The sequence below is a fragment of the Arvicanthis niloticus genome, chromosome 24 (genome assembly GCF_011762505.2).
Source record: "Arvicanthis niloticus isolate mArvNil1 chromosome 24, mArvNil1.pat.X, whole genome shotgun sequence".
NCBI classification, from domain to species: domain Eukaryota; kingdom Metazoa; phylum Chordata; class Mammalia; order Rodentia; family Muridae; genus Arvicanthis; species Arvicanthis niloticus.
This window is the reverse complement of record NC_133432.1, coordinates 34,097,107-34,161,193: the sequence shown is the minus strand read 5'-3', so window position 1 is coordinate 34,161,193 and position 64,087 is coordinate 34,097,107. Positions and strand designations below refer to the sequence as shown.

Sequence of the window (64,087 nt, the reverse complement as noted above, 5' to 3'; positions counted from 1 at the left end):
GTTAGTAAAGGCACTGTGATGGACTTGTGTTCCCCTCAAATTCAGATGTTGAGACCCCAACCTCCACCACTACTCACTGGGTTGTGAATGTACTTAGGAACGAGACCCTTAAAGATGCCATTAAAGCACCAGGCAGTGGTGGCGCACACCTTAATCCTAGCACTTGGGAGGCAGAGGCTGGTGGATTTCTGAGTTCGAGGCCAGCCTGGTCTACAGAGTGAGTTCCAGGACAGCCAGGGCTACACAGAGAAACCCTGTCTCCAAAACAAAAAAACAAAAAACCCAAAAACAAACAAACAAACAAACAAAAATGCCATTAAAGGCAGAAGCAGAAGCATTTCTCAAGTTAGTGACTTGCATAAGAAAGGTAGCTGTGCAAGCCAGAGGGAGCAAGCAGGTAAGGAGCCTTTCACCATGCTTTCTGCTTCAGTTCCTGCCCTCCCTGTGTTCCTGGCCTGACCTCCCTCAATGATAGAGTGTTGAAGATGTGTAAGCATGATAAACCCTTTTCTTCACAAGTTCCTTGACCATAATCTATCATAGTGAGAGAAAGTAAGCTGGGACAGCCTCCCCAATAAATAAGTAATAGATTAATATAATAAGCATTATATCATTAATATTAATACATGGTATTAATAATAGGGTAAATAAATATGATATAAAATAATGTTTTGAAGATAAAGAAATTGCCATTCAAGAGGGTGAGCTTTGGATTTGCGCAGACAAGTGTTTTGGATCCAGAAAGTTCCATCCATTTCTGTGAGTTTCAGACTTTTATTTGTAAAAAGGAGATCACAAAATCCACCTCAGAGGGTTGTGAAAAGAAACTGAAATGAAATCTGTAAACACATGAAGCACGCTACTTAGTAAACGTCACCTGGTGTCACTACTGGGAAAAGCCACACAGGGCTAAGCGATGTCATTGTTACTGTTGAGGAGTAAGTTGATTCCTGGAGCTTACGAGCCTGAAGCCACACTTCAACATTTGGGGGAACCCGGGGAGGGGGCTGGCTCACACACAGCATTACACACTGGTTCTGGGGCAGAACTGTCATAAGATATAGGACATTAAAACTCAGAGATACTGACCCATGAGGTGTCTCTACCCAGCATTGTACGTGGCACCTGTCAAAAGTATTGGCAGATACATTTATGAAGAGAGCATGTTAGAAACACTGAAGGTCTGTCCAGAGCCAGCCTAGGTCAAGAAACTGACATTTTATAGTAGAAGGGGAATGTGGAGGCTTTGAAACTGTTATTTCCAGATGTGTTCTTCAGTCCTGGTTGGATCCAGGGGCAAAGCGATACACATAGCAAGCTTCTCTTATCTTTTGGCCGGATACTGAGGCACTCCCCGAAGGTTCCCACCCTTTGTACATACACCACATCCAGAGAAAAGGAAACTTCCCCTTTCAAACTGTCTGGACTTGAGCATGAACTGTCTCTGAGCCACCCAGCCCGATGTGAGACTTCTGTACCCGCTCAGCTCTATGGCATGGGAGTAGGGGACAGATTATATTCTAAATACAGGAAACTTTTCCAGAGAAGGGTGAGCAGATGCTAGGCAGGCACTGCTCGTTCATTGCTGCCCACTGGAGTGTCTGCAAGAGAGACAACTCACAGGTGACCAGATAAGAGAGACATGCCACCCAGAAGTCACCTGGTGACATTCTGGAGCCATGCTGGGTCCAGGCTGGATTGGGACCACATAGAATTCTGTCATTGTTGCTGTAAACATCTTTCAATAATTAGTGTATTTGTTTGTGTGCATGCACATAGGTGTGTGTGTGTATGTGTGTGTGTGTGCGTGTGTGCACGCGTGTGCCATGGTGTGCACATGAAGTTCAGAGGGCAAGTTTCAGGAGTCAGTTCTCTTTCTTCTACCAGGAGGCTCCCAGGGATCAAACTTAGATCCTCAAGCTTAGCAGCAAGCTCCTTTACCCACTGAGTCACATCGGTGGCCCTGTTGTATTGAGATAGGGTCTCATATGTGGCCTAGGCTAGCCTCAAACTCATTATGTAGCCAAGAATGGCTTTAATACTCCTGCCTCCAACACATTCCTAAGTTCCTGTCCCAGGCAGTGTGGCCATTGCAGCATCTGCCTGGCTGGCTGGGTTACCCTGTCTCACAATATAAAATAAAATAAGTGCTTTGTTTTTCTTCCTCTCCAAACTGACCGCTCTTGTCACTGGCATTGACAATGACTATGATCAAAATACTGGAGTGTCAGTTCTTCGATAACCTCCAGAAACTCGTGTGTATTGATTTATTTATTGAGACAAGGCGCCGTGTAGCTCAGTCTGACCCCAATAACCTTGACCTGATGCTCCTGCCTCCACCTCCTCAGTGCTGGGATTACAGGCATGCACCACCACACTCCGTCAATGCAGTGCAAGGAATTGAACCCAGGGCTTCAAGCACGCTAGGCAAGCACTCTACCAACTGAGCCATGTCCCCAGCCGACTTTCTATGCTCTTGCTTCTTTGTCCCCTTGGGCTCTTACCTTATATGTGAAAATGATCCCAGCTTTTGGCCACAGGATGAGCCACCACCTGAGGCTGTCACTGCTTTCCCTGTCAAAGTTCCAGGTGTGGGGAAGAACCCTGTAAAATGGACCAAGCCACTTACCTGGCTCACAGAGCTATGACGGTGTCCACTGAGCCTGGCTCAGCTCAGCAAGGACCAGGTCACCCAAACCTCGAGCACTAAGTGGCTGTCATTTTAAGCCATTTTGAGTTAAGGTCTTTCATCCCAAGACTTGGGGTCTGGGGCAGAAGGATCCCAGGTTCTAGACCTGCGTGGGCTATATATGAATGAATTCAAGGCCAGCCTGGGTAACTTAGCAAATTCTGTCTTCAAATTTAAATTTTCAAAGAGACTGGGGATACAGGTTAGTGTATAGCACTTGCCTAGAATCTACCAATAAGGGGCTGGGGCTTGGCCCAGCAGTAGAGTGCTTGCCCAGAATCTACAGTGACAGTTCCGCCTCCAGAATCCACATGGTGAAATGAGTGAACTGACTTCCTCAAGTTTCCCTTGGACCTCCACAAGCCTCCATAACAGATGCTATCAAATAAGTAAGTAAGAAAGTAAATAAATAAATAAATAAATAAATAAATGTAAGCATTTTTCCCCAAATAGAATCCCTTAGTGAGGGGCTTGGTGGGAGGGGGGGAGCATGGCATAGCTCTGCAGCAGAGCACCTGCCTAACGTGTCCAACTCAATCCTCAGTAATGTAGGGCAAAACAAGGTTAAAGTTCCGTTTGTTACACTGTAGCAAATTGCTAACAGATACAGGGCATGTTTAAGAATCCTAGCAAGTGCTTGGTTTATCAAACTGCCATCTAGTGGCTGGATCTTGGGGCAAGGGGCACGTGCTTCTAACTTCAGATGAATGCTATGGAGTTCTACCTGGGCTGGAGGACCTTGCCTGGTGGAGACTGTAATCTGTGGATTTCACAGAGATTTTATTTAAAAAAAAAAAAAAAAAAATTTTTTTTTTGTTGCAGTTCTGGCGAGTAAACAGTAGGGTCCCATGCATTCTAGTTAAGCACTCGGCTGCTAACTACATCTCTAGCTTCTTTCTCCTCCTGGTTAGCTTTTATTTCAAGTCTCAATAAATTACTCAGTTGGGCCTTGAAATTTCTGTTTAACCTGCTTCCGACTTCTGAATAAGCTGTGACTTCCTCCTCTTCTTCCTCTTCCTCTTCCTCAAGACACAGTTTTTCTGTGTAGCCCTGGCTGTCCTGGAACTCACTCTGTAGACCAGGCTGGCCTCACACTCAGAGCTCTGCCTGCCTCTGCCTCCTGAGCGCTGGGATTAAAGGCCTGAGCCACCATTCCAGCATAACCTGTAATTTCTAATCCCAGCTCTAGAGATTTTGAAAAATGTATTATACTTTATTTATTTGTGCATATATGTCTGTGCGTACATGTGAAGAGGTCAGAGGACAATCTGTTCTTTCTTTCTGCCCCATGTACATACTGGAGATGGAACTTAAATGGACAAGGTTAGTGGCAAACACCTTTACCCACTGAATCATCTCTCCTGGTCTACAACATAGATAGACCCTTTTTAAATTCGGGTTTATTTATTTAATTTTATGTGTATGAATATTTTACCTGCATGAATGTGTGTGCATGCTTGGTGCCTGCGGAGGTCAGAAAATGGCATCAGAAGACTCCCCTGAATCCCCCAAAACAAACAAAACAAAAAAACCAGCCTGCAGTTAGCGAGCCACCCAGTGGTGGTGTGATTCAAAAGCCAGTTCTCCACAAAAACAAGTGCTCTAAGACGAATCATTTCCCCAGCCCCCAACAAGGACTGTTTCTTTAAAAAAAAAAAATTGTTTTACATGTGTATGGGTGTTTTGCTTATATGTCTATGCACCACATGTGTACAGTGCCTGTGAAGGCCAGAAGAGGGCTTCAGATTCCCTGAAACTAGAGATAGCAAACAGTTGTGAGCCTCCTCCATATGAGTACTGGGAATTGAATTGTTGTCCTCTGGAAGAGAAGCCAGTGCTCTGAATCTCCAAGCCCCTCTTTAGCGCCCCAAAAAGGAGTTGTGTGACACTCATTTCCTGGGACACATGTACCAGGTACTGTGTACAAGGTGGGCTACTGTGAAGTAGCAGGAACTGACTGAGGCAGGTTCCTTCTTGACACATACATCTTGGTTCAAATATTTGAACAGGATGGATGGGCATACGGAAGGTACAAGGGAAGACCAGGACTGTGGAAGACTCTGAAATACCACCTGTGGGCCGGGGATGTGCTCAGTGGGTAGAGTGCTTGCCTAGCGTGTATGAAGCCCCGGGTCCCACGCCCATCACTGTGGAAATCAGTGTAGTGGTGCATGCCTGTAATCCCTGCACAGAGGAGGTGGAGGCAGGAGGATCAGGTCAAGGTCATCTACAGAGTCTGAGCACAGCGATGCCCATTTGATTTTTGTGGGAGAAAAAAAAAATCTGAGGTACTGAGAGATTGCTCAGTGGTTAGGCACACTTAGTCTACACCCACCCATCACACCCGTTCCAGGGCATTTGATTCTGTCTTCTGGCCTCCAAAGACACCAAACTCATGTGGACAAACCCACCCGTGAACATACACATATAACTAAAAAAAAATTTTTTTAAATCCAAGATACAAAAAGAAAATCTAAGATACAAAATGAAAGCCCATTCATACTATCCCTGGGAAAAAGTCAAATGAAGAGCCCAAATTGGTAGTTTGTGCTTTATAATCCCAGCCGGCAGGAGGCTGAGGTAGGAGGATTGCCACAAGTTTAAGGCTAGCTTGAGCTACAGAGACCCTGTCACTATAAAATAATGATATAAATTAAAATAAAAGTCAAATGGGCTTTGTGGTACATGGCTATAATCACGGTGACTTGGGGATAGATGCAAGAGGATTCAGAGTTCAAGGCCAAAAAAAAACAAAAACAAAAAAAAAAAAAAAAAAAAAAAAAAAAAAAAAAAGAAAGAAAGAAAGAAAGAAAGAAAAAAGAGTTCAAGGCCAGCCTAAGCTATAGGAGACACTGTCTCAAAATAATAACCAGGACTGGAGGTGTAGCACAGTGTCAGAGCACTTACCTAGCGTCCACAGGGCTGGGGCTTTGAATGCCAGCAATATAAAATAGACTTAATTTAAGCATTTAAAACGAAAAAGGGAAAGGCACTTGTATCCAAATTCAAACGTTGTCCTCTCACTCCCACACTGCAGCTCACATTTGTGCATGCACACTTAGGAGAGAGAAGGACCCAAAGAGAAATGAAAGGGGTGTGTGTGTGTGTGTGTGTGTGTGTGTGTGTGTGTGTGCATGTGTGTGCACGTGTGCCTGTGTGTGTGTGTGTGTCTGTGTGTGTGTGTCTCTGTATCTTTTGTTTTGTTTTGTTTTTCGAGACAGGGTTTCTCTGTGTAGCCCTGGCTGTCCTGGAACTCACTCTGTAGACCAGGCTGGTCTCGAACTCAGAAATCTGCCTGCCTCTGCCTCCCAAGTGCTGGGATTAAAGGCGTGTGCCACCATTGCCCGGCATCTCTGTGTATCTCTGTGTGTCTCTGTGTGTCTGTGTCCATGTGTCTGTGTGTGTGCATGTGTGAGATCCTATTGCATCTTATTGCCAGAGTCTAGGGCTCCGAGCAGTGAACAAGTACTGGAATTCTGCTCACCATCCCAGCCATGCAGACTCCAGAAAACTCACATTTCTCTCCCAGATTCACACAGTACAGCCTTGTGTGTTCCAGATCGTTTCACCTGCCTCGAGCCTGCCCTGCTCACACAAGCTGTTCCAGGGAATAGCATCCGTAGCCAGGAGAGGGGCTCTGCAGCAGGCCACAGAACTGGTGCCACGGCCCCAGACAGCCCTTTCACGTCCTTTCTCCCCAACCTTCAGGATTCCCATTCCACTCCCAACATCCCGAGCTGGTATGGTCAAAACCTCAACTGTTGAGGCTACCCTGATGTCTCGGTGGGTAAGGGTGCTTGCTGCCAAGCCCGATGACCTGAGTTCAATACTCAGGATCCATGTGGTGGAAGGAGAGAGCCAACTTGTCCTCTGACCTCCACATGCTCTCTGCACACCCCTCTCATGCCACTTCCACAGAAGTCGAAAACCCAAATTTCTCAATTTTGGCTGAGCCTAGAGGTGCAGGCCTGGCATTCCAGCTATCGTGGAGGCTAAGGTGGAAGAAGACATAAAAGTTCAAGGCCTACCGGGGCTATGGAGTGAGTTCAAGGTCACCCGAACAACTAAGATGTGTCTCAAAAAGCATACAGGAGGCTGGCGGTGTGGCTCAGTGGCAGACTGTTTACCTAGTATGCTTAAGGCCCTTGGTTCGTTCCCTTAGTGCTATAATGCCAGCACTGGGGAGGCCTGGACAGAAGTATAGCAGTGAGCTGGAGGCCAGCCTAGGCTACATAGTGAACTGAAAAGCCAGTGTTATATAGTTAAACCTTACAAGAGAGGAAGGGTTGGGGGAGGGAAGGACGAGGAGGAGGAGCAAAAGTAGGAGGAAGAGAAAGAGAAGGAGGAGGAAGAAGAGGAGGAAGAGGAGGAGGAGCAAAAGTAGGAGAAAGAGAAAGAGTAGGAGAAAGAGGAGGAGGAAGAGGAGGAGGAAGAGAAAGAGGAAGAAGAGAAGGAAGAGAAAGAAGAAGAGGAGGAAGAGGAGGAGGAGGAAGAGGAGGAAGAGAAAGAGGAAGAAGAGAAGGAAGAGAAAGAAGAGGAGGAAGAGAAGGAGGAAGAAGAGGAGGAGGAGGAAGAGAAAGAGGAAGAAGAAGAAGAGAAGGAAGAGGAGGAAGAAGAGGAAGAAGAGGAGGAGGAGGAAGAGAAAGAGGAAGAGAAGGAAGAGAAGGAAGAAGAGGAAGAAGAGGAGGAAGAGAAGGAGGAAGAAGAGGAGGAGGAGGAAGAGAAAGAGGAAGAAGAAGAAGAAGAGAAGGAAGAGAAGGAAGAAGAGGAAGAAGAGAAGGAGGAGGAGGAAGAGGAGGAGGAAGAAGAGGAGGAAGAGAAAGAGGAAGAGGAGGAAGAGAAGGAGGAGGAGGAGAAGAGGAAGAAGAGGAAGAGGAGGAGGAGGAAGAGGAGGAGAAAGAAGAGGAGGAAGAGAAAGAGGAAGAGGAGGAAGAGGAGGAGGAGGAGGAGAAGAGGAAGAAGAGGAGGAGGAGGAGGAAGAGGAGGAGAAGGAGTACGTGGAGCATGATGGCCCATACCAATAATCCTAACACTTGGGAGGTAGAGGCAGGAAGATCAGAAGTTCAAGGCTCAACTTAACGTAGTGAGCTTGAGGCCAGCCTGAGTGACATGAGACGCTGTCACTCAAAAATAAAATCATAAAAGAAAACTAAACCTAGATTCAGCAGTGTGAAAACATCTCTTCCTCCTCCAGTCCCTCTCAGTATGGAAATCTGTCCTCTCTCCTGTCCCATGCTCCCGCCGAGCTACAGACAACCGCAGCAAGCCAGCGTCCACCTTGCAGTCCACCCTCAGGTGGGGACAGTCCCTGACACTCGGCAGCACTTTATTCACCATTGTGGGCATCGAGGCAGAGGGGTGGGGGCCACCCGAAGCCAGAGAGGCCTTCTGGGAGATCAAGGAGGATGGGCAAAAGAGGGCCAGGTGGAACTCGGCAGCTGAGGTAGCTGGAGACACATGGCTGCAGCCCCCACCACACCCAAGCCCTTCTTGCAGCCAAGATGCATGATCAAGTACCCTGGACCATGTGACGTTCCTCTGGGGTGCAGCCTCCAGCACTGGTCTCCGTGGTCAGACTGCAGAAGATGCTTGGTGGCAGCTATCACCAGGCCAGGGGTGAAACCATCCCCGAGCTGCGTGGGCCATCCCCTGCCTGCAGGTCGCTGAGGGCTCTCTGGAGATGGGAAGGGGTGGTCAGTGGGCCCAGCATCGCCGACACCCTTCCTGCCCCGTCCTTGCACCCAGATGGCTGGTGCTGAGGTTGCTGGCTGCATCCCACCAGAGACAGGAGATGTGCCACCCACTGGCATCCTTTCCAAGCCCCACCTCACTTCAGGGGCCTCTCTAGCCTCCACCCTCGCTTACCTCAAATTTGCTCATGAATTCTGAAAAGATGCCAAAGAAGGCCTCTGAGGTAGTGGCCTTGGAGTCCTCTCCGAAGAAGGCCAGCGCCTTCCCTAGCTCTTCCACGGCTTCTCGCTGCAGACCATCCAACGCTCGCAGAGCTGGCTGTGCTGTTTCCAAAAAGGACTATAGGACCTTGGTCAAGGAAACAGCCCCTGGGTGCTTTACCGTCCTCGTTAGACTGTAACCCAGATGGCCCTAGGTACTCCACTTCGCTCTGCTCTGAAGGAGTATTCTTTTCTGCAGGCAGAGACCTATGCTAAAAACCCCACATCAACCTCTCTCCCTCCTCCTCCCCCACCCCATCCTTCCCACCCCCCACCTACCTACCCCCCCAATCCCAAATCTCCCCAGCCTCATCCCCACCCCTGTCACAGGTTCCAGGCCACCAGTCCTTAACTTCATGCATAATTAATGTGCGTTCTGAATAGCCTCAGACTTCCCTTGATCTCTCCACAAGGGGATGCTATCTTTAGATTCTGCTTAGTAGTTTCTTGATCCTTATTATGTAGCCCAGGCTGGCCTTTAACTTCGGATCCTTTTGCCTCAGCAACCTAGGTGCTGGGATTCTATGCCTGAGCCCCAGTGTGTGGGGCTCACTGCCCACATCTCAGACCATTCACTTGGACTGACCCTGTCTGCCTGACACTTTGGTTTATGTGTCTGTTTAACACAGGATTTCTTGTGACCCAGGCTGGCTTGGAACTAGCTAAAAAGCTGAGGATGACTTTGAACTCCTGATCCTCCTGCCTCGACCTCTGAGTAGATGTCTGCAACATCACATCAGGACGTTTCTCTTTCCCTTTCTCTCCCTCTCTCCCTCTTTTTTGTTTTTCTTTCCTTTGTTTTTTTGTTTTTGTTTTCATTTTTGTTTTGTGTGTTGTTTTTTTTTTTTTTCAGACAGAGTTTCACTGTGTAGCCCTGACTATCTCGGAACTCGGAACTTACTCTGTAGACCATGCTGGCAGAGATCCACTCTTTCTTTTTTTCATAATTACCTTCTTTTTGTTATTAACTAAAACAGCTCAGATGTTCACTGTTTCCATCCTCCAAGGGTCAGCTCATTCCCTCTGTCGACCTCCAAGATTTAAGACAGTTCCTGGCACACTATAAGTAACTTCTGGGAAAAAACTCAGTGGCCCTGATTCAAGGTGTTCATTCAGTGGAGAGCAATTCTTTAGCCTGCAGAGGGCTCTAGATTCAGTCTCCCCAAGGCCTCTCTCACCTTGCTTTCGGCATATAGGCCTGACTGGCCAAGCTTCTCCTGTGTCTTATGATTTAAGTCTGGGCTTCACCATTCTTAAGGACAGATACTTGACAACATGTCAGTGACTTTGGGAGTTATGGGTGGGCCTGTTGGCAGAGACCTGTCATCCCAGACACTTGGGAGGATGAGGCCAAAGAACTGTCGTTTCAAGGCCTGCCTGGGCTATAGAGTAAATTTGAGGCTAGCCTGGGCAACCTAGAGAGGGGATGAACTTACTATATACCTCAGTGGCAGAATTCTTGCCTAGCATGTTCATTGTCCTGAATTCAATTTACACACACAAACACACACACACACACATACATGCGCGCGCGCTGCAAACGTAGTTCAGTGGTACAGCCTCAGCCTTGAATCTCCAGTGAGGGCCTGGGGGTGTAGTTCAGTGTCTGCCTAGAATCAACTAGTGAGAAGCTAGCGTATAGCTCAGTGGTGGGGCTCTTGCTTACGACGCCCCAGGGGCTGAGGACAAGGCTTGGCTACTATCCTGGAATCCTCCAGTGATAGGCTGGCAGCATGGCTCAGCAGTAGAACATATGCCTGTGCCCATGTGCCTGTACAGTTCAACCCTCAGTATCATACACACACAGAAAAGAAGTCCATCCTCAGTTCTCAGCTTTGCATCAGCGCCTGGATTCTAAAGAACGTAGGATGGAGCCTGTCCCAGGATCCCTGGGCACACAACAGCTTCTGCCTGGAGTGTCTGCAAGGATTCACACTGACCACTAGAGCCATAGTCAGCTTTCCTCAACTGTCCCAGAGACCAGGCTGGAACAAGCTGGTTAGAGGATACAGTCATGACCACAGCAAACCTGTCCTCACTGGAGGGGGCCATGCTCTGGCAGGCCACCTGAATCTCACTGACAGTGTCATGGAGGTCAGCCAGGTCACCAGTCAGGGCTCGCTGGTTCACTGCATGTAAGGAAAGAGGCAACGCCTTATGGGGGCTGCATCCCCAGCTCAGGGCAGCATGCATCCGCCTCCCTCACCCATGTACCCAGCCTACCTTTGGCAGCCAGGGGCACAGTGGGCAGGTCCTGGGCAAAGCCCAGGAGCTCAGGGAAGTGCTGGCTTAGCGATTTGGCAAGGATGTGCAGAAAGGTGGACTTCCCATCCACTGTCTTGGTGGAATTTAGCTGCAAGGGATGCCCAGCACATAAGCTTCTCAAAGTCCCCCACCAGACTTCTGGTCACATGGCACCAGCTTTTTCTGTGTTCCCAGAATTCTTAGCCTGTGATACTCTTCCCAAATTCTCTCCCCACTCTCCTTTTCTAGATCCTGGAGCTGGGCCAGAGAAGCAACCTTCCACCCTTTGGTAAGTCACATCTGGGCCTATCTGCAACCAGTTCCTCCCCTACCCAGGGGGAGAACTTGGTGACCTGATGTTTTCTTCTCCTGTTAGAGCACATTTTGTTGTGTGAGCCAGGATCTTATTTAGCCCATGCTAGACCAGAACTCTTGATCCTCTTGCCTTGACCTTCTAAATGATGGGATTGCAGGTCTGTGCCACCACAAGTGGCTCAGCCTCCAAGTCTGGCAGGTAGAGCAGGTGGCTGCCTGGCCCTCACCTCTGTCAGGAAGTTGATCTTGAAACCAGTGGTCTTGTTGGTCTTGGGCTGTCCATCGTTGAGATAGTTACCCATGGCCAACACAAACTGTGGGAAGAAAAGTAGGGTGATGCGGTCCAGATGCTCATCCCGCCCCCTCCCCACACGTAGGTTTTTGATCTCATGGCTGGGAGCCCCAGGAGACAAAAAGATCAGATTAAACAAATAGGCATGGGAAGTGGCTTGACCTCCAGGATCTTGGCGAGTTTCCGGCTGTTTTTGAGCTCCAGAGATGCCTGTCGCAGGCACTCCAGGCTGCCTCGTATCTCCTCTGTCTTCTCCTGCAAGGTAGCCTGGAAGTGTAGACTGCGCAGGCGGGTCTTGTATTCAGGAACCGAGAGCATCTGTAGGAAAGTCAGGGGCCAGGATTCGTCCATCCCTAGCCGGGACCTTCTGCCCAGCCTAGGGAGTGAGTCCTCTGACAGATGAGTAGGGTACCCTTTAGGAAAGATTAGCACGACCTGGGGGACAGTCTCATCGTGTCTGCCTTGACCTCAAGTGGGAACAGGCCATCAAAGGAGTTAAACTGGCCAGGGACAGTCTTTAAGGGACCTGGGACAGAAGCCACCTTCTGACTGCAGAGGGAGCCCATGCGAAGGCGCCCTAGCCATGGTCTGGGGGCTGGAGGCCAGCGTTAGCACCTGCAGGACGAACTGGTCTGGCTCACTGAGGCGACCCGGAGCCTCGCGGAAAGCCTGATATCGCTGTTCCTCGTCGGCGTCCGGAGCGAAGAGCAGCAGCTGCGCCAGATGAGCAGGCTCCAGGCGCCGGGGCTCCATGCTCATGAGCACTTGTCGCAGCTCGCCAGGGGTCAGCTTCAGGTGCGCTAGGAGGATGGCTGCGGGTGGGGCACTAAGGTGAGACAGGGCGGGGCCCTGGAGAGGGCGGAGCCCAAAGTAAGGGCGGGGCCTCAGGGAAGAGTACTTGAAGCGGGGAGGCTACTGGGACACTGGAGGAGGAGCCTGAGAGAAGAACCTAGCGGAGAAGGGCGTGGCATAGGAGTAGCCAGAGACTAGGGGTCTTGAAGACTGACCCGAGAGGGGCGGGATCCCCCGAAATAGATACCTAGTAGATGGGTGAGACCTGTGGGCGAGGCGTGGAACTAGGGAGGGACGAAGTCTATAATGTGATTGGAGGCAGGGCCAGGACCAAGAAACCCCTTATGGTGGCGTGGCCAATAAAGGGTGCCTAGGGGTACACCTGAGTACACATTGGGGATCCTGCTACCCTGAGGGCCGGCCTTTTAGCAGTATGACGGGTCCCAGTCCCCACATCTTAATTTTGATCTCCCCACCCCTTTGCCGTTCTCAACTTTTGTGGCCCTGAGGGCAGGGCCCCTAAGGCTTCTCACAGGTATTATAGGCCTTCTTGTGGGACAAGATCTCCACCACTTCCTTCTTCCTGAAGGGCTCGGGACCGGGCACTGGCTCTGGAAAGGAAAACTATACAGTTTAGTGGGGAATGGAAAGGTAACTAGGGCTTCTGTGGCAGGGCCACGGGAGAGCTGTGGCCACAACCAGTGGTCAAGGACCTTTCCTGGGATGCATCACCTTAACCACATCAGCTCTAGGCATCCACAATCCCCCTCATTCCTCAGCCTTTCAGTCGTGGACCTGCAGGTCCAGCCTAAGGCACTTAGCACGTGGCTTGTCTGACTGATTCCACTCTGCTGTCTCCTCACAGACCCTCTTCCCTGCACCCCTCAGGTGAACAATGAAAACCAACCACTTCCTGAGTTTGTGCTGTGTACAACAAACTACTGACTACTTGAAGTCACACTCAACCACTACAAGGAAATACCTAGAAAGGACAAGGGGGAGAGGGAGTCTGAAAAAGATGCTCACCCTACCATGGCTTTGTGACTTGGTGCAAACAAATTACCTAGTCTTTCTGGGCTTCCTCATTAAGAAGGAAAAGTGATTCCGGGATCTAGCTTACAGGACCGTCAGGGGATTCATGCATGCATGCAGAAGGGCTTGAAGGTTTGGAAGCACAGTATCTCAAAGTGTATGCTCTGAGAACCGGAAGCTATGAGAACCAGAAGCTAGAAGGCAGCGGGCAGTGGCTCTGCCACTTACTCGGAGGCTTCTGGGTGCCGAAGTGGAGCTCCAGGTCCAGGTATTTCACCATGTCACTCAGCTTGTCATAGTCAGAGTCTTCCCCAAGCTGCAAGTGATCAGTCATGAGACGGTCAGAGCAAGGAGTGCCTGGGCAACTAGCCTGCCTTTGTCCTCTGAGATCCATCCTGAAGACCCACAAAGAGATAGGGCCCAGGAGGTCCAAGAGGAAGGCAAGAGCAAGAGGAGGGTGCAGGTGGGAAGCACTAGATGGAAGCTGGATGTGTAGTGCACCTGTTTAATCCCAGAACTCAGAAGCCCAGCCTGGTCCACACAGTGAGATCTTGTCTCAAAAAATAAAAATAGAAAGAGAGAAAGGAAGGAATTCTATAAGCTGGGGCTGGAGAGATGGCTCAGCAGTTAAGAATACTTGCTGCTCTTGCAGAAGACCTGAGTGTGGTTCCCAACACTCATATCCGACAGTTCACAACTGCTGGTAACTCCAGCTTCAGGGTATCTGACGCCCTCTTCTGGCCTGTGAGGGCACCTGCACTCATGTGTGCGCGTGCGCACACGCACATGCACACGCACACGCACACACACACATTTAAAAAGAAATGCTACATAATCCAGGTTATAAGCTAAGAAATTGACTCTTCTTCTGGTCAGTAAGGCAGCCATTCTCGGAACTCTATCCATGAAGAAGGAAGATGATGGTGACATCCAAGAGGGCTAAAGAGAGAGAGACCTGAGGAGGCTGTCCTGTTTTAAAGTCTCCTTTTGTGTGTGTCTGGTCTATGCACACACATATGCCAATGTGTACACATGCGTGAGGACAGTGGTAGAGATCAAATGTCTTTGTCCTGTAATGCATTTTTTAAAACATGAGTGCTGGGGATTTGAACTCAGGTTCTCATGCTTGACCGGTAAATGCTTTTACCTACTGAGCTATCTCTTTAGGTCCATCTACCCTATTTTTTGGGGGTGGGGGGGATCATCTTTTCATTAAACCTAGAGTTCTACCAATTGGTTAAGTTAGCTGGCCAATGAGCTTCAGGGGTCTATCACCTAGGATACAAATGTACACCAGTATGTCCAGATTTTCACAGGGTTGCTGGGGTCCAAACTCAGGTCCTGACCCTTGCATGTCAGGCACTGCCTACTGAGCAGTCCCCCAGCACCCTTCAACCCCCATTTTCAGATAAGGACTTGCTATGTAACCCAGGCAGGCCTTGAACTCGTGATTCTCTTTCCTCAGCCTACGGAATGCTGGATGACTGGTGGGGATCACCACAGCCTACTTGAGGTTCTCCTTTGCAGGAAATGGGTTCATCCTAGAACTGCCTTAGGCAGGATGAGCTGGCATTGGGCCAGCTGAAGCTGTGATAGGCCAGGGGCTGGAATCTGGATCAAAGGGCTGGGGTGGTTTATGTAGGCCGTGACCACCTGTGATGGCCATGAGGTGCTTGGACCAGGGAAGAGGTTGGGGGGGGGGTGATTGCTGATGGAAGAGAGACAGGTAGAGAAATAGTCTCAGAATGAGGTTGCTGGGCAAGGATGCCTGGCAGGAAGGGTGGCCAGGTGTGTTCAGCCCTGGTGACCAGGGAGGTGACACTGGAGAGCAAGTTTGTGGACACCTCTCAGGATAGTAGGAATATGGTCTCCAGGAACCCAAGATAAGAAGTTTCCCTTCTCTTTGAGACATGTAGGCCAGGCTGGCCTCAAAATCACTGTATAGACAGGAATGGCCTTGAACTTCTGATCCTCTTGCCTCCACCTCCCAAGTGTTGGAGTTACAGACATGCAGCAGAATGCTTGATTTATGTGCTGGGAATAGAATCCAGGGCTTTGAGTGTCATAAGCCAGCTCTGTTCTGCTGAGTTACATGCCCTAGTCCCAACCCCTGAGGAGAGGCACAGGCTTTTCTTTTTAATGTAGAATCTTGCTATGTAGCCTAGGCTAGCCTCAAAGTTGAACTCACAGCAAGGCTTTTGCCCCAGCCTCCTAAGTGCTGGAATTATGGGCTTGAGCCATTAAACCCAGTTTACCATCCCCACCCCCACCCCGATCATATTTAAGGAGCAGTTGAGCTTGGAATAGTGGCTCATTCCTATAATCCCAACACTTTGGGGAGTGTTGAGGCAGGAGGATTGCCACGAGTAAAAAAAAAAAAAAAAAAAAAACAGAGTCTACGAGAACTAGTCCAGCCTCAAGAGCAATAGGTTTGCAGTGGGCAGGGTGGTGTTTCCAGAGCTCCCACTGTGCTTATGGCCTGGGGACACCTTTATCACGAGCAAGGTTGTCACTTCTTTGCTCATCGTGAGAAGGACCAAGGAGTATTCTAGAGGCCAGGAACTGGTGAGATGGCTCAGCAGCCAAAATTGCTCTCACCAGTTTGATGATGTGGGTTAAATCCCTAGGATTTATGTGGTGGAAAGAGAGAACTGACCTACATGTTGCCCTTTGACCTCTACACCCATACCCCCCCCCAATTTAATAAATAATAAAAAAAAACTAAAGACGAGGGGGAGGAAGAGGAGGTGAAAGAGGAGGAGAAGGAGGAAGAGGAGCCTGAAGTCAGGAAGATGGAGCTTGCTTTCTATGTTACTGTCTGGACCACTCACCCAGTTGAGAGAGCCACTGGTCCCCAAGTCACCTACCTGACCCCAGATGGTGCCTTCTGAGTTCTCCACCTGTTCCCAGCGCAAGCGCTTGACGCTCATGTGGCTGGTCTCACTGCGGCGGTGGCCCACGCCTCGGGATAGCATGGGAGGTGCACAGGGCACAGGTGGGGGTAGAGGGGGTGGGGGTGGGGGTGGGACTGGATGGCTGGTCTGGGTGAGGGGTTTGGTCAATGACTGAGGGGGACCTCGGGGACCATCGGAGGTGCGGGAGCTGGGTTTGGGGTCGTGGAAAGGCAGGGGCGGTGGCGGCGGGGGGCTGAGCGGGGGTGGCGGGATGTGGTCGGAGATGGAGGAGTAGGTCAGAGAACTGCCCTCCTCGCTGCTGCTGACACACTCGCTAGCGCTGCTCCTCTCATTGGTCACAAAGCTGCCCTGGTCATCATGGAAGCTCATCTGCCCAGGGGAGAGCAAGAGGGAAGTGAGTCTGGAGGCCAGCTGCCTGGAGCTAGGGGTGGGGCCGGGGGAGGGCGGGTATAATGATTGAAACAAGGGGAAGCAAGAGAAGCCAGGGGCCAGGATGGCAGTCCCATACCTCGGCCTGACCTTGTGAGTGAGATAACCTGAGGTGCAACGAGAACAGATTGGGACAAAGAATGGGCTGGCTTGAGACACAGTACATATATGGGGGTAGCCTTAGGAAAAAGATGGGATAGCCCAGGAAAAGGTACAGAAGTGATTGTTTGGCCTGAGACTCTGAGCTGGGTATCTGAGGATGAAGAATGGGGTAACCTGAGATAAAATATGTCCGATAGCTTCAGACTAGGGTGGAATAAATATGGACAGGGAATAACTTGGGAGAGCTCCAGACATGGAATGGGGTAGCCTGACACAGTTTCCAGTACAGACTGGTTGTGAAGCAGTTTGGGGCAATCTGCAGTGAAACAGGCCTCATGCAGACTTTCTTGGGGACCCTGTACCTCTGTAGACCTCCACCCCTACTGTCTGTGCCCACTCGCATGCCCACCTCCTCATAGTCATTCTCGGGTGTCAGGAAGTCATCCACAATAGTGACGCGGGGGCCCAGCTGCTCGCTCAGCACATCCAGGAAGCGATCTGTGTCTCGGCTCCGCACGGGGCGTGAGAAGGCAAAGAGCTTCCTGCGACTGGGCGGCCGGATAGGGTCTGGGCTTGGCGGGCTGTCGGGGTGGATGGGTCCAAGGCCTGGCTGTGGGGAGGGCGCTCTGCTGCTGTCCAAGCTGGCGTAGGGGTGGGACTCCGAGCTGCTGGGGGAGGCCAGACTCCCAGAGCATAGCGGATCATAGCACGGGGAAGGCAGAAGCCGGTCACTGGGCCAAGAGACTCCAGACAGGGTCCTGGGTCCTTGATTGGTGGTGGAAGGAGAGGAAGCCCATCAGCCAGCGCCCAGCAGGGGGTGGAAGAGTGGGTCTGCTGTCTGTCCTAAGAAGTGCTTTCTGTCTCTATGCTATTGCCTTTTTTGTTACATCGGGTGAAACGGAAAATATCTCTTGGCTTCAATTCATGCCATACGGTAGCTCGGCTGGGAACATACCTCAAAGGTCAAGACCCATGAGGGATTCTCCCGTTGGCTTCAGGCAAGGGTCATGAGGCTCCACCCCTACCAGCAAGGCTCAGGTGCTCAGGAGGATCAGTGTGTTCCATCAGTTGGCCCTGCCCTCCACTTCCCAACCCCGACCTCCACCTCCGTGCTCCCCCACCCCCCACCCCAGTAGTGGAGACCGAGGCTAGGGCCTTGCACATTCCAGGCAAGTGACATTTGGTTATTATCTATCGCCAGACCCCCCTTCTTTCCCACTTTAAAATTTTTTTTTCTTTTGAAACAGAGTTTCATGTAGCCCAGGCTGGCCTTGAACTCCCTAGTAGGTTGAAGGTAACTTTGAATTTCTAAGCCTCCTGCTTCCACTTTCTGGATGCTAGATCACAGGTGTGCTCCACCACACCCATTTTATCTGGTGCTGGGGGTGGAACCCAGGGCCTCATGCATGCCAGTCAAACACTCTGCCAGCTGCACCCCGAGCCCTACTTTCTTAAAGTCTTGAGGCAGGGTCTTGATAAGTTGCCCAGACTGGCCCTGTATTCCTTGAACTATGATCCTCCTGCCTCAGCTCCCTGAGCAGCTGAGATGACAGGACTGTATTAGAGGCATGGCTGGTCTCCCTCAGACTGCAGAGAAACAATCTTCCCAGTTATACCATTCATGAAGCAGTGCATGCACTTTATAGTGTATCCGGGAGCCACATGCTAACTTGAGGACTTGTTGGGGGGGGGGGGGACACTCTGCTTTCCCAGATCACCACTGGAGTGAAGACCACAAAGGACAAATGAGGGGCTGGGACGAGCCAACCTTGATGGCCTATTGCATATGCATGGAGGTCTCCCGGCTTCCCTGTAATTCAGCTGCACACCCTTTAGGGGTATACCTGGGAGTAGGGAGGACACACAGACAGGCAGCTAGAAGAATAGAAGCCAGTACCCCCTCAGGACCAGAGGTTGGCTGAGGCCATACCTGAAGTGCCTACCAGGCTGGGGACTGGTGGAGAGGAGCGGGATTTGGACACGGTCCCTATCTTCCCTTTGAAGCTGCTGTTCAGTCGAGACTCAAGCTCTGCATAGACAGCTGACATCTAGGGGGCAACAGAGAAGAATTAGGACCTTAGAGACCACACATGGACAGTTTGCCCCAGCCTGAAATCGCATCTGGGAAACTTTGGTCAGGGGTCTCCATGCACTGGCCACCCACACCCATGCTCACTGACATCTAGAAGGCAGAAAGACCTCACCATTTTGGGGTTGGGGGTTTCCGGAAGGGATGTGCCATCACCAGCCTGACGCTCGCCTGGGATCAGAGGTAGGGGCATCTCAGGGCAGTCACCAGGACCTGCCAGGGAGGCGCCATGGAAATCTTGTTATTATGTCTGAGCTCTACAGCTCAGTGCAGACCTGTACAGCCCCCACTCAGCCTCGCTATCTCCTGATTTCCTCAATGTGATGATTAGTCTTGGTTGTCAGCTCAGTTGGATCTGGAATCAGCTGAGTCACATTTCTGACCGGGCCTATAAGCACACTGCCCGGAAGAATCAACTGAGAAGACTCATCTACTCCAGGATGGGCAGGACCTTCCTGCTACAGCTCAGATATAAAGAAATGATGAAAAAACAGTGCTTTGCCTGCCTGCCTTCCCTCCTTGCTGATGAGTGGATCTGTTCTATTGCTGCTGCTGCTGCTGCTGCTGCTGCTGCTGCTGCTGCTGCTGCTGCTGCTGCTGCTGCTGCTCTACCCATTAGAACACAGATTCTCCAGGCTTCCAATGTAGACTGGATCAGCAGCTCTTTGGAATCCTCCAGGGCTTCATCACTAAGTTGGGACTACAGATGTCTCCCGCTCAAGGACTGAGCAGCTACTGGGTGTCCAGCCTCTCTAGCATGCGGTTGGCCATTGTTGGGTCTGCTCAACCCTTATGAAAATCAATCTAATACATCCTCTTTGGGGATTGACATTCAATCTGTGGGTTCTATCCCTCTAGAGAGCCTTGGCTAACATACTCATTGTTTCACTAAGACCATTTTACAAGAGAGGACAGCAGCTCCAGCCTTTCCATGTGGGGCCTTACCACAGCTGAGGCTGGCCTCCAGGCCCTGGGAGCGTAGGCTGCGACGGCACATGGAAGAGGCCCTCAGTGAACTTCGTGGTTGTGGTTCTGGCGTGGGCTCTGGTGTGGACTCCGGCTCCAGATCCAAGGAAGATTCAGGTTCTGTGGTGGGACAGGCAAGAATTGTCACAAGGACCTTGTCCTGTCAGCTACTACAAGCAAGGGAGTAGACGGAAGAAGTCATCACCACCAAAATGTTGCCTCTGAGCCATGGGGTCTTCCTAGATACCACTACAGTTTTCCCTAGGTAGCACTGAGATAAAACCCAGGACTTTGCTTGTGCTTGTCAAATACTCTACCACTGAGCCACACCCCAGCCCTTCACTGGGGGATTCTAAGCAAGGGCTCTACCACTGAGCCACACCCCAGCCCCTCACTGGGGGGAATTCTAGGCAGGGGCTCTACCACTGAGTGACACTCCCAGCCCCTCACTGGGGGATTCTAGGCAGGGGCTCCACCACTGAGCCACACCCCAGCCACACACTATTCCAACCCCTGGAATGAGTTTGCACATGACTCAGCAGACCCTCACATGTTTGCTTGTGCACTGGAGTCCACCAGCCAGGATGATCTGACCATTGGTCCATAATCCAGGTTATATGTAATGATGAATTTGTAAACAGGGAATAGGGCAGATAAATTAAAATTTGTTTGTACGTGTAGGTGTGTGTCCATATTTGCATGTGTGTGTGTCCCACACCTGTGTGTGTGCGTACGTGTGTGGAAGTCAGAATTGATCTTCAGTCACTCTCCACCTTATATATCTCTCACTTGAACCCAGAGTCTGTCGTCCAGTTTGCTAATCTATCTAGTGAGTTTGCTTCAAGGGTCCCTGTAGAGGGTGGCTCTGATGCTGAGGTCATGTTCCCCAGTTGGTTCTTGATTGATCAATAAAGATGCCAGGGGCCAATTGCTGGGGGGAAGGAAAGACGTAGGATTCCCGGGTCCCCACATGCAGGCTAAGAGACACGGGAAGAGAAAGTGAGATTTCACCATCTTTCAGAGGGAGAAAAGGTGACCAGCCATGTGAGATCTCAGGCAGAGCAACCACAGGCTGCTTCCCCAGGCAGGAGATTAGAACAGCATCTAAGCGGAGGGCAGTTTTGGGTAGTTGAACAAAGAGAAGTTAACTAGCAACTAAAGTTGAGGGCAGATTTAGGGTGCTGAGCTGTTTAGAAGAGCCCAGAATTGAGAGAATCAGTTAAAGGATAAGCTGTGTGTGTGTGTGTGTGTGTGTGTGTGTGTGTGTGTGTGTGTGTGTCTTTCATGTGTGGATATGAGGTAACCTGGCAGGACTGGTAGCACGGTCCACCCGGAGCTTAAAGCTGGGTAGCAAAAACTACGCACTATAGGCTCCCTGTCTCCACTCACCACGAGCCTGTATTACAGGTGAGCTGCCTCACCCACCTGGCGTTTACATGGGAACTGGGAATCTAAACACTAGACCTCTTGTTTGTTCAACAGATGCTTTATCTATGGAGCCATCCACAGCCTCTTGTTTTCATTCTGAGACAAAGTCTCACTATGAGCTACATAGTGAGTCTAAGGCTGGTCCCAAACTTAACAGTCTTCCTGCCTCAGCCTCCCCAAGTGCTGAGGCCAAGTTAAGGGTCCCAGCCACTATACCTGACTGTGAATTCTCCAAACAAGGAGGGAGCCATAGCTCAGTGGGTAAGCATTTACTTAGCATGAACAAGGGCCTAGGCTCCATCCCCACTGATGGAAAAAGGAAACCAGGCTGTGGTGGCACACACCCATAATCCCAGGACTTGGGAGATGGAGGCAGGAGGATCAGGAGTTCAAGGTCAGACTGAGCTACACAAGAGTTTGAGGTCAGCTTGGCAGTGTGAGACCGTGTTGGAGAGAGGAGAGAGAGGAAGGAGAAAGGACCACGGATGAGCAGTTCCTACGTGCTGTGTTAAGAATGAAGTGGGCAGGGTTCTCCTCCCAGCCCAGCTCCTGAGTGTTGTCAGGCACCTGACAGGAGGCATACATATGTGGGGGAGAGGCCTAGAGTGGCTGCCAGACCTCTGGGAGACAGGAACAGGTGTCTGCTTGTTCACCTGGCAGGCAGGGCACCTGGCAGCCACTCCCAGGGACTGCTTACCTGTCATGGCGGTGTAGCCAAGGAAGCACGCAATCTTCTCCTGACACAGCTCCTGCTCCTCATAGGTCAACAGCTGATAGAGGAACTGCCAGAGGACCTGCTTGGCAGGTGTGTCCAGGACAGGGTAGACATCTACGATGAGGGTGTCGATGTTCCTGCAGGTGGGGGTGCAGGAGAGGGGAGCTCATCACTCAGGGGCGTGGATGAGGTGATGGTTCCAGCCCCGCCCCTCCAGAATTCAGCCCACACCTTGACCTCTACCCTTGAAAGACCAGAGAGGAAAGGAAGGCATTCTCCAGAGATAGTCTGCTCTGATTTAAATCACAGTCTGGGCTGGGGATATCAGTTCATTGGCAGAGCATGTACCTAATATTCCTGAGGCTCTGAGTTCGAGTCCCAGCACCACCACCAAGAAAATGTAATCGTCAAATCCTGGCCTTGCCACTTACCAACTAATTGAGCTCTCTCAAGCCACTTAACTTTTTTTTTTTTTTTTCTTTTTCTGGACTGTAAAACCGGAGATAAAAATAACATATACAGGTCTGGGGAGATATCACCATGGGTCAAATGCTTGTCATGGAAGTGTGAAGAATTGAATTCAGATTCCCCAGGATCCGTGTAAAAGCCTGACACAGCAGCTCAAGCTCTAATCCCAGCACACCCCTGAAAGATGGCCCATGAGCATACCCCCCACACAAATAAATACAGAATGTAGAGAATAAGGCTGTATGTGACCTGTTTAAGATCGGGGGATGGTGGGGGCTGTCGAGATGGCTCAGCAGATAAAGATGGTTGCTGTCAAACTCAGTGATTCCTGTGGGCCCTGTGGCATGCATGCACCCCCCCCCCATATGCCATAAATAAAAAAGTGTTTTTAAAGAAAGATCAGGGGATAGAGATGAAGGAGCATGTCTCAGAATGTTGTTGGTAACCCTTTTACATGGGATAAAGTTCCAAAATTCACTACAGTGGTGTTACATATACTCGCAAGTATACTCAAACCCTAAAAGTCAATGTTTGAACTATGGCCAGAGAGACAGAAGGCTCAGTGGTTAAGAGCATTGGTGCTACTCCTGCAGAGGACCCAGGTTTGGTTCCTAGCACCTACCTGACAGCTCACAAACTCCTGTAACTCTAGTTCCAGGAGATGTGCCGCCCTCTACTGGCCTACATAGGCAGTGCATACATGTGGTACACTTACATGCAGGCAAAATATACATACACATAATTTTTTAAATTAAAAATAAATAAGTGAGTTGTACAGCATATGAATTATGTTGTAACAAGATTATTTAAACCAAACTTGCATAAATGGAAAGGAGGAAGGCTTGCCACAAGCCATGATATCTATAACTATGTTATTTATTTATTTATTTATTTATTTATTTATTTATTTTTAAGATTCCAAGAGCCCAATGAGGGTTCTTGATGTCCCATAAACATTCCCTGCCTGCCTCAATTCGTTCAATGCTGTTTAAATACGTCTGTATTTGCCCAAGGTATTAGAGTCCAGGTTTAGCTGGCCATAGTGGCCCTGGCCTTTAATCTCAGCACTGAGGAGGCAGAGGCAGGCGGATCTCTCTAGTTCCAGCACAGCCGGTACTACCACAGCAAGACTGGGTCTCAAAAACAAACAAAGGAATAAATGTAAGAGTTGAGGTTTGTTCTGGGACAAGTTTTCCTCCCTTGGTACTAGCTGTTGTCTTTCTTCTCTCCACCTAAGGAGGCTGAGGAGCTACCAGCAGGGAGAACAGGATTGCCAACGTTTCGCTGAAACTTGGGTGGGGTGCAAACAGGTTAGATCCCTACCACCGCTCTTCCCGGAGCACCTGTGCTGGAAGAAGCTCTCAAGAGCCCGACAGACTCCATAGCGCTCCGGAGGAGTGAGGAGGTGGTCCAGCTGCTGGCTGAAGGTCCTCCCCTGGACTCGGATACTGGAAGGCAGGATGTCCGCCACCCACTGCAGCGAGGTGAGAGCTGACGCCCGGGTCGGGGAATCCAAAGAATCCGAATCTGCGGGAGACCACAGGCATGGGGAGGCACGGGTGACCCTGAGTCACCAGAGTAGGTGCAGTTTCCCAGACAGCTGGGGTCAGGAGCCTGCTGAGCTGCGGCTTGCAAGGCATTGAACAGCATTGAACGCTGCGTGTTGGGCTCTATCGCACCCCCTGGCGGCGTCCCTGGGAAGCGACCAAAACAGTCCTGGGAACTTTATGGCTTTGACAGTCTCACCACTGGCGAAAGGAACCGGTCCTTCCTCAACCACCAGAGTGGGCATAGCGCCGCTGCCCTGCAACATGGACACCACCTTGTCGTGGGAGCAGTTCCTGCAAAGAAGATGGCCCAGGGGGGCCTACCAAGTGAGCTCTGTTCATCATGCAGAGACCACCCAGCAAATCCACTGTTCATTCAGGACTAGTTAGAACCCCAACTTTCACGTAAGTTAAAATCTTATACAGCAGAAGCCCGTATTTGGGCAGCTTTGCCTGCATATGCCTTGGATTGGCATTCCTGGGCATAGAAGGAGTTATTCCTATGTCAGGCACACAACCGTAATCCCAGCACTTGGGATGCTGAGGCAGAAGGATTTGCAGAATTTAAAGCCAGTCTGGACCATATAGCAAGTCCAAGTTGCCTGGATAACGAATCAAGGCCCTGTCTCAAAACAAAAAAGTTTAAACAAGGCTGGGAGCCAGGCATGGTAACTAACACTGCAACCCAGTGCTTAGCAGAGGCAGGTGGATTATCATGAATTCAAGGCAAGTCTGGGCTACATAGTGATTTCCAAGTCAGCCTGGAATACAGAGTGAGGTACTGTCTCAAAGTAAAATAAAATAGAATAAAATAAAATAAAATAAAATGCTGAGGATGTAGCCCCGAGACTGTGTTTGCCTAACACAAGTACCCTGTGTTTGATTACCAGTATGACAGGGAAAAATGACTTTCAGTGGACAAAGGATAGACACAGGAGGCATAGGTCATAGAACATAGGTCAGAAGAGGATAGGGGCCACTTTTAGTATCCCAAGAGGCAAAAGTCTTGGGGAATGGCTCATCACCAAGATCACAAGACACCCTGGGGGCTCCTGACCTCATGTCCAATCCATTGAGAAAGAGGATCCGGTCACCTGACTTGAGGGAGGCATTTTCAGCTGGGCTGCCTGGAGGAGAGAAAGAGAGGTATGCAGTCAGCTGACTACCATGTAGTGGACTTGGGTGGGAGTCTCCCCTACTCACCCCCCCCCAACCCCGGGCAAGCCAGAAAACCATTCTTCAGTTTTGCAGGTGAGAACTGACACTCAGGGCCATATGAATGGTTTAGTGAGTGAGAAAGCTTGCTGCCAAATCTGAGTTTGATCCCTGAGACCTACGTGGTGGAGAGAACAGAGTCCTGCCTGCAAGTTGTCCTCTAACCTTCACACACACACACACACACACACACACACACCAGATGCCACATGTGTACTCCCATCCTCACATAAATAGTGTAATTTTAAAAGAAGCACGGGAAAGGACTCATGTTGTTAGCTTGCATTTCACATGAAAACCAGCCAATCCACAACCCACACCCTGAACATCTCTAGAGAGCCACAGAGTCTGGGGCACGGTCCTCCTGCCACCATGAGCTTCAGGCCAGGAACCAGGCAGTCAGAAGGGACAACAGCCCCTCGACCCAAGAGCCCTCTGACATCGTCCAAAATCACTGTGAAGGTTACTGTTGTCAGCCAGATAGGATCCAGAATCACTTAGGAGACAGGCCTCCAGGCACAACCATGTGGGATTATCTAAATTAAGCTAACCTCTGAGGATGTGAAGGAATGTCTTCACCACGTTAACTGATGTGGGAAGACCCATTTTAACCGTGGGCAGAGACGCTCCCTGAGCAGGGAGGCGGGATTGAGGCTGGACTGCATAAAAGAGTGAAGGCAAGCTAAAAGTGTTGGCACTTAAGCACTCTGCTTTTTTTTAAAAAAAAAATTTCGTGTGTGGACATGTGACATGCATGTGTGTGCATGGATGCTTTCATTTGTGTAGGTGTGTGTGTGTGTGCGCGCGCACGCACGCGTGTGCGCGTGCATAGTGGGTGCATCTGTAGAGGCCAGAGACTGACACCATACTCCATTGCTCTTCCACCTTGTTCACTGAGGCAGGGTCTCTCAGTCAAACCTGGAGTTCACCCATGCGGCCAGCTTGCTAGCCAGCTTGCTCTGGGAGTCCCAGCTCCTCCTTCCAAGGCTAGAATTACCAGAGGTTATCATACCCACCCAGCATTTTATATGTGTTCTAGGGGTCCAGCACTTATGTCTGTGCAACAGGCTCTAACCACTGGACAATCTCCTCAGCCCTTACTCTCTGCTTCTTAACAATGGATGCTCTGTGACTAGCAAGCATGGAGAGCATTACCAGAGCAGGCTTCATCGGGGTTTGTCACCTCATTCCCAATCTTAGGGACTCAGGGTAACCTCTCCATCTCTCACCAGGCAAGACAGATTCGATCCAGACCGGTCCATGGCCACGCAGAGTGAAGCCGAAACTCTTGTTGCCTTTATAGACTCGAACAGTCCTGTGGGAGGAAAGATGGAACAGGATTGGGGGTGGGTGAGCTTCCCTGTCCTGTGTCACCCTGAGAACAGAGGACCAGGGCTCAGGGGATGGACATGTCTCATGTCCTTGTCCTCTCAAATACCCAACTGCCCAGGACTCCGACCCAAGCTTGGGCAAGATCAGATGTCCCCTGCTGTCACCCACACGCCGTACGTGTGTACCTGCGAGGGCCCCCAGGGCCAGTACGGCCGCCCAGCAGCGAGGCCGCCTTCCGCGGGGGCGGCTCATCCGGACGGCGGGGCGCGGCGCTAGCACGCGTGGACACTAAGAGGCGCTCCGGACGCTCCTCGCTGCGGCTCCGGCGCAAACGCTGCGCGCCCTGCGCCCTCCGAGCACGGCACAGCTTGCCCAGCAGACCCTGTGACACCACCTCGTCAAAGCGCGCTCTGTGCTTCTTGGGGATGAAAATCCTGCAAAGCGAGGAGGACCGACCACCGAGTCTTTTGACTGCATTCCAAAGGCACCTCCTAGTGGCTCGCCTGCCCATTCCCAGGGGTGACCAGGGACATTTTCATTCTCCCATTCGGTGAATACACTTGCATTCCCAGCTGTCCTAGACCTGGTCCGGTCAACAGGTAGAAATACTTGCTATCAAGCCTGAAGACCTGAGTTCGCGTCCCCATGACCCACATAACAGAAGGAGAGAATTGAGTATCCTAGACTACACCAGGGGTGCAGCATCCAGCTTACCCTATCTTGTGAAGTCTGCATGGACTGTTTCTTTTACCCTAACCTTTGCAGAGCCTTCCTGCTCCCAAATCAGTCTACAGAGGCAGTCCAGCTCCCGCCCTTCTTCCATCTCTGTCTGTTCTTTGTCTCCATGCTCTCATGTTCTTGCATCTATCAAGCCAAGCCCCAGCTAATGCTCTCCTTCTCTCTCCCTTCTTAATTCTAGGTGATTTCTAGAGAAAACTCCGACCGCTATCTGCGAGGTGCTTTCCTTTCCTCCAAGGGTCCTCAGACTTCCGGTTCTCCCGCTCGCTTTCTCTGCCAGCCCTGTCCACAGCCGCTTCCTTGCGAAAGTGAAGGCAATTACCACCTCCAAGTTTATGGCTCTGCTCGATACACTCTTATTTTTTCCCCTTTAATATTTTTAAAGGAATAATAATAATTATTATTTTTTAAGTGTGTGCATGTGTTTCCCACTCCCTGCATGTTTAGTAAACCTCTGTCCACTTGTCCCTTCTTGGGCTCAGCTATGGAGGGTCTGTGGTTCTCTCCAAGTTGTCAGCCTGGAGGTGGTGGGAGGAGACTTAGCCTCTACAGGATGTCCATGCCCTGGGATGAGTGCTTGGTGCCTGTCGGTCTAGGAGCTCTGCAAAGCCAGAATTTGTAGTGTGCTGTAAGCCACAGTCAGTGATGGAAAAGAGCTTGGCACTTGAGAAGCAAGTGTGTGTGTGTGTGTGTGTGTGTGTGTGTGTGTGTGTGTTACAACCCCATCGCCACATAACAGCTTCAGCTAACACCCTGTGAGCTTACTGACCCACCGCAGAAGATTCTAAGGCACAGAGAAACCTGTAACTTTCCAGGGTGACACAACTGGCCTCTGACAGCTGGAATCAAGGCTCACGACACTAGTAAGAGCTTCTTGGCTGTACCCCAAGGCTCCCTTCTCTGTTCTTTACATCACTAGCCAAGGGCATGGGGGGGAGTCAGGAGAGGAAAGAGGAGTGGAGGGAAGGCTTGGTATGCAGCTGAAATACATCCTCCCCTGAACTGGATCTGTAGCTCCCCCAGCCTCCATGCATGAGGTTAATGGAGCCAGCCAGGCAGCATGAACTCCCTGGTGAGATAGAAGGAACGTAAATCCTTAGGGAGGACTCATAACTAGCCCCACCCCCAGGGAGTTCTGCTTCAGATTGGATACTCCAGGTGACCAGGAGGTCTCCTGAGCCCGACTCTTCCATCTGCCTGCATGGTCTTGGCCCTCTCCTTATCCTCCTGCCTCATGTCCAGGCAAAGGATACTGAGACTGTCCACCTTATACCCCAACCATCAGTCCCAAGCCCTGCAAGTCATTAGACCTACATTCTAACCTGGGCAGGGGTCAGATGCCCAGTACAGTTAGACATCCAACACAAAAAAGTCACAGTCCTGCTTGCCAGACTGAGTCACAAGCTGGGGAGGTGGAAGGTCTGGTGGCTAGTTCTCTGCTTGGCATCCTGGAGCTTGGGCCAGAGGCCAAGGCTGCCTGCTGAGGCAGACACCCTTCCTGGCTGGCATGAGCCTTCCCTGCGGCTCCATCACTGTCTGGTCCAGCCACCCCAGTGCTGGCACTGCTGTCTGTTAATTAAAGTTGGCACAGTCAGATGCAATAGGGGTGAATTCATTATAGGGACGTGTCTTTGCCTTTTTCATTGTGACAGACCAGCAATAGGTCTCCAAGGCCCTTCTGCCCTTACTAAAGCCCAGCAGACCTTCCTGAGTTCCAAGGATTCTTCCTGGGAGTCACAAGTCTAAGCTTTCCACTGGGTCACTTCAGCTGCCGGAACCTGTCCTAGGACCCTCCCTTGCCTGTGTGTATTCTACCCCAGCCCAGCTTTCTTCATCTCGCCCTTGATCTCCAGCCAGCGAAACGGTGGAGACAGGAATGGGAGCCTCAGAGGCTCCTGCAGTTCCTCACAGTGGAAAGGTCCTGCTCTCCAAATTCAAAACTCGATGCGATGCGCTAGATTCTCACTCAGGGCACAAGACACCCCGTTCTTGGTCCCTTGTCCTCTCCTGTGAGCCAATGCAGGAAGGTTGACTCTTAATCCTAGCCTTTCACTTCATCCCAGGACTACGGCTGCCTGCGGGTCCTGGGTACCCAACATCGAAACCTCACCTCCCACATACACACCAGTTTATTCCCACTGTTCCCAGTTTCTGGGCTCCGCCCAGTCTCAATAAGTTGCCCACCCAGAACAAGGAACCCCTCTTGATATCCCAGCCCCCTCCCCCCACCTCAAGCTGGCCGGATGCGGGGCGCGAAGTTCCCAGGGGCGCAGAATGCGATAGGGAAGCTACCTAAAGTGCCGAGAGAAGCCTTGGTCCTTCCCCATCTGGATCCACGAGGGCGGCGCGGCAGGTGCGCACCGGGCAGCGGGTGGCGGAGCCCGCGATGACAGAGAGGGCGCCCGCTATTCCACGCGCCTTTGCTGGGCGAGCGCGCGCGGCCCCTCCCTGCCAGTCCCGCACCGTGGCCCCATGCCTGCCCATTCTTGATAGCTCCGCCCCGCCCCGCCTCTCCTCTCCCTGCTCCGGGGACCCTTCAATTAGCTGGGGCAACCAGAGGAGTGAAGATCCGCGTGATTCGAGGCTATCAGGCTCCTTCCTTTGGCTCTCCACTGTATTCCCTCCCCAGGAGTCTTGTCTGGGATGACCCAGCGCTGACCCAGCGCCCTGATCCCCTTACAGTGGCTGCAATACTCGGCTACAGCCAACACCTTTTTGGAGAACTCCCTTTTGCAATGCTTGGGAAGAAGGCATTAACACAGGACTTCCCAGGAGCTGGCCAGTGCTGAAAATGTCCTCCCTACACATCCAGGGGAAGCCAAGGAGAAGGAGACCTTTGAAAGCCGCGGCCAGTGCCAGAGACCGCACTCCAGAGCAGTGGTTGGCCTTGCTAGGGTTTATGGATTCTAGGGGAGATGGAAGAACTCCAGAGGTTTTGGGGTCTTGGTAGTCAAGGGAGAGGTGATGCTAGGAGCCAGTTCAGAAAAAGTGCAGGATGAGAGGAGGCTAGGGCATTTGTTTGTTTGTTTGTTTGTTCTTCCGTGCTGGGGCTTGAATAGCTTGAATAAAAGTTTCTCATATGCTTCTCCGGCTCTCTACTGCAGAGATACATCACCACGCCTTTTTACTTCTTACTTTGAGAAAGGGTCTCATTAAGTTCTCCAGGCCGGTCTTGAACTCAATCTAATCCAGGCTGGCCTTGAATTCTCTTTCCCTCTCCCTTTGCTTTTTTTCCCTCCTTCCCCCTCCCCTTCCTTCTCCTCTTCCTGCCACCTTCCTTCCTTTTTTTCAATTAGGTCTTATGTAGCCCAGGATAGCCTCAAAGTTGCTATGCAACCAAGGATAACCCTGTGAGTCTCCTGCTTCCCTCTCCTGGGTACTAGGGTTACAAGCATGTACCTCCAGACCTGGCTTTATTCCATTCAGAGAATCAAAGTCAAGGCTTTGTCTGCGCTGATACACACATTGCCAACATTCCAACCCCAGACCTTGAAGATTTGATCCTCCTGCCTCAGCTTCTCGAGCAGATGGGATTATAGGTCTGTTCCACCATGTTCAACTGAGTGATTACATTTTGAAATCCAGAAGTGGGCTGAGAATTTAGCTCAGTGGTAGGGCACATGTGCACACTTCCTCAGTGAGGGGCTGGCGGGGTGACTCCGGCCAGAAAGCTCTTGGACTCGAATCCCCCAGGGAGGGGCTGGTGCATATCCCCATGGTAAGAACAAAGTCCTATGTTCCATCCCAGCCCTGAAGACAAAACAAAAATACTAAGAGGCCATGATGCTCGCACATGCCCAGCCCTCTCCCTTCGTCCTTGCCCCCGCTGCCGCAGCCATGACTACTCATGCCTTGCCCCCCCCTCTCTACCCCCTGCCTCGAAGCACAATTCTCATCCTGAGAACAGCTGACAGAAGGACCACGACTGTCCCATGGTGACAGAAGCGTTCTCGGTCTTGCTTGCCAGCATCAGTGCCCAAGAACCAGCCACGCCCAAAAGCTATGAGAACCGTCCACTGTGCTGACAACAGAGAAGAGGAAAGCATCAGATGAGTGCTGCAGTCTGGACACGCTGCTTCAGGGCCAGGCCACCTCAGGCACAGAGAAGTCCTCACACAGGGATGGGGGCAGTGGCAGGGCTGTTTGGCCAGGTGACTCAAGACAGCACGGAGTAGACGCCAGGGAACAGGCGATTTGTAGACTTGTCTACTGTGCCTGCCTCGGTGAAAAAACATTATCAAAGTCCATTCAAGAACAATCATTCTAAAGCAGAAGCAGTTTTGTGCCCACCTCTACCCCCTGGGGGACATTTGGCACAACCTCAAGATACCTTTTTGGCTGCCACAAAATGACAGCTGGGAGAGGGATGTGGTGCTGGCATCTAGTAGAGGCCAGAGATTCTGTGTCTAAGCAGCCCATGTGGACAGGGGAGCTCCCAAACAGAGAAAAGGTAGGACCCCAAAGTTGGACTGGAGAAAAGATACCCTCCATACAGGAGAGCAACACTCCCTGATCACATACAATGCTGGGCACTTCCACATCAGCTCATTACCCCCCCCCCCATAACTGTATTATACACAGGTTTTTGTATACACTGTGCATGTGTGCCTTACGCATGCTTGCATGAATGTGGGGACACGTGCATGTGAGTGCTGCTAGCCAGCTTGCTCTGGGGATCCCTGTCTTTGCTAAGCTGAAACAACAGCAGGATGATTAACAATGGACAGACCTGGGGATCTGAACTCTGGTCCTCATGCCCTGGCCCTCATATGTAAATATTTTTATTTTTGGAGACAAGGTGTACAGCTAGTCTCAAACTCACAGAGAGCCACCTGCATCTGCCTCCCATACTGGGATTAAAGGAATGTGCCATCATCACTGGGTATTTTTATTTGTGTTTTACTTATCTGAGAAAGGCTCTCACTATGTAGCTCTGGCTGGGCTGGAATTCATTATGTAGACCAGGCTAGCCTTAAACTCACAGAGATCTTCCTGCTTCTGCTTGCCAAATGCTGGGATTAAAGGCATGTTCCATCATACCTGGCTCTGTCTTATTTATATGTATATGTCTATGTGTATGTGTACGTGTATATGTATGTATATGTATGTAATATTTTATATACATTATATTACTATAATTACTATATAGAATATGTTATATATATACCATATTACCATAATCTATTATAATATGATAATATACTATAATATTATAATATGATATATACATTGTGTGTATGTGTGTGTGTGTGTGTGTGTGTGTGTGATACCCTTGCCCCTGAGTATGCATGTGGAGGTCAGAGGTCAACATTAGATGTCTTCCTTGATTTCTGACCACCTTATATTCTTTCAGACAGGCTCTCTCACTGATCCTGGCGTGAACTAATCAGACTAGACAGAATGACCTGTGAGCCCCAGGGATTGCGTCCATTGCCTGGCTTACACGGGTGCTGTCTCGGAGCAGGATTCAGGTCTTGCCGCTTTCGCAGCCAGCGCTAAGCCCATCACGCTGTCTCTCCCTCCCTATTATACCATATAAATAACTTTTATGGGTGGTATGGGGGTCACACACACCCAGGAAAGACCTCTGCCGCAGGACTACCTCTTGTTTTTGTCTGTTTGTTTCGATGTGTTAAGGTCTCCTTATGTAGCTCAGGCTGGCCCTGAGCCTGATATGTAGACTCAAACTTTCTACCTTAACTCCAGTGCCTGAGTGCTGGGTTTACTAAAAGTGTGCTCCCCCACCTTTGGCTCTAAGAACTACATCGTGGTATCGCCAAAAGGACGCTGGAAGGCGTACAGGTGGCCCCTCCTCTGGTGTAGCTCACTTACACGGCTTTCTATCCAGACCCCTGTAGGGAGCACATAAGATAAAATATCCCTCTTTCTCAGGCAGTCTACAAAGATCAATTTACTTGCACAAGGTTGTACCATCACCGAAGAGACCCCAGGGTTCCAGCTGGAAGTTCCAAATCCTACCTCCTCAGCCATGCCAGGGGCAGTGTTCTCTCCCTACCTCATCCTCCCCGAAAGACATGCCACTCCCGCCCCCCCCCCTTCTCTTCCCTCCTGGAGGCATCACACTTTCCAAACCGCCTGTCCTGTCCTAATTAGAAAGTCTTTTTACCACTTAATCAGACTGAGAGTCCTTGGGGGACAGACCCAAATTAGGTTCCAAATGGCAGCAGGAAATGTCCTCGTAAAGGAGCCCAGTGCCTTTGTGCACTGTGGCCACAAATCCGGACACAGTCAAGGTCTGCGTTGTCCCAGACAATAGCCACTCCCTGTATGTGAATATTAAGTACTTAAAGTGTGACTAAGGAAAGCTAGATAAACTGTATGTGTATATATATGTATATATATACACACATATGTATATATACGTATATATATGTATATACACACACATATATATACATACACATACACATACACATACATATACATATATATATATATCGGACAAGGACAGTGTCACATGTAGCTGAGGCTGGCCTTAAATTTGCTGTGTTGCCTAGGATTACCTTGAACTTCTGGGCCGTCTACTTCTACTTCCCTAACGATGAGACTACAGGAAAACATCAGTGTTGAGACTTGAACCCAAGGTCTCGCTATGTGACCCAGGTTGGTCACAAACTTACAGTCTTTTTTGCCTCGACCTCCCAAGTGCTGGAGCTACTGGTGCATGATCACCTTCGCTTATGAAAAATTCAACCGTTTTAAATGACCACACGTGCTCAGTGGCTTCTGTGGGAGAGGCCTGAGCCTCACAGTCTCACCCTGCAGCAACTCTTCTGATTGGGCCACTGCAGTCACTCCCAACCCTGCCCCCATCTCAGGCCACACTTCCGTGTTCTGAGTGGATTCTAGCCTCCGTGGGAAGATTAGTTATCTATTATATTATTAGTTATCTATTATTTATATATAGTCATCCTCATCATCATCCTCTACCACCTTTTATATATTCAACCTCATATTTAAGCCTTGTCTGACTGCCCTGTGGGGTTCCTAGGTCAGGGCAGGGACTCTCCATTGTTTTTATTCAATGGCAGGCCAGGATACCCCTGCTCTTGCCTTCTGCGCCCACCCCAGATGCTTGACCCTGAACTCTTCTAGGGTGACTGCCCTTCCGGTTCCCAGGACACACTTCCGGACCCCTCTGAGGCCCAACTTTCTGAGGTAGAGTGCTGACACCTGCTGAGCCCCTGTCCTGATTGCAGGAGTCTGGGTTAGCAATGGATTGCCCCTGAACTTGGGCTCGGATCTCAGAATTAGCTTGCTCTCTCTGTGATGCTTTCTTGTCCCTTCGGAGACTTCTCCATGAAGCTCTGAACCCAAATCCTCGGCATCCCAAAAGCCCAGCACACAGTGGGGACGTTGACAGCTGGTCAGCCCCGGGGAGGGAGGGAGGTGTTCAGAAATTCAGTGATGTTGGAGGGATGGGTAGTGGTGGGGAGGCGTTGCCTGAAGTCCCCGCTGCCATGTTACCCTCCCTTCGGAGCCCAGCTGGGCGCCGCCCCCTCCTCCAACAACCTCCCCAATTTTCCTGTCGCAGTTGACACCCGCTGGCGACACAGGCTTCCCATTCATCCTCCCAGCAGCGCCCCAGGGAAGCAGCGGGCCACGGGGGCATCCGGGAGTGTCCAGGGGTTCCCGCTTTTCCCGGGATCTAAATGTAGACCACCTCCTCCCTCTCTGATCCTCAGCTGACAGGAGGGCGCTTGGGAACCATAAAGCAGGGAGGCAGACGCCGCCGCTGTCCCGAGAGAGGTGGCGGGCGGAGACAGAAGCCCCGCAATACCGAGATGAAACCGGGAAATCTGAGCGATCCTCCCGCTGAGTCTGGCCTGGAGACAAACGCACCAACTTCCCTGGGGACAGCCGCGTCTCCCTACAAGCCCAGCCCTCTTGGAACTGGGCAGAACCGAGCTCTGCCTATCTGTCACCTCCCCAGGAAGTCCTCAGCCCCCTGCATCAGCTCCGCCACAAATTCCGCTCTAGAAATAACTTTTTTTTTTTCTATCCAAAGCTTTTTTTCTTCTCCTCAGCAAGAGTCGGTCCCCTCACTCACCCCAGGCAGCTCATGGTGGCCTCTTTCGGTGGCCTCCTATGCGTTTCGCTGCAGAGTCGAGATGCTGAGCCCGGGCTGGTGGGGGCGGGGGGCTGGCCAGCCCAGTCCCTGACATTGGCCAGGCCCAGAGGGAGGGGCAGACCGCGGGGTGAATGGCAGCGAGGGGAGGGGGCAGGCTGAGCCCGGAAAGGGGGAGGGTTCGGGCAAGAGCCTGGAGAGAAAGCCAGGCAAGACCCACAAGCAGAGTACAGAAAATCAGAGGCTGTCTGATCGAAGCTGTACGCCGAGGAGGCCCTCAGTGAAGGAGGCCAAGGATGGGGATATTTCTGGCTCACCTGGAGTCTCTCCAAGTGATGACCCACCAGGAATTTTCTCAAATACACTTATAGGGTGAGCTGAACGGGTGCTAGTGCACAGGTAACTGGACCCAAGAGCCTGTGACAGCCATTGATTCACTCTATGATCCTCTCAGTACCTCCACTTGACTATCTGAATGGAGTCAATTTGGTGACATAGTGTCCTTCAAGGATCTAATGAAGTCCTTGGCACACTGTCACCAACATCGAAATCATCATCATCACCATCATTGAACTGATATCAAAAAACCCTCGTGTAAGGGCTGGGGAGATGGCTCAGCAGTTACAGTGTCAGACAACTTTAATTCCAGGACTCAGGAGGCTGAGGCAGGTTAGAGCAATGTGAATTGGAGACCAGCCTGGGTTATATAGCAAGGTCCAGGCCATCCAGGGCTACACAGTTAATACCCTGTTACACACACACACACACACACACACACACACACACACACTAAAAAGAGCCTGATGACATGGTGGTTCATATCATTTGGGAAGCTAGAGCAGGAGAACCTTGAGTGTAAGGCCAGCTTGGGAGATATATGGAGACCCTATCAAAAACAAACAAACAAACAACCCACAAGGTCCCAAGTGGCAGAGGGCAGGCATTGCCCGTAGGATGGTGTGGATGTCAGGAACCACACAGAGCTCCTTCATAGTGTGCCCTGAGCTCAGTCCCCAGTACGGAGTTGAGAATATCTTGGTATTCTGAGTGACTTCTGCCATCTATCTTTGTTTGGGACGGAGTCAGGAAGCTGTGGCTGTCCCTCAAGAAGTGGTCCTTCACAGGCCAGCATCAGCTGTCCCTTCCATCACCCCAAACACAACTGCTGTGACAGGTTCGACAGCTCAAGGGTGGGCTCTGTGTCCCACCTTGAGTGAAACCCACTGGGTCTTCCCTCCCTGCCATCCACAGAGGTACCTGAGGTTGTCCAGGACTGGTCCCTGTGCCTCGCTGGGCAGTATGAGAGTGAGGGCCCACACCAGCTCATCTACCCGTTGCTCAGCAGCAAACTGCTTCAGTGCAGCAAACACCTGCTCCTTGGCTGTTGGCTGATCCCCCAAGATGTCATCAACCTGCAAGGAGAAGGTCCCAGGTAAAACCATGGCGTGTCCTCGGCTTACCTCCACAGGACAGCTGACACAGGAAACATTTTGCCCACATGACCTCACTTCTTTCAGCTGCCCTTGAGATAGAGAGGGGGTTTTTTTGTTCTTTTTCTTTTCTTTTTCTTTTTTGAGACAGGGTTTCTCTATTTAACAGTCCCTGGCTGTCCTGGAACTCGATTTGTAGACCAGGCTGTCCTCAAACTCACAGAGATCTACCTGCCTCTGCCTCCAGAAGGCTGGGATTAAAGGCATTTGCCACCGCTGCCTCATGAGACCCAGACTATTAACATCTCCATTTTGTATCCAAAGAGCTAAGGTCACGGAAGCTGACAGAGGAAGGACATGTAGATATGTCATTTGTGGATAAGACCGTTCACCCAAGTGCTATGGGTCAGGATTTGCACCCAAAGGCAGCCATTGGGTTTTTTTAAAAGACATTTATTTACATCTGTGGAGGTCAGAGAACCACTTGCAGGAGTCAGTTCTCTTCTCTCATGTGGGTTCTAGGGATTGAACCCAAGTCATCAGGGCATTCATGGAATTCCTTACCCACGGAGCCATCTTGCCAGCCCGGAAACAGCCATTCCAACGAATCAAAGGACTTAATAGCAGTGCTTAAACACGTGCCAGGCACTCACTAATTGCTAGTTACTATTATTATAATACTATGTTGGTGTTCCACGGCACAGCACTGTTTGCTAAGGGTTCCCACAGCGTGTACTCTGGTTCCATAAAAGAACTATAGACGGTGTGCCCTGTCGTGAGTTTTAACTCTCTCTCTCTTTGTCTGAACTTTCCTGGCACTTTCTTTCTCTTCATGCACATAACTAGCTAATGTTAATAATGGAATGTCTATTCAGGGGGGTGTGGGAACCATTGAAATTGGGCGTGCAAATGCACACAATGTTCCTGGAAAGAAGCTTGTTAATATTCCTGAAGCGCTCTCTCTCTTCTCTCTCTCTCTCTCTCTCTCTCTCTCTCTCTCTGTGTGTGTGTGTGTGTCGTTTACATGTGTTCATGTTCCTGTGTGTGCACACGTGTGCAGGCGAAGGCCAGAGGACACCACTGAGTGTCTTCCTCAGTGGTCTCCACTCTCAATCCTTTCTCTTTTTATTTTGAGATGGTCTCGCTCAGCTCTCCAGGCTGAGCTTCACTCTCCACTCTAGCTCGGGCAGGCCTTCAACTTGTCATTCTCCTGCCCCAGCCTTCAGAGTAGCTGTGATAACAGGTTCAGCCACTTTCTGGTCTCAAACTCAGACTTGGTATCTTCCTGCCTCCACCTCCCAACGTGCTTGGATAACAGGTATCACTGCAGCTAACTGAAGCCTGTTCTTTCATTCGGTGCCTGCTATCATGAGTTCATCCAGCGTCCTGACAAGAGAGGCGCATGACGGGCTGTGAGTGAAGTTCAATCTTTCTGTCATTACATTTTTACTGCATGGTGTGTGTGTGTGTGTGTGTGTGTGTGTGTGTGTGTGTGTGTGCGCGCGCGCGCGCATGCATTCGTGCACGAGTGTGTGTGTGTGTGTGTGTGTGTGTGTGGTCAGAGAACAACTTTGGGGGGTTGATTCTCTCCTACTGTGGGTTCCAGCTTAGGGCATCAGGACTTCACACAGAAAGGATACTCTCTTTTCCTGAGCCATTTTGCTGGTTCTGTCACTGAACCTTGAAACTGAACTTATGTCTGACCTCTCTCTTTCTTTACTTTTTAAAAGATGTATTTGTTTATGTATAAGGATGTTGTATCTTGTTTGTCTGTACATTTGCACTCTAGAAGAAGGTACTAGATCCCACAGGACTATAGTCATAGACAGTATTGAGCTGCCATGTGGGTGCTGGGGATTAAACTCAGGGCCTCAGGAAGAATAGCCAGTGCTCTTAACAACTGAGCCATCTCTCCAGCCCCCTGACTGCTTTCTTTAAAAAAAAAACTGGCGCTAAAGAGACAGCTCCACGGTTAAGCGTCCTTTCCAAAGGACCTGGGTTGGTTCCCAGGACACATCAATTCCAATAACTCCAGTTCCAGGAGAGTCACATGCCCTCTTCTGGCCTCTATGGGTACTGCACAAACAAAGTACAATACACATAAAATAAACACATCTTTTATTATTGTTGTGTATGGTTCTCTCCTTCAGTCTGGTTGCCAGGATTGTGTGGCATGTGCCTTTATTTACTGAGCTATATTTAAAATCCCCATTGCTCTCTAGGTGGTCCCACCAGTGTCTCTGGGTGGGCTTTCTAGACAGTGAGAGTAGAGATATCACAGCAGGTGATATCAAGGCATTCTGAGCAAAGGCCACTCCCTGCAGTCCTAACACAGTGACACTTGGATGTATGTCACTGTCTATATGATCATGAGCTATTATGGATCCTCATCTGACTCCAACCCAGCTTCCGGCATCGGGCCTGGCACACAACACACAGCAGGTACACCGTGCATGCTTATGTGGCGGAACTAAAGGGAGGCAGCCACACAGCATTTCCTAAGGTCCCCAGCTCACTGCTCTTGTTTTCCAAGTGGTCAGGACAGTCTGTAACACCAGCCACCACCCACCCCACTCCACACACACACTTTTGACACCGCAAGGGTTGCAGCTTTGGAATCAAAGCCAGCAGCAACAGCCTCATTTCAAAAGAGCGTGTGGCGAGCTGCAAGGATGTTTTATGTAAGAAAGAGGAAAAAATAGCTCCCCCTCCTGGGGCCCAGGCCACAGGATGGTTCTGGTGTCAGTTATTACCCAGATGTTTCCAACCTACATATAAGCACGCGGCTAATGGATTTTCTGTTAAATATCAGCGACTTAAGGAGCGAAAACTGGGGCAGGTGCAGTACAGGTGGGAACCCACAGGATCGGGGTGGTTATTATAAACTAGTGGGGGGTTCCACAGAGGTCATCTTTTTTCGAGTTCTACCCACTTTGGGGGAGTGCCTGGTAAGCCCCAACTAGAATTCACCACTTTATATACTTCCTGGCTAAAAATAGATTTCATCAGCGCATCCCTGACCGCCTGGCTGAGTCCATCTTTACCAGTGCTGCTTCCTGGACCAGTCTGTATGTTCACTCTGCCTTCCTGGGGGAATCTAAGCGTGCTGCCTTCCAGCTCTTCAGTTCTTCAGGAGTTAGATGGGACAAGCCTTCAGCTTGCTTCATCCCAGTAGAATCACCTGGGATGGCAGCAAACATGACTTGTTTCTTCTTTTTCTTCCTTCCCTTCCTATTCTTCCTCCTCCTCCTGGATCTCCACCCCTCCCCCCTTGCATTTTAATGTTAAGGGGAGGCAGATGCAAATGGGGTTCAAAGGATATTCTGCAGCAATCTCCCCCTCTTCCCACCCCCCCCCATGCCCCTTTCAACTCTGAAGCTTCATGTTGAGATGGGGAGGGGGGGAAATCTTACATGGTTGTCGGCCATTTTGGAAGGTTGTCTGGACCACTCTAGAGAACTTTGTGTAGTTGGATAGTAAACATTTTTAGTTTAGCTTCTGAACCCCCCAAATCCTAATGGTCACCCTCCCATACACACACGCCTACACAGGGCCAGGACTGAGGAGTTTCCCTTCTGTGGAGGACAAGTTTAGGAGTTCAAATATTCTTGTCTAGAAGTAGAAGCCAAGTTCCCAGGCTTGGCATCCAGGTAATGTGGAGTGCCAAGGTTCCAGAAAAGTTTCTGGTCGTACACAAGTTCAACCTTTGATCTGCTGTAGCCTGGGTCAGGTGAAGGACACCTGTCTATCTGTCTGTCTGTCTATCTACCGACCTGCCTATCATCTGGCTATATATTTATCTGTCTATTCTCTTCCTACTTACCTGTCTAGCTATCATCTATCAAACATCTATTAATTTATATATCGTCTGTTTATCATCAATCAATGAATCAATCACCTGTGAATCAATTGTTTTGGAGGCAGGGTCTCACTATGTAGCCCATGCTGGCAAGGAACTTGCTTTGTAAATCTTCCTTAAGAATTTTGCCGAGGTAGGGGAGTCTCTGAGTGTGAGGCTAGCCTAGGCTACACAGGGCTACACAGGGAGATCATGTCTGGGGAAAAAAAGAATAAACGTGTGTTTCAGGTATTGAGTTGTAATGGAACAGAAGTCACAATAATTTACCACATTAAAGAAGTGTATAAAAGCTGGGCAGTGGTGGCGCACGCCTTTAATCCCAGCACTTGGGAGGCAGAGGCAGGCGGATATCTGAGTTCGAGGCCAGCCTGGTCTACAGAGTGAGTTCCAGGACAGCCAGGGCTACACAGAGAAACCCTGTCTCGAAAAACAAAAACAAAAACAAACAACAACAACAACAACAACAAAACAAACAAACAAACAAAAAAAAAAAAAAAGAAGAAGAAGAATTTTGCTTACCCAGAACTCAGAAGGCAGAGAGGTAGGCAGAGCTCTGAGTTCGAGGTCAGCCTGGTCTATAGATTCAGTACCATCCAGGACAGCCAGGGCTACACAGAGAAACCCTATCTTGGAAAACCAAAACCAACTAACCAAACAACAAAACAATCAAACAAACAAACAAACAAAAACTTCTCGGCGGAGGCCCAGGGTTGTGACCAGCCCTTTCCTCCTCTGGGCGCCTTACCTGGCAGCTGAACTCCTGGGCCTTGCGCCTGCGCTCTCTGTGCACAGCATCCGGTCTGGGACCACCACCCAAACGCAGCAGTTCGCGGCCCAGCGGGAGGCTGCGGCCAAATCGCGGGGTTAACCAGGCTGCTGTCAAGGCTGTGGGGCCACCCTCGGGGCCCGGGAGCACACCGAGGCTGGGTGGCACTCGAGGGCAGCGCCGTGCCAAGCGCACGATGCGCTCTCGGCTCAGGCCACCCACAGCCAGCCCCTCCACTTCCAGGATCTGATCCCCCGGCCGCAACCCCCCGGCGTGCGCGCTGCTTCCTTCAGCCACCTCTATCACGAAGCAGGGGCCAGAGCCGCCCAACTGGAAGCCGAAGTCTTCAGGCCAGCCTTGGTTGGTGGCTGGCATTGCTGCCGTGGCGGTTCTGCAGGAGAGAGAGGAGAGGGACAGAAGCCGGTATGGCTCTGTCTGTGGAGGCCTTCCGAGGCCCCAGGCCCTTGCTGGTTTGCTGGACACAGACAGGTGTCATACCCCACTGAAGCATCATATGCTGGAGACACACGTGCGGCTATTTTAGGAAGAGGGCAGAGGTCAGCTGGGGTACCACCTCAGTGCTCCAAGGGGATACACTAAGGCAGGGGTGGAGGGTAGGGTGGGCGTGGTCTTGGATGACAGCACCAATCTGGACTGCATAGAGAAAAATCCTTCCCTTTTAATATGAAAGACAAATGGTATTTATTTGGCGTCTTGATCTGGGTTTCTTTGTTTTGTTTTGGAGTGCGGCTTGCTGAAAGCAGGGTCTACCTCTGAGCCAGCGTCCCGTCTTCTCATTGGTAAGCAAGTGATCTGCCTCTGAGCTTTATCTCGAGCCTTCTTTCTTTCTGTTTCGAGACAGAGGCTCATTGAGTTGCTCATGCTGACCTAGAACTAACTCAATAACCTAGGCAGGCCGTGGACTTGCGATTCTGCTGATTCTCAAGTAGCTACGATTACAGGCATGCACCACCAGGCCGGCCTCTCCTTGTAGTCTTTGATGAATGAGGTCACACCTTGGCCAGGGCCTGCTTTATCATCCATTTTTCAAGGTTCCCTCTTCTTAACTCTTTTCCATCTGCCAAAATCTCTCTCAGTTCCAAATGAACCATATGCTTTAGAAACCTAGCGCTGGAAGCAGGGGGGTGGTCCCAACAGAAGGGGCGGTCCCAGTGACCAACCACAGCCAATGAGAAAGCTTTGTGAATCTCCCCAGAGCCAGGCGAGGCTGATGGAACCCCGCCTGTGATCCCCGACTACTAGTCAGGCTGAGGCAGCAGGATCTCCAGTTCAAAGCCAGCCTTGTTAACTTAGAGTTTGCCTCAAGATAAAAATATTCTCACTCATGGCAAACACACACAAACATACATAAAAAGAAATATATATATATATATATATATATATATATATATATATATATATATATATAATGTTTAAATTTTAAATAAGTGTCTTGCTAAGTTTCCCAGGCTGTTTTTTGTTTTTATTTTATTTATTTATTTATTTATAGAAAAGGTCTTGGTTCCCTTCTGTATATAAAGCAAGCTGGCCTCGAACTCTCAGCAATCCTCCTGCCTCTGCCTCTAGAGTGCTGAGCTTATAGGTGTGAGATACTACAATGGGCTCTGCCCAGCCTGGTCCTGAACTAACTCTGTAGTCCCGCAGGCTTTGGATCCTTCCGTTGCGGGTTGCCGCTGACTTGAGGGTATGGTTGGGGTTTCCCTTTGAACCCAAACCCTCCCTCTCCTCATTAGTGAGGGATGGTGTGACTGTTGCGGGGTCTCTAGGATCCTGGCTCTAGCTGGGCTCAGGGGAGGAGTTATCTGTCCTCAGGTGTCCTGGAAAGACCTATAGGAAAGGATAGGTTAGTCTGGCTGGAAGAATTTGAGTTTCTGTGAGTCGGAGTGGAAATTCCTTACAGGAGTCTCCAGAGGGCTTCGGTGTGGTGGACATGTATGTGACGTGAGGTTGGTGTGTGTGCTTCCATGCACTTGTGCATGTGAGTCAGTGTAGATACACACGTGACTGTGTAGAGGCCAGAGGAAAATCTTGGGTGTCATTCTTCAGTCACTGTCCCCTCACCCCCTTTTTGAGACACAGTCTCTCACTGGTTGGAACTCTGAAAATGAGCCAGCCTGACTGCTTGTTTGCCTGCTGCCTCCTCAGCATGAAAGCCGTACCCTCCCCTCCCCCACCCAACCTGGGTTCTACGAACTGAACTCAGTTTACTGACTGAGCCATCTCCTCAGTTGTCTTTTTAATTTATTTTAAGATAGGGTCTCAGTATGTAGTCCAGGCTAGCCCTGAACTCACAGAAACCCTCCTGACTTTAGCTTCCTGAGGCTGAGGTTGTTTGTTGGGGGGTCTAAGGGCTCCTGATGCTGGCTTAGAGAGACCCTTGCAAACTTTTTTTTAAAATGTGTGTGTATATGCACATGTAGACATACTTGAAGAATCTGGAAGAGTGTTGGGTTCTCCTGGAGTTGGAATAATGGGCAGTTGTAAGCTCTGAGATGTGGAACCTGGGAACTCTGGTCTTCTAGAAGAGCAGCAAGTGTTCTTAAGCACCGAGCAATCTCTCCAGCCCCTGGAAGACCGTGTGCTTTACTTGCCAAGGATCTCAAGAAGTCCAGGCTGGTCTCAAACACATTGTGTACCTGAGACTTACCTAAACTCCTGCCCGTCTCCTCAGCTGGAATTATAGGCATGCACACTCATAATTGCATCACCATACACAGTTTAGTGCCACCCCGGAGATGGAATTCAGGGCTTCGTGCATGCTGGGTAAGCCTTCTAGCAACTGGATTTCATTCCCAGCCCAGGAAGGCTGAGTTTTGAGAGCCCGGTACCCAGATGTCCTTCAGTCTTCAGTGGGGTCTTGGAGACCTGCCTACAGAAGTCACCTCAGGGACTTGCTCTCCAGGGAAGCAGCCCTCCCAAGGAGCCCAGGAAGTCACTGCTTAGAACCTAGAGTGTTAGCAAGGGAGAAGGATTGAGCTTTCTAAAAGCTTGGTGAATTAGAAGAAAATGTCCTCTAGGTGATAGGAAGTGAGGTGTCTGTCTTGTGTCACTTGTCACCAGTGAACACCTGAAGAATTCTTCACAACGGGCAAGGTGGAAACTGTTGCAGGCTGGGGCTGGGAGGGGTGGCAGTGTCCATCCTGAGAAAATGGGTAAAGGGCCCCTAGTCCATCTCTGCTCAAGGCTGGTGTGGACCATCAGGGACATTTCCTCTGTCACTTATCAGAACGTTGAGTTACTGTAGTGCACTGGGACCAGGTAGGGGTGACATAACTTCACCTTAAGAGTAGTCTAAAGTCAGTTCATGCACCACTCTGACTGCCTGGGGTCTCAGCTCAGGTAGAGCACCCACAAAGCGTGCATGAGACCTTGGGCTCCATCCCCAGGACCTATTAAATCAAGCAGAGTGGCATGTAGCTGGAATCCTAGCACCTGGGAGGTGGAGGCAGGAGGATCAGAAGTTTAAGGCCAGCCTGCACTACGTAGTGATTTCAAAGCCAGCCTGGGTTGCATGAGACCCTGTTTCAAATAAAATAATAAAATAACTAAATAAACATATCTGTGAGAACCAAGCTCAGCTGACAGCATTTTTGCCTAGCATCTACAAAGCCCTGGGTTCTATCTCCAGCACCATCATCAGTCCTAGTGGCACAGGCATGTAATTCCTGTGCCACAGGCATGTAATTCCAGGGTGGAAGCAGGAGGACCAGAAGTTCAAGGCCATCCTTGGCTACATAACAAGTTTCAAGCTAGCCTGGATTACAGGAGACTCAGTCAGAGGGGGAGAGGCAAAGAAACAGAAAATCTTGCCTAAATCACTTCCTGCCTAATTTCAGCTCAGAATGTAGTAACAGGCAGAAGCCCCAGCAAACATTTATATTCCTCTGTCACAGGCAGGAGGTTTTCTACATGTCCCCAGACTCAGAAGGTAGCGTCCACACTTTAAGACAAGACAAGCAAATCCTAACCTAAGGTCAGCCCTGTGGGAAGTGGCAGAGCCGACCCTCTTTCCACAAGACTCTATCCACAGTGCTTCTAATGTCCATCTCTGTTTCAATTGTGAGGGACTTCAAATCTGGGTAGGTGGTACACACCTGTAATCCTGGCGCTTAGGAGGCTGAGGACAGAGGATCATGAGTTCAAAGCCTGCCTGGACTACACGTGAGCTGTGGTGGTTTGAATATACTTGGCCCAGGGAGTAGCACTATTAGAAGGTGTGGCCTCATTTGGGTAGGTGTAGCCCTGTTGGAGAAAGTGTGTCACTATTGCGGTGGGCTTTGAGAGCTTCTTCCTCACTGCCCGAGGATGCCAGTCTCCTTCTGGCTGCCTTCAGAAAAGATGTAGAACTCTCCACTCCTCCAGTCCATGCCTACCCGGACCCTGCCATGCTTCCCGTCATGATAATATTGGACTGAACCTCTGAAACTGTAAGCCAGCCCCAATAAATGTAGTCGTTTGTAAGCATTGCCTTGGTCGTTATGGTGTCTCTTCATAGCAATGGAAACCCTAAGACCTCGCCCATCTCAGAAAAACAAAATGCTAACTGGGAACTGAGTTTAGAACTAGGGTCTACAATCTTTTTTCCAAACAGGCTTATTCTGAGCAGCTCACCTATGCTGGGTAGTAGGGCTACCTGAGCCCTCCCCGTTATCCACAAAACGTGGGGAGTCTACCAGCATCAAGAAGCCTGTCAACTAGACTGGTGAAATACCACAGCTGGCAAAGACACTTGCTATTAAACCTGAGGACTGGAGTTCGATCTCAGGAAACCACATGTTAGAAAAAGAGAACCAGTCCCTTCATGAGGGCCTCTGACCTCCACACATTCGCAGTGCCAATCTCCTGCACTCCCTCCCCGCTCTCCGCCCTCCAGCCCAACAACACAAAGCAAGTAGACTGATAGCTGGTGCCCGGGACTTCTGAACTGTGTAAGACTTTCTGCTGTGTTTCCGTTCACTAAAAACCAGCTGAACTGCCCTTTCCTTTGTCCCCTGCTGCCTCAATCCCCAACCCCCACACTCACCTATTCTAGGATGCAGGATCCCCAAAAGGCTAATTGGTTTATCTCATAGCATGAGTTAAAGTCACGCTGGGGTCTCCCAAAGTAGATTACTGTGCGCCGTCCCTACTCCCCACATTTGCCCACTCACCTGCCACTTTGAAGATTCTTGTGGTCAGAGGACAAGTTCCGGCATTTGTAGAGCATCTAGGGACACCAGCTTTCTGTCAGCTCTGTGTCTCTTGCTCGGGGCCTTGGCATCTGTTACTGATGCGCCTGAGGGGACAGCTGGAGTTTCGAAGGCAAAGTGATCCCCTGGGTAACCTGAGAAGCTCCTGTTACCAGGTAGACCAGCAGGATGGCTGGACAGCTTGGCCAGGGCCCAGGCTGTATAGAAGGACAGGCAGTGGTCCTCAGGCAGACACGGAAACCCGGTGGGGTAACCTAACCATGGGCCTGGAAGGCAGGTAAGGTTGGGGACAGACATCAGTTCAATGGGACCATTCCTTGATGATAGATGGTATGACTTAGTGGGACAGGAGATCCAGTCTCCACTGAAAATGTCACAGCAAGATCCTGACAGGTTACTGTTATTAGCACTGGGAAAACCCAAACCAGAGAAAATAACTGGGAGGGATGTAGCTCAGTAGGTAATCACCTAGGGGGGAAAAAACATCTTGGGGTGGGTGAGATGGCTTGGTTGATACAGGTAACAGGTGCCAAATCTGAAGAGTTGAGTTGGATCTCCAGCCACATAGCAAAGAAAATCAACGCATGCAAGTTGTCCTCTGATGGCCACTCTGAACTCTGGCATATGCAAACACTAAATAAGTAAATAAATAGGTAAATAAAATGTTAAAAAGGAAACCAATTCAGATGTGTCTGCATTGGGGTGCTGATCTATGTGACTTTGGAAATCAACAGAGTCTTTGTAACTAAAGGCAGAACAAAGCACATATACACACGTACCACCTGTACTCTGCTTGTTAGAGATATCTCCTACCATGGTATCCGTTAACTATTCTGAAATTATACTGTACATACACACTGGATTGAACGGTTCGGTAAGCAGACTGAACCCCTAAAACTGAGCCCAAATAAATCTTTCTTCCATGATGGTCAGTGCTGATTGTCAACTTGACACTATTTAGAATCTTATGGGGGAGAGGCCTCCAGGCATGCCTGTGGGGATTACTTTAATTGACTCACTGAGGTTCTAAGACTGGCCCACTGTGGGTGGCCCCATTCCCTAGTTGGTATGGTGAGCTGTATAAGTGGAGAAAGAGAGCTGAGCAGCCATGTGCCTTCATGGCTCTCTGCTTCCAGACTCTAAATGTGATGTGACCAGCTGGCTGTCTCCTGTTGCCTTGACTTCCTCACTATGATGTACAGTGTCTTGAACAGTGAGCTAAAAGAAACCTGTTCTCCCTTAAGTTGCTCTGGTCAGAATATTGTATCACTCCCACGGAAAAAGAAACCAGAGGCCTTCCTTCAGTTGTCTTGGCCAGGCATTTTGGATGCAACAATAAAACCAAGCCAACCTACCTGTGGAGGGGGTAGAGGACATGTCTATAAGGGGGATAGTGACTTCCTACCGGAGATGACAATATGAAGACGGAGAGAGTGTGAAGAAACACAAACAACACCCCAGGCTGTTACCAAGGTCAAAACCACTGGCAAACCACTTATGTAGTATGTAATCTTGGGTGGATTCTGTGACGGTGGCATTTTGCTACCTCTCCCCGAGCCCATAACTATACCTTGGGAAAGAGCAGGGGATTCCAGATTGAATGTCCATCCAATGCCTCTCAGTTCTTGATTCTTTAATGCTTTCAAAATATTTATTTGTATTTGTGTGTGTGTGTGTGTGTGTGTGTGTGTGTAGGCTTATAGTTTTCAAAACCTACTTTAATAAATGTGATTAAACGCTTTAACCTCCCTTCTGTCCCATCTCCCACCAGAGGCAGTGGAAAGGAAAGGTTGATAGGGCAGAGGGGTGTGTGGACCTGTTTAGAAATTGTTTTTTTGGAGTGAATCTGATCTTCGTTGTCAGGATGTCAGCAGTTCAGTTCACATGAACCAGCATAGGTAGCTCAGCCACTCACAAACACCATTCACAAATCAGCAATGGCCGTTCAATCCAGAAGAAATCGTAAGGCTCCGGTAATCAATCCGAGCCTGTGGAAGCATCTGAAAGCCACGGTGGAACATCACCAGAAGTTCCTTGGTGTGTTTCTCTCTATGAAGTCATGACGAGTGATGATCAGCAAAGAGTGGCAAAGCAAACCAATACCACACGGCGTCATCCACTGTCTGTCGGGTTACATTTATGCCCTTTCCAAACATCATGCGTTCTCTCACGCTCTAGCAAAACATCACATGCCCTTTTTCCAGGAATGTTCCAGAAAAACACCACATGTCTGTTCTGCAAAACATGTCTGCTTCAGCAAAAACATCCTCTCATAAGAGAAACAGCACATGACACAACTGAGTCTCCAAAGAAACCAGAAACTTTCACTTCGTGTGTGTAGGTGTGTGTGTGCGCGCATGCACACATGTGTACATGCATGTGCACATGTCCATGCTCCGAGACCATAGCACACATGTGAAGGTAGAGGACAAGGAGGAGGAGTTGGTTCTCCTGTTCACCATTTGGATTGCAGGGATGGAACTCAGGCTGTCAGGTTCAGTGGCAGATGCTATTACCTGCTGAGCCATCTTGCCAGACCCCACCCATTTCTCAATGCATGTTGCCACAGTTGGCTTCAGTTACCAACTTGACACACCTGGGAAGAAGGAGCCTCTGCTGTAAAATTACCTCCATCTGATAGCTGGTGGGCATGTCTGTGGGGCTCCGTCTGATAGCTGGTGGGTGTGTCTGTGGGGCACTTTGTTGCCTGCTAGTTGCTGTAGGAGGGCCTAATCTACTTTGGGTGGCACCATCCTAGACACATGGGCCTAGAATGTGTAAGAAAAGCAACTGAAAGGGGCCTTATCTGGCATCAATGGGAGGGGAGGTCCTTGGTTCTGTGAAGACTTGATGCCCCGGTGTAGAGGAATGCTAGGGCGGTGAGGCAGGAGTTGGTGGGTGGGTGGGGGAGCACCCTCATAGAAGCAGAGTAAGGGGGGATGGAATAGGGGGTTTGCAGAGGGGAAACTGGGAAAGGGGATAACATTTGAAATGTAAATAAATAAGATATCCAATCCAAAAAATTATAACACACACACACACACACACACAAGAAGAAAGAAATGCAGCTGAAAGTGCTTGTACAAGCAAGCCAATATGTGGTATCCTCCCTGGTCTCCTCTTCAGTTCCTCCCTCCAGGTCCCTGTCACAGGCTTTAGACCTGATTTCCCTGGAGATAGACTGTGGCCTGGGGTGTGTGTGATGAGGTTAACCCTTTCCTCCACAAGCTGTTTTGGCCATGGTATTTATCATAGCAATAGGAAGCAAACTAGAATGCATGGGTATGTAGGCATGTGTGTATTCAAGTATGTGCAAGTACACGTGTATACATGTGCATGTATACATGTGTGTGTGTGTGTGTGTATGTGTGTGTGTGTGTGTGTGTGTGTGTGTGTGTGCATGTAGGCCAGGGGACAATCATGAGTGTCATTCTCACAAATGTCTTCTGGTCTTCTGCCTCCATAAATGTAAATTGCTCATTAGTCGATGCCCACACACTATGCTAGGCTAGCTGGACAGCAAGCCCGGGGTTCCTCCTGTCCCTACATCCCCATCACCGAGTTACAGGCATTACAGATGCCGTCCACATCTGCCAGTTTTGCATGGGTGCTGAGGATGAGACTCAGGTCTTTGTGTTTGAGGGGAAAGCACTGCATGGACTCTCTCTCTTTCTCTCTCTCTCCATACATATGTATATGTGTATATGTGTATATTTGTATATGTGTATATGTGTATATAGGTACATATGTACATGTGTACATGTGTCTATGTGTCTATGTATCTGTATATCTGTGTACCTATGTATCTATGTATATATGATGTATATGTGTATATGTGTATATATGTATACATGTATATATGACGTGTATATAATGTATATGTGTATATGCGCATATATGTATATGATCTTGTTGAATATCTCAGATTGACCTCAAACCCACAATCTTTCTGTCTCAGCCTCCTCAGCTCTGGGATCACAGATTACGCTATAATGCCCAGGTAGTATTTGAAAAGTAGATAGATCATCCAGTGTAAGGAGCACCTGAGAAAGGGCCCTGGATAAAAAGATCCGAAGGCATTGGATGCCTTGGGGGGGATGTTGGAAGTGGCAAGGGTTATCTGAGAAACTCTCTGTTAGCTTTCCATCCCAGGACAAACTGCCTTAAAGAAACAACTGGAAAGAGGAGGGTCCATTTTGGGCTCACAGTTGGAGAGGCCTCCGCCTGTGTTCCTCTTGCCCCATTGTTTGTAGCTGGTGTGGAGACAACAAGGCAGGAGAGGCAGGTGACAGAGGGGAGACTGTGACCTAGAACTGTAAGCCAAGCCTTTCCTAACCCAGGTTGCGTTGGGTCAGAGTGATTTATCACAGCCATGGAAAGGATTTTATATCCAGTCTTTACCAAACTCTGAATTAGCTAATGATAATAAGTTGATTTGGATTTGTTGTGTTGTGTTAGAATGTCTCACAATAACACAAGACAACACACTGTGGAAAGAGAGGCTGTTAGTTGTAGAAAGGACTTTGTGATTGATTAACATTTTTTGTGAAGCCGAAGGTATTTAAAAATTAAAAGTTTGTTTTAGGGGCTGGAGCAATGTCGTAGCAGTAAAGAATATTTACTGTTTTTGCAGAGGACCGGAATTCAGTTCCCAGCATCTAGACCAGGGAGCTTCTGAATGCCTATTCCCAGGGATCTAATAATCCTCTTCTGGCATCCACAGGCAGTGGCACTAGTGTATGTACACTCACACAGAGAGGCGCATGCACACACACGCACACACACATGTAATTTTAAAAATTAGACAATTATTCTTTTTGAAGTTTATTTAAATATCCTTTTCTTGGCCAGGCATGGTAGTGCAGATCTATCATTTCAGCACTTAGGAGGCTGAGGTAGGAGGATCATAAGGCCATTTAGTAAAACTGTATCTCAAAATAAAAAGTACAAAGAGGGCTGGGGGTGTGGCTCAGTGGTAGAGCCCCTGCCTAGAATCCCCCAGTGAGGGGCTGGGGTGTGGCTCAGCGGTAGAGCCCCTGCCTAGAATCCCCCAGTGAGGGGCTGGGGCATGGCTCAGTGGTAGAGCCCCTGCCTAGAGTCCCCCAGTGAGGGGCTGGGGCATGGCTCAGTGGTAGAGCCCCTGCCTAGAATCCCCCAGTGAGGGGCTGGGGCGTGGCTCAGTGGTAGAGCCCCTGCCTAGAGTCCCCCAGTGAGGGGCTGGGGTGTGGCTCAGTGGTAGAGCCCCTGCCTAGAATCCCCCAGTGAGGGGCTGGATGTGTAACTCAGTCTTTAGAGCTTTTGTTTTGCATGGCCAAGGCTTTGAGTTCAGTTCTCAACATACCCTGAAATGTCCTCTTGGATGTGTGAGATAAAGACAGGAAGCTATATAGGCCGTCAGGATCGAGCTGTATGCTTTCTAACCTCAATTCACCGTAACATGCTGTGCTTTCTCTCTGTGTTTTTCTGTCTGTCTCTTTCCCTCTCTCTTTCCCTTTCCTTCTCTCTCTTCCTCTCTCTTTCCCTTTCCTTCTCCCTCTGCCTCTCCCTCTCCCTCTCCCTCTCCCTCTCCCTCTCCCTCTCCCTCTCCCTCTCCCTCTCCCTCTCCCTCTCCCTCTCCCTCTCCCTCTCCCTCTCCATCTCCCGTCTCTCTCTCTCCCGTGTCTCTCTCTCTCTCTCTCTCTCTCTCTCTCTCTCTCTCTCTCTCTCTCTCTCTCTCTCTCACACACACACACACACACACACAATCTATCTGCAGTCTTTTACCTTATACCCGCTAAACTCTCTCCTGTGGAGCTCATGTCTGACCCTGGATGAGCAGGGATGGTTCGGAGCAGAGCTTGATCAGATTCTGCTGTAACAGAAGTTACATCAGAGCGAAGCATCAGATGCTTACTGGGCTGCTCAGCAATCAGACACTAGCAGTGGCCGTCACACGAATGACTTGGCAAGCTTTTTTTCGTCCTCTCTATTAACAAACCAAGCCAGGTGTGGTGATGCGTGTCTCCAGTCCCAGCGCTTGGGAGGGGGAGGCAGGAGGATCGGGAATTCAAGGTCATCTTTGACTACATACTGAGTTGAGCCTGGACCGTTTAGGACCATGTCTCAAACAACAAGTAAGCCAGGTGTGGTGATGCATGCCTTTCATCTCAGCGCTCAGGAAAGAGATGCAGATGGATCTCCAAGGCTTCCAGGACAGCTAAGGCAACATCGTAGGACTGTGCATCAGGAGAAATCAACACATGCTTTTAAGGCAGGCAGATCTCTGTGAGTTTGAGGCCAGCCTGGTCTACATGGGCAGCTCCAGGACAGCCAGAGCTACATAGTGAGACCCTCTCTCAAAACAAATCTTGGGATGACATAAATATTACACTCTGAAGTGTAACCCCTCCCATATTCTATCATATCCCACTTGTGGATGACCCAGCTGCCATAATGAATTATTATAGGCCAATGGATTCAATGACAACCTCTTTGTGTGTGTGTGTGTGTATGAGAGAGAGAGAGAGAGAGAGAGAGAGAGAGAGAGAGAGAGAGAGAGAGTTCATACGCATGCAAATATAAATAAAAAACAAATCTTTTGAATTTCTTAAGCAGTATATTCCTAAATCTGTAAGACTGGGAGAAGTGGATACTGAGCCAGCCCCAGTCTTTTAAAACTTTTTGGGATAGGGGCAATGTGTGTTACCCCAGACAAGTGAACGTCAGCGGACAGCTTGTAGGAGTTGACTCTCTCTTTCCACCGTGTGCATCCTAGGCGTCAAACTCACTTTATCAGGCTTGGCAGCAAGAGCCTTGACCCCTGAGCCATCCTGAAGCCTCAGAGCCAGTCTTACAGCAGACACATCTCTTACGTCTCCCAATTGTCACATTCCTCCTAACAAACCCAGAATCATTAGCCCAGTTTAAACAACAGAGAACAGAATGTTAGGGGGATTATTGAATGTGTCAAGATCACAGAGACCTGAGGGGCTGAGGCGGTGTTGATTCCTGACTCCAGAAATTATGCTCTATCCAGAGTTTTTTGCCACTGGGGAAAATAATAAATCTACAGACACCGAGGAGATGGATCAATGAGTAACGTCCGTGCTGCACAAGACGAGGAACTGAGTTTGAGTCTGCAGCATCCGTGTGTGAAGACAAGTGTGGCAATGTCCATTAGTGGCCCCAGCACTGGGGCGGAAATGCTAGAGCTCACAAAAAAGCTCACAGTGGAGAGTGATTAACAACATCCAATGTCAGCTTCTAGCCTGTCCTAGGCCCACATACCCATGTGCAGGCGCACACAGGCATGCCACACACATTCATGTGTGACAATTTGGGAATTTTGGTTTCTTTAAAACCACAGAAATAGTATAAGAATGTGTTTTGATTTTAATCCCAGCTTCAGACTGTCCATAGGAGCTGACTCTGATTTGCCTCGTGCTCTAGCAGAGGCATGGTTTTACCAACTGCAGATAGTTTCTTTGATTAAGTAATATTTGGAATTCTGGGGACTTTTCAGAGGGTGTATAAATGCTAGAGCCCAAATAGGAGGTGTGTTGAGGGGGTGATTGTTGGTCGTTTAGGGAGGTCTTTGTGGTTTGCTAGTAGCCATGTTCAAAGAAGGAAGAAAAAGAAAGAAATTAGATTCTTGGATTTCTTTCTCTCTCCTTGTCTCTCTTCCTTCCCCTCTACCCTTGTTTCTCTCCTATCTAGTGTGAGGAGTGAAACCAGAGACAGGGACAGGAAGCGCCTACAAAGCAGCAGGGCTACACACTCACACACTCACACTCACACACTCACACTCACACACTCACACACTCACACTCACACAAAGAAGTCAGTCCTGTGCTCTGCCCTGGCTTCTAACACAGCTTTTAAGAGCGTTGTCATTTCCTGAGGGGCAGGAGTGTCTTTTGTGCTAACGAAATGCCTCTTGGTGGGATTCTGGGTACCACACGATGGGGCTGGTTGCCAGGGGGACCAGACATGTGATTAGAGGGTTGGCACTCTCAACTCTTCCCCTATAATCAGCCACACCACCGTGTGACTATAAAACCCTGCAGGACAGGCTTCTGAGGGTGACTGGGTTGGGGACAAGAATAAGGCTTTGTGCTCGGGAAGGGCATACCGTGGGTCCCAACTCTGGGAACAGAAACTGCTGCACTAAGGTCCTTCCCATACCTTGCAATATGTATTTTCTGGGCAGATGAGATGGGTCAGTGGGTAAGGGTGCTTGCAGCCAAGGCTGAGGACTTGAGTTCAATCCCTGGGATCCACAGAGAAGAGAACCAACTCCACAAGTGGTCCTCTCACCTCTACATGTGTGCTGTGGCACACAAACATAAATCCATACCCCACCCTCACAAAACCAACTAAGTAAGTGAGATTAAAACATTAAAAAAAAAACCCTCCTTATCTGGTTGTTTACTTGTATTCTTTTTTTTTCATAAATATTCTTTCTTTTTTCATTTATTAATTTTGGCTCAAGTTCTCACTATATAACCCCGGTTGGATTTGAACCCACAATTCTTCTGCTTAAGTCTTCTGTGTGTTAAGATCACAGATGGCCTGTACCACCATGCTACACACGTACCTTGTGTGTGTGTGTGTGTGTGTGTGTGTGTGATACTGTCTTGGTTATAACAGGGTGTCAGTGTGTAGCTCCAGCTGGCTTAGAACTCACTCTGTAGACCAAGCCGCTCTTGAACTCACAGAGATCTGCCTGTTTCTTTCAAGTGCTAGGATTGTAAGTATGCATTATCATGGCTGCCTACTTATTATTTGTGTATGTGTGCATGCATGTTTGTATGTGTGGTGTGTATGTATGTGTATGGTGTGTATGTGTAGTGTGTGTGTATGTGTGTATATGTATAGTGTGTATGGTGTATGTGTGTACAGTGTGTGTGTAGTGTGTATGTGTGGTGTGTACATGTAGTGTTATGTGTAGTGTGTGGTGTGTATGTGTGTGTATGTGTGTGTGTATAGTGTGTGTGTGGTGTATGTGTAGTTTGTATGTGTAGTATGTGTATATGTGTGTTGTGTGTGTTGTGTGTTGTGTGTATAGTGTGTGTGTAGTGTGTATATGTGTGTGTATGTGTGTGTGTTTGTGTGTGTATGTATGGTGTGTGTGTGGTGTATGTGTATGTATGTGTGTGTAGTGTGTGTGAAGTATGTGTGTATATGTGTGGTGTGTATGTGTAGTGTGTGTGTGTAGTGTGTGTATATGTGTGGTGTGTGTATAGTGTGTTTGTGTGTATAGTGTGTGTGTAGTGTGTATATGTGTGTGTGTATGTGTGTGTATGTATAGTGTGTGTGTGGTGTATGTGTATGTATGTATGTGTAGTGTGTGTATGTGTGGTGTGTGTGTAGTGTGTGTGTAGTGTGTGTGTGTGTGTGTGTGTGTGTGTGTGTGTGTGTGTTGGACCAGAAGTCAAACTTGGGTGTTGTTTCTCAGGCACCCCTCCTTTTAACATTTTTCTTTAAGTTATGTGTAGGTATGTGACTTTAATTTTAAGTTATGTGTGAATACATGTATCTCTGTGTAGGTATGTGAACCTAAGTGTTGGGGCCAGAGGACATCCGCAGAGGGTGTTTGGTCCTCTGGAGCTGAAGTTACAGGCATTTACAAGTCACTCTATGTAGCCGAACCAATGCCCTCTGCAAAACCAATATGCATTTTTCACCATTGAACCATCTCTCCAGCCCATCTTTGGGTTCTCAGAGTAGGCTACACTATCAATAAACTGCCAACAAACCCCAGAGGTCCCCCTGACTCTGCCTCCCCAGTTATGAGATTGCAAGTCTGTGTCACCATGCTTGCCTTCCCCCTCCTCCCCCGAGTACTGGCATTAAACGTATGTGGGGTGGGGGCGCGGGCTGTCATGATCACTGAGTAAAGACTCTCCCCTCCTCCATTCTTCTCCATTCCTGAGGTCCTGGTAATATTGATTGATTGATTGATTGATTGATTGATTGCCAACTTGACACAGCAAGAGTTATCAGATTAAAGGAGCCCTAACTGAGAAAATACCTCCATTAGATTGACAAGAAGGCAAGGGAATGGTCTTGATTGGTGATCAGTGTGGGTGGGTCCAGTTTACTGTGGGCGGTGCCACCGGTGGGCAAGTGGTCTTGAGAACAAGAAAGCAGGCTGAGGAGCCTTGGGGAGCAAGCAAGTCAGAGAACCACATTTTTCCTTGGCCTCTCGCGGTGGCTTGGATGAGAACAACCCTCATGGGCTCACCGGTCTGAATTCTTGATTCCCAGTTAGTGGAACTGCTTGGGAAAGACTGGGAAGTGTGACCTTGATGGAGGAGGCATGGCTGGGTGGGCTTTGAAATTCCAAAGGACTCTTAGTCATTACCAGTTGGCTCTCTGCTTCCTGGTGTGTCTCACAACGGGAGCTCTCTGCAGGCTGTGGCCCCAGCCGTGCCTGCCTGTCTGTCTGCAGCCAAGCTTCCCACCATGATTGCCTCGGACTTCGATGCTCTGCAACTGCAGCCTCAAACACAAATTTTCTTCTGTAAATTGTTTTGGTCCCAGATGTTGGGTGACGGTAACCTATGCCTTTAATCCCAGCACTCAGGAGGACAGAGACAAGCAGATATTGGTGAGTTTGAGGCCAGCCTGCTCTACAGAGCAAGTTCCAGGACAGTGAGTGCTACACAGAAAAACCCTGTCTTGAAAAACAAAGAAAAAAAAAAAAAATAAAGAAAAGTAACAAAGACGTCTCTGTTTCGGTTGCTGCCTCCAGTGGCTGCCTTGAGCTCCTGCCCTGGCCTCCCTTCAGGTCCACTACAACTGTACACTGAAATAAACCCTTTCCTCTCCAGCTTGCTTTTGGTGTTGTGTTTATCACAGTGATAGGAAGCATACTGAGAAGCCTGTTGAGGAAACCCGCACGCTGGACGGAGAGAAATCATCACTGTGAGCTGTCCTTGGCTTCTACACACACACTCTCCGTATATGTGTACATACATACAAAAATAAATAAATACATTAATTTTTTTTAATTTCGAAAAATATTCAGGTCCTATAGGTTATGTGGCAAGTATTTTTTTTTAAATTGATACACTACAATTGCACAAAATTACTGACATTTTTTTGAGATAGGATCTCATAAACCCAACGATGGTCTTGAACTTTGGATGTAGTTGAGGATGACCTTGAACTTCTGATCTTCCTCCCTCCATAGTCCCAGATGACAGGAGTGTTCTACCATACCCAGGACCTGGCATATGTTCTGCTCACTGATCAGCCCCATGTTATGGGCATTCACATCCTTTAAAACTTCTATGTAATCTGGGTGATGGTGGCACACACCTTTAATCTCAGCACTTGAGAGGCAGAGGTAGGCGGATCTCTGAGTTCAAGGCCAGCCTGGTCTAGGACAACCAAGGTGTGAAACTTTACATAGTGAAACTGTCTCAAAAAATCAAAACCAAGACAAAACAAACAACAAAACAAAACAAACTCCCAGAGCCCCAAAACTGTGTAAAAATATTAACAATAAACAAGTGTACCCTGAAGTTTTGTGTTCTATAATAGTGAATTAATTGAGCCCAAGGAAGAGAGTGGACTAAAGCTGAGTAGTTTTGGGTACTACTTATTAGAGTCTTTGTTGTTGTTGTTACTGTGACAAAATGTCCGAGGCAAACATGTGGAGGGTGGTTCTGATGCTAAGGTCCTGTTCCCTAATTGGGCTTGGTCAAGCAACAAAGATACCAGCGACCCATGACTGAGGATGGGACAGAATACTGACAGTTGTGTGGGAGGACTCTGGGAGAATGGGGGAAGAAGGAGGAGGCAGTATCTACAGGGGATATTGCCAACCAGCCAGGCATGTGAGTTTTCAGTTGGAGTGGCCAATGACACTATCTGATTATGCCTGGGGTGGCGGGGGAGGGGTGTTTAGGAGTGCCCAGTCATTGAGTTAGTAAAGGCACGAGTGCTTGTGTGTGTGTGTGTGTGTGTGTGTGTGTGTGTTGATTTTATCCGTGGATCCAAAGGAATCTGGGTGGGGGATGGTAGCAGGGTCCATCCAGAGCTTAAAGTGAGGTAGCAGAAACTACATGTTACATAAACACTCCGAGGAAGGTTTATTTGGGCTCATGGATTCCGAGACTCCTATGGATCATCTTTCTCTTTTTTTACTAAAACAATCTGGGGGGGAGTCACGAGATGGCACAGCGGGTAAGGGACTTGCTGCTAAAGCTGACAATCAGTCTGAATCCTGGACCTCATGTGGTGGAGAAGAGAATCACCTCTCTCTTCCAACCTCTACATATGTGCATGAACACACAGAGAATAAATAAAATTTTATTTTAAAATGTTATTCCATGGGGATGGAGAGATGGCTCAGCCATTAAGAACACTGGCTGCGCCGGGCAGTGGTGGCACACGCCTTCAATCCCAGCAATTGGGAGGCAGAGGCAGACAGATTTCTGAGTTCGAGGCCAGGCTGGTCTACAGAGTGAGTTCCAGGACAGCCAAGGCGACACAGAGAAGCCCTGTCTCGAAAAACCAAAAACCAACTAACCAAACAAACAAACCACTGGCTGCTCTCCCGCTCCCCCAGAGAACCTAGTTTCTTTTCCCTGGATCCACACGGCAGCTCAAAACCACCTATATAACTCTAATCCTGGGGGATCCAATGTTCTCTTCTGGCCTCTGAGGGGATTGAGTGCACTGATATATATGTAAAACAGCTATACACATACAATGAAAAGACTTAAATTTTGTATTTATAGGGCTGGTGAGACGGCTCAGTGGTTAAGAGCTCTAGTTGCTCCTCTAGAGGATCCCAGGTTCAGTTCCCAGCACCCACGTGGCAGCTCACAGCTCTCTGTAACCCCAGTTCCAGGGGATCCAACACCCTCACACAGACACAACAATGTACAATTAAAGTGTGTATTTATTGTTACTGTGTGTATGCATAGGTTTGTGCAGAGGTCACATTCCATAGCACACAGGCAAGAAGACAGCTTTCTGGAGTCAGTTCTCTCTTTCCCCCTTTATGTGGGTTTTGAGGATTGACTTTAGGTCAGTAGGGCTGTTCAGAGAGCACCTCACAAACTCTTTTTTGTCCCTTGGGACATAGCCCAGTTTGGCCTCAATCTTGCTATGTAGCTGGGGATGGCCTTCCTCTGTCGAGTGCCAGGATTACAGGCTGATTCCACTCTGTCCTTATTGACTTTCTGTGTGTTCTTCATTCTCTCACCAACATGGCAGTCAACAAAAGCTATTAAAGAAAGAGGAAGGTAGTACTCTTTAAGAAAAAAATTTTTATTTTATGTGCATTTGTGAGTGCTTCCTGTACGCATGTGCACCATATGCATACCTTGGTGCCCTTGGAGGCCAGAAGAGGGTGTCAGATCCTCTGGAACTGGAGTTATGGACAGCTGGGAGCCACCATGTGGGATGTTGGCTCTGGAAACTGAACCCCTGTGTTTTCAAGAGCAACAGATATCCGTAACTACTAAGTCATCTGTCTCTCTAGCCCCAAGATAGTTACTTTATTATTTTACATGCATGTGTGTTTTGCTTGTTGGTATGTCTATGCACCATGCAAGGCACTTGGCTTCTGCTGAGGACAGAAGAGGGGTTCAGATCCCCTGTGATTGGAGTTATTGATAGTTGGAGTGGCTATGTGGGTGCTGGGAATTGAACCTGAGTCCTCTGGAAGAGCAACAAATGCTCTTAACCATGAAGGAGACTCTCCAGACCTCCGAGATAGTTCTGTGTCTGTGTCTGTGTCTGTGTGTGTCTGTGTCTAAGTCTGTGTCTGTGTCTGAGTCTGTGTCTAAGTCTGTCTCTCTCTCTCTCTCTCTCTCTCTCTCTCTCTCTCTCTCTCTCTCTCTCTCTGTGTGTGTGTGTGTGTGTGTGTGTGTGTGTGTGTATCCCTGCATGGCTTAGAGTTTACTACACAAAGACAAGTCTGGCCTTGAACTCACCGAGCTCCTCCCACCTCTGCTCCCAAGTGCCAGGATTAAAGATGTCAAGATAGTATTCTTACAGAAGGAAACGTTCAGGCAAAGTGGCATACACGGAAGCCCAGATGAGACCCAGCAAGATGCCAGCCATTAGTAAGCCATAGAGAGGCCTCAGAGGAGACAAAACTGCTCATATAAATCAGACTTGCGGCTTCAGGAACTGCAAGAACATAAGTCTTGCTGCCAGGCTGTAGCTTAATTGGTAGAGATCTTGCTTGGCATGCATGAAGCCCTGGTTTCTGTCCACAACACCACATAAGACCAGCATGGTGGGTGATACATGTCTGTAGTCCCAGCTCTCAGGAGGTGGAGGCAGGAGGATCAGCAGTTCAGTTCGGTCATTCTGGCTTACATAAGACATTCTGGTTACACTGGACCCTTCTTAGAACAAAACGAAACAAGAGTAATTTCTGTTGTTGAAGATACTATATCTGTTGCAATTTTCTTGCTGACATTAGCAACTAATGGATGGTTAACACTATGGTGGACATAAAAGGCTCTTCTCTCAGGATGTGGTGAAGCCACAGGAATGAAGCTTCTGCCCAGCAGAGCAAATGAAGTCAGACAGGGATTTATTGGGAAAACCTAGACATTGGCTTGAAAGTAGCCAGTGTCTTGCTTTCTTCCTGCCAAGTCTATCCAACGCATCCAGCCATTCTAGAATCTATATTTTGCAGCCAAGCATTCCTGCCCAAAGCCTGTGTATATCTGCACTGTGCTTTTAAGACCTTGACTTGACAGGCAGGGTAGGCAGGGTATAGTGGGTTGTGTTAAATCTGTAGACCCAGTGCTTGAGAGGTAGAGGCAGAAGGATTGGTAGTTCAAGGTCATCCTTGGCTATACAGTACAGTGAGGTCAAAGGCTAGTCTGGGTTACATGACATTCTGTTTCAAAACAAAACCACCATACAGGGAGGAGCTTAACCAACTCCACGAATAAGCTGAGGTTAACTAATGAATGATGCAATCATATTTTGGGGCTTGACAGGTGTGCTAGCTAGTTTATGTCAGCTTGACCCAAGCTGGAGTCTGAAGGGGGGGGCGGGGACGGGGACCTCAATTGAGAAAATACCTCCCTAGGATCCAACTGTAGGACGTTTTCTTAATTAGTGGTTGATGGAGGAGAGCCTGACCCATTGTGTGTGGTACCATCCCTGGGCTGGTGGTACAGGATTATATGAGAAAGCAGGCTGAGAAATCCGGTAAGCAGCATCTGTTCATGGCCTCTGTGTGAGCTCCTGCCTCCAGGTTCCTGCTCTGTGTGAGTTCCTGTCCTGGCTTCCTTTTGAAAGCATAAGCCAAATAAACCCTTTCCTTCCTAACTTGCTTTTGATCATAGTGTTTGATCATAACAACAGAAACCCTGAGACAAGTGTCATCATCCGGACACATTAAAGCTTGCCCTAACAAAGTAGATGGCATATTAGTCAGTATCACTAACACTAGCTGCTGTAACAAACAGCCTCCAACATCAGTGTCTTCATATAACCGAGTTTCAGTGCTGGGAGCGCCAAGGTTTATCTCTCTGAGCTCACCAGTATGCATGGCTCACATGTACATGGTTTTAGTCCTCTCTTACATTCACCTCAACATTACTTTATCTTGTTCTCTATGTCTTTAGAAACTGTTATTGCTTTTGTATATGGCTCTCTCTGAGTGGACATGGATCCTTTATGTTGAGTAGTGAGGACCTGGTGAGCTAGTCTGCAGCCATCATTGGAGCCAAGATGGTGGGGTACCTCACATCCTCCTCCATTCCATGGAGCCTGTGGGAGGCTCTTTCTAACCTTTTCCATTGGCCTTATAGACACTTCACTAGGGCAATCAGGACACACCTCTTGCTGGCTTCCTGTGTGTGTACATGTGTACATGAATGTGCGTGAAGGCCAGAGTTGACACTGAGTGTGGTCCTTGATATTTCCACTTAGTGTAAGCGTGTGTTTGTGTTCTTTGTGTGTGCCCATGAATGCACATGCAGAGACCAGAGAAAGACATTAAATGCCTTGTTCATCCAGACAGGGTCTCATGTTGAGCCGAGCACACTATTCCAGCTGTAGAGGCTGGCCAGCAAGCCCCTGTGATCCACAGCCATCTCTGTGTGGGTCCTGGAGATTTGAACCAGCTCCTCTCGCTTGCCTAGCAGGTGCTCTTGGCCATGGAGCCATCTCATTTGTTTTAAATCCCTCTTTGTTTGGCTGGCCCTGAGGTGTGAGGGCGTCTTTGCCTCTCCTCTCTCGCTCCTCATAAGGAAGGAGATCCATTCTCCATGACCTTGCACCACTGTGAAACAGCAGCTCCGTGGATAAAGTTTCCTTCTCCCGACTTTGAATATACATTTCCTTGAATCTGCACCGGGAGCCAGCTGCCAGGAAGGAACTTATTAATAGATTTGCCTTTGAGTCCAGAAACTAGAGGACAGGCCCCATGGATTCTCCTTGCCCGTGGCATTCACATTCCCACATCCTTGGGTCCATATTGAATTTGGGGGACGTTTCTGACATGTTCTTCCCACCATTCCAAATATTACAACTTTCTTATACACCCATGCACAGACTGCCTACCCAGGATCCGTGCTTCTTCCTGTCACCTCTGAATCTCCTTTCTGGGGTTCTCCCCTTCTCTGACCAGCTATTGGGCTGAGAGAATTCCCTCCGGAACTCCCACCCCCATACTGCTTCAGCATGGTGGTAGGTCATACAACTCACACTAAGGGGCACATTCTATTTTCTTACCCTGTCGTTGGTTCAAGGGTGGACCTATGCTGGGAGCTAGCCCCCAAGGTGAGCTCCAGCAGTCCTAGCAGGAATCCTAGTCTGCCTATCTTTCCCCCTCCTCTTAACCATGTATGGATGTGGGAGATTGATAACACTGCTCTGTTGTGAAGCCTGGAGTTCAGATCCAAGCATCTCTAAGTAAGGGATAAGAACGCCCCTTTCTGGCTTCTGTGAGCATCTGCACACACATGCACATGATACAGGTAGACACACAAACGCACAAGGAAACAAACAAAATAAACCTTTAAAAGCAAAGAAAGCATCCTGACACCTTGTTCTACTTTTATTTCTGTTACCAAAATAGAATAGCCTTACCAAAAAACAGCTTATGGGAGCACGGGTTTACTTTAGCTCATAACTCCAGGTTACAGGATAGCAGGCAACTTACTGCAGCTGATCACAGCCAGTCAAGAGCAGAAGGAAGTGAATGTGTGGGTACTTAGAACTCAGTTGGCTTTCTCTTACAGTCCAAAGCCAGGGAATGGTGCTGCCCACAGTGGACTGTTCCTCTCACATCAATTACAATCCACAGGCCAACCTGAGCAAGACAAAACCACACTATGACTCTCTTCCTAGATGGTGCTATATTGTGTCAAGTTTATTATTAAACATCTAACCATCACTCTTATTCCAGGGCCTTCTGGCTATGTTCTTCTGTTCTGACTGCATTTGTTAATACGGAGGGTCTTGTTCATGACATCAGTGGCCAACGTTTACTGAAAATGCTC

The 64,087-nt window shown here is 49.3% G+C and overlaps 1 protein-coding gene across 2 annotated transcripts; it reads right to left on the bottom strand.

Annotated features, from left to right (window-relative positions):
• Nucleotides 1-7,998: 7,998 nt before the first annotated feature.
• On the bottom strand, nt 7,999-35,387 carry Grid2ip (Grid2 interacting protein). Of its 2 annotated transcripts, none has more exons than XM_076923598.1 (21): nt 35,331-35,387; nt 26,707-26,955; nt 26,419-26,504; nt 25,032-25,101; nt 24,174-24,268; nt 23,771-23,954; nt 21,942-22,096; nt 19,796-19,936; nt 18,966-19,063; nt 18,692-18,809; nt 17,171-17,526; nt 16,183-16,599; nt 13,544-13,631; nt 12,817-12,894; nt 12,107-12,303; nt 11,654-11,809; nt 11,427-11,513; nt 10,864-10,993; nt 10,651-10,769; nt 8,555-8,719; nt 7,999-8,363 (listed from the first exon to the last, which is right to left on the bottom strand). In XM_076923598.1, the coding sequence occupies exons 1-21, from the start codon at nt 35,342-35,344 to the stop codon at nt 8,292-8,294; spliced, it is 3,075 nt and encodes a 1,024-aa protein (XP_076779713.1). In that variant the 5' UTR covers nt 35,345-35,387; the 3' UTR covers nt 7,999-8,291. The 2 variants fall into 2 exon arrangements, with proteins under 2 accessions (XP_076779713.1, XP_076779712.1); XM_076923597.1 differs by lacking the exon at nt 35,331-35,387 and adding an exon at nt 29,552-29,681.
• Nucleotides 35,388-64,087: the final 28,700 nt, after the last annotated feature.

What these genes read in the sequence shown, in the direction of transcription:
- Grid2ip (XM_076923597.1), bottom strand. Translation starts at nt 29,586, where the DNA reads ATGGGGAAGGACCAAGGCTTCTCTCGGCACTTTAG. An exon ending in ACCGGTTCCTTTCGCCAGTG is followed by an intron (nt 23,955 to 24,173) that starts GTGAGACTGTCA and finishes GGTCTCCCGCAG; the next exon opens with ATTCGGATTCTTTGGATTCC. An exon ending in AAACCCCCAACCCCAAAATG is followed by an intron (nt 18,810 to 18,965) that starts GTGAGGTCTTTC and finishes GTTGCCCCCTAG; the next exon opens with ATGTCAGCTGTCTATGCAGA.